This window comes from Anser brachyrhynchus, assembly GCF_964034855.1.
Source record: "Anser brachyrhynchus genome assembly, chromosome: 4".
NCBI classification, from domain to species: Eukaryota; Metazoa; Chordata; class Aves; order Anseriformes; family Anatidae; genus Anser; species Anser brachyrhynchus.
Genome location: NC_137698.1, coordinates 19,361,133 through 19,433,221, shown reverse-complemented (window position 1 = coordinate 19,433,221; position 72,089 = coordinate 19,361,133). Strand labels below are relative to the sequence as shown.

Genomic DNA, 72,089 nt, shown 5'->3' with positions numbered 1-72,089 from the left:
GAGGCGAAGAAGGCGTTAAACATCTCTGCTTTGCCTATGTCATTGTCTGTGAGGACACCCTCCCCATCTAGTAGTGGACCTGTTTTCTTTGGTTCTCCTTTTTCTGTTCACATACCTAAAAAAACCTTTTTTATTGTCTCCCACAGACATGGCCAGCTTCAGCTCTAGTTGGGCTTTGGCCACACGAATTTTCTCCCTACAAATATGAACGGCATCCCTGTATTCCTTCCTCGTCGCCTGACCCTCCTTCCAGCAGCCATACACTTTCTTTTTTCGCCTAAGCTCCAGCAGAAGTTCCCTGGTCAGCCAGGCCGGCCTTCTGCCCCGCTTGCCTGACTTCCGATATTTTGGAATTGCCTGATCTTGTGCTTTTAGGAGGCAGTGCTTAAAGAATGACCAGCACTGATGGACGCCAATGCCTTCAAAAGCAGTTTCCCAGAGGACCTTGCTGACTAGTTCCCTGAGCAGCCTGAAGTCTGCTTTCCCCATATCCAGGGCTGAAGTTTTGGTGACAGTTTTCCTTCTGTCACCATAAATTCTAAACTCAACCACTTCATGGTCACTATGACCGAGACGGCCGCCAATTGCCACGTCTCCCACAAGACCCTCTCTGTTCTCCAGCAACAGATCTAGGAAGGCACCTTTCCTAGTTGGCTCTCTTAGCACCTGCACCAAGAAGTTATCATCTAGGTGCTTTATGAACCTCCTGGACTCGCTCGTGTCAGCTGTGTGGTGATCCCAGTTGACATCTGGCAAATTGAAATCCCCCCAAAAGGACAAGGGGAGTTGGTCTCGAGGCATCTCTTAGTTCTGCAAAGAACAATTCATCGGCATTGTCGTCCTGGCCAAGTGGTCTGTAATAGACACCCACAACAACATCCCCTTTATTTGTTCATCCCTTAATCCTTACCCAGAGGCTCTCAACTTTGCCATCGCCAACTTGAAGTTCCACACAGTCCAGCCCATGCTTCACACACATAGCCACCCCACCACCTCGCCTACCCTGCCTGTCCCTCTTGAAGAGCCTGTAACCATCTATTGCAACACACCAGCCACAGGACTCATCCCACCAGGTTTCGCTTATGCTGATGATGTCATAGCTAAGGGACTGGGCCAAGACTTCTAGCTCATCCATTTTATTCCTCATACTGCGTGCATTTGTGTAGAAGCACTTCAAATGCGCCTCCCTACACGCAGCACCTTGTGTAGCCGACCAAAGGGCCTTACTAGCACACAGTCCCTCTGATTATAGCACACCATCCCTTAGCTCATCACCGGCATGCCTGGTTTTATCCCCTTCCCCCTTTGACTCTAGTTTAAAGCCCTATCTATCAGCCCTGCCAACTCCTGAGCAAAAATCCTCACCCTCTCTGAGAGGTGCATCCCATCTGGTGCCAGCAGGCCTGGTGTCACGTAGACCTTCCCATGGTCAAAAAACCTGAAATTCTGCTGGTTGCACCAGTCCCGAAGCCACGTGTTAATGTGATGAGTCTGTTTGTCAGCATCGATCCCCCCTATCGGAAGGACAGAGGCAAACACAACCTGTGCCCCTGATCCTTTAAGTAGTCGCCCCAAAGCCCTAAAGTCCCTTTTGATCGCTCTTGGACTTCTTGTTGCTACCTCGTCATTACCAGCCTGAAAGACCAGTAGCGGGTAGTAGTCGGTGGGCCGTACCCGGTGCTTGACTTTCTTAGCGAGGTCTCTCACCCGAGCCCCAGGGAGGCAATAGACTTCCCTGCGGGTTGGGTCCAGTCAGCATATTGGACCCTCTGTCCCTTTCAAAAGGGAGTCCCCCATGACAATAACCCTTCTTTCTTTTTTGACAATTGATGTAGCGATGCGGGGGATAGGTTGTCTTGCCTTAGGCATCCTCTCCAACTGGGACGGGCTTTCGTCTACTTCGTTGTTCTGACTGTCGTGTTCTAGACCCTCATACCTGTTATATAAGGGTAGATGGGAAGGTGAGGTGGGCAGGGACAGGGCTTGCCTACCACCCTGAACAGGAACCTGCCTCCATTCCCGCCCTTGGCCTAGGTCTCCTCCTACTGCCTGGTGGGATGAGGGAGCTTTTGTCTTCTGCGTAGCAGGAGACATTTGTGCTATGGCAGGCTCATGAGTCTGTCTCAGAGAGAGTAGAGTACACCTCCACCAGCCAATTTCCCTCTCTGATTCCCTAATGCTCCTGAGCCTGCTCACCTCCTCCTGAAGCTCCGCTACCTGGCTGAGCAGCTCTTCAATCTGGGCACACCTCCCACAGGCATACCCCTCGCTGCTGCTGTCAGATACCGACAGAAGACTTGGGCACACCCTGCAGCCCAAGACCTGGATGGCTGCATGTTTCCCCGAGCCCTCCGTCTGAGTAGCCACATCGGTGACTGTGGCTGGAGAGGCCGCAAGAGATGCAAAGGCCATGTTTTTCTGCCTGGTTGATACCATGACTAGGTTCCTCGCAGGCAGGTTACAAGTACCAAAGGGAAAGACCACTGCGAGGGGCCCTCCCTGCTCGCCCTGCCTGCGCGAACTGCCGCGCAAATTCCAGTTTCTCACTTTAGGTGCTGAATTGGACACACTGTATTCTTTATTCCTGTATAACAGAAGGAATTCTGGTACTCAGTCTTGAAAATATCACTGCCTATCTGGGACCACTCTGTCCCTGGAAACCTTTCACCTTTTGCAAAGGCCATGAGGGTAGAGTTCAAATGCTGAGCTGCTTTTTCTCCATTTCCTTTCATGTATTCATAGCACATTATTAACCTTAGCACTGCTTCTCTACTGCTTGTTCTGCTTCCAAACTCTGAAGAGGATGGTGCATACAGAATATCCTTAGACCTTTGATATACCTTTCCAGGCTGACACTACAAATACAGATAAAGGGGACTTTTCACACTTCTGTGTATCTAGCTATAAAATACAAACTTGCCTTTCAAGAACTCATTCAGCCAGCTGGAGTTCTACTTAGTACGTGATTGAGCATACTGAATCCTTGTTGAGATTAGACACCACTGAACAGATGCTCAATAATGTTGCAGGAGGTATGCTTCCTCAGCCTGACCTATGAGCCATGCTTGAAGAAGCTCCTTGCTATATCATGAACTCCTTTATGATTTTCTTCCAAAGAGGACAGAATTGTAAAACACGTTAAACACAGGAGCCATTCTGCTTCCTTGCAGGAAAAGATAATGGCAAAAACACAAGCAAAGCCTAAAACAAATCATGTGTGGGTTAAGCTATCCTTACAGTACACAATTCAACTTTCAAATGAAGTAAGAATAAAGAAGTTCTGCTTGATTATAAGAGCGGAGTCTTGTTTTTAAATGACACATCTAACACCATGGCACCCATTACACGTAGATTCAAAGTAGCAGCTATGTGCTCTACTATTCATAGAGCATAGGCAGTGAAGTACTAAACTACAATACCATCCAGCAACCTAGCATGAAACATTTTATGATCCACGACTTCCAGTTCAATTGCCTTTGAGCGGTAGGAATCACTTTAAAAAATCTTATCAGTACTATAACAGATAGTTGTTCTTCTAATATACCCATATGCTCAAAGATTATTTTTTTTAATGAAATTATTATGATTATATGTAAGAAAGGACATTATTAACTTGTTTGCTTCATGAGTTTATATACTTTTCATAGCCACACATTGTCACTATTCTCTGAGCTGCGACATATTCAGCAAATTTTGTTCATCAGCACGGAATCTGTTGGCTGCTGTTCCACACATTTTTTACTACATTCTTACATTTTACTACACCATATAATTTTTAAGAAATATAAAATCAAAAGTAAGGCACTTATGAAAGAAACTAAATAGTTTTTTATAGCAATTATATTTCTTCATTAGATGAAAATAGTTAGAGACATTTCAGCTTTTTCAGTATCTGTGTACTTTCCCTAGAAGTTCATGTCCACAGCATTAATACCTATATAAAGTCATTTTGCAATGTATACGTTGTATAACATAGCTATATTATGTCATTAATATTTAGTACTAACTCTCTGGCAGTTGAAAATATTGTTATTATCAGCTGCTGTGCTCTCTTCCCCATAACTCTTGTAAGTTCTTGCAAACAGATCAGAACCTATGGTATTCACTGCTGAATGCTTCCTTACTTTCAGGAATTATTAGCAGAAATTCTTCAAGTGTCACATATCAAAAGTTAGACAGTGAAATCTGAGCTCTATGTTAGTCTGCAACACAGGAAAGCAAAATTGAATGGAAAAATACAAGATACACAAGACTGTGTAGCCTGTTTGCATACTGGGTCCCACGCTGGGACCTCTCCAGCACTCAGAAGCAACTGTATAAAACAAAGAACATGCTGTTACATCTAAGGGGTGGTTAGATCTGCTTTGGTTAAAACTTATTTGGAAAGGATACAGAATTACAATCCCCTGTACTTTAAAAGTATGATGGCATTATCAAAAAAGGATATGATCATAACACAGTAAAACGCTTGTATGTCAGCTTTGGTTATCACCCTTTATTTTGAACCATTTGTAGTGGTTTCTGTCTCAGAAATGCAATATGATAATGCAAAACCAGCTTTACTTATCAACAGACCTACATTGGTACTTTTCATTAATATGGGGTAAATGACCAAAAAAACATTTTGTATGATAACGAGTGTTAGGGAAAAAAAGTATAGACTTGTATACACAGAATGTTTTGTCTGTGCATTTGAGAAAAATATCACATGGCAGAGTGCTCAATCCTCCCCTCTACTTCTAGCAGCCATTTAAGGCAAGACTATTGAAATCCACCATATCTGACCCTCATCTTCAACATCACAGAAAGGGGACAATGCCACGCAGTAACAGATGGGATACTGGGCTCTTCAGGGTCATATGGAAAATGACAGATAGCCACTTGTTGGAAAAGAGCAGTACAATTAATAGGGAATACAGGATCTATTTGATTAATGCTTTAGAACCATTGTCTGAATGACTTTGTAATATGTACCATTGAATAAACAATATGATGAACTATTAGACATATATCCTTATGACAAGATTTTCAGGTACATTATAATGATTTGCTCTCATACTGCTTTGCATGCAATGGAAAAATAACCATGTTAATGATTAGATGGGCAATTTGTACGATATGCTTGACGAATGAACTTGTCAAGTAGACACACAGTAGATGTAAATGTGTCAAACAATTACAAAAACCCTTTGTTGCTTCCATTCATATAAATGGACTGAGAGAAACATCCTTCTCTGTGTTAATGCACTTATTTTTCCCAGTTCATTATAATGACATATTCAGTCCATTACATGATTCTGTATCTAGACAATTCTAAAAATATGTACTATTTATAAGATACAACATAATAGCTATCCATTCCATGATAGGATTTATTTTGTAGGTCTTTCACATTGATGTATTAGACTGTTTGTCTATTTCATGCAGAGTACAACTGTGCTAATGACAGGATGATATTCATAATACTCTCTGTCTAGGGACAACTTCATCAGCATATGTGGAGATATCTGAGATGGCCACAAATGGCATATTATTAATATGCTAGCTATTCCTGGTTCCCACAATATAAAAAAGTTACTTGAAAGCATCCAGAGGAGGGCAACAAAGCTGGCAAAAGGGCTGGAAGGCATGTCCTATAAGGAGAGGCAGAGGACGTTTGGGTTGTCCAGTCTGGAGAAAAGGAGACAGAGAGGCAACTCATTGCTCTCTGCAACTTCCTGAGGAGGGGAAGCAGAGAGGGAGGTGCTGGCTTCTGCTCCCTGGAAACTGATGGCAGGACACATGGGAATGGCACAAAGCTGCACCAGGTGAGGTTCAGATTGGACACTGGGAAACATTTCCTTACCTTGAGAGTGGTCAAACACTGGAATAGGAGTCCTAGAGGGGTGGTTGATACCCCATGCCTTTCAGTGTTCAGGAAACATTTGGACAATGCCCTCAATAAAGACACTTTAACTTTAGGTTAGCTCTGAAGTGTTAAGGCAGCTGGACTTGATGATCTTTGTAGGTGCTTTCCAACTGAACTATTCTATTCTGTTCTGTTCTGTTCTGTTCATTCTAGCCTTCTAATTACTATCCTTCAAACACAAGGAATTTGCATGTCCTCAAAAAGATATTGTAAATATCCAGATACCATTTTAAAGTGAATTTCTGTAGTGATAATCTAATACATGTTTGTATACCTGGAGACCTCTTGCTCTCTATCTAGCATGCCTTCAAAAGGTGAGAATACAGATGGGAAAATGACTGTTGTTTGGAGGAAAATCTGTGTAGAACTTGGCCAAGGATATAATGGAGTGAAATATTTTCTGTACTAAGTTTGGAATAGCTAAAGACATGTTGAAACAATTAATTAATAAAATAAATAACAAAACCACAAAAAAAAAAATCAGCAACTTCAATTCAGAAGCAGCCTCTAGGTTAGCTGTCTGAGTTTCCAATATGGGTATTCTGAAATTGTCACTGTGCCTTTTGGGTTAAACTTGGGGCTCTTTGGCCTCCATAGACACAGGAGAAAAAAAAAAAAAAAGAAAAAAGAAAAAAAAAAAGCTATATTTGTTATGTTCCTCCTCAGGAAATTGTGAATAAAATCTGTCCTCTTTTATCATGATGTGCTCCCACTGACACATTGAGGACAGGGCTCTAGGTAGCAGCTCAGAACTATTCTTGTTAACAAAATATCAAATGCGTATCTCATTACTGCAACTCAACTAAAACATGCCATTTTAATACAGAAGAGAAAATACAACTATGGAACTGTATTTTTTTAAAACAATTTGGTTCCGAGTTGAGACTTTATCTGGCAACTTTTAGCCTAGAGCTCATTTTTACAGTGTGGTTATAAACCTTTGGAAATGGAAATGCTGACATATCCTTGGCTATAACAACTCTATCAGGAGCTTCTAAAATAGCCTGTAAAATCAACTATTCTAACTAAAGTCCCTGTTTATTTCTTATGCTATAAGCTATGACTGCCGTTTACTGTTGAAATAGATGAAACATCTCAAGTATACTACGTTGACAAGGTAAAGCAGGTGAAGTAGGTGATCTTCAAAGTATTATTCGCAACACAGTATTTATACTCAACATGTTAAGTACTCTCTGTATTTCAGTCTATTTAAGTCTTTAAACATAGATGTGTCTGCTCATCCTCTCAGTAAAATTTTTTCAGGAAGCCTGTTGAATTTTTATCTTATTATTTTACCAGAGAGAACTGAGTCTGCAAGTTTGAAGAGCATGTTTACTCTTGTAGATTAGGAGGATCCAGTCCTGATCATACATGCACACATTCACAATGCTAACTGTGTAAACAGTCATCTTTCAAGTACTCTTATTATTCATAGGTTTTTCACTATTACAATACACTTCAGTGCTTTGCTGGACTGTACCTTGTGATGGTGGTAAAAAGTAAGAAGAAAAAAAAAAGATAAAGACGGATGAGGATTTCATGGAGATTTGTATTCTATGTGAGGGACTACGACATACAGATAATTTCACTAAGGATCTGTTTTTAACCATAAAAATACAGAAGAAAAAAAAAAAGGCATATAGAAACAGTATTTCCATGGATTCAAGATCCTGAAAAGTACTATATGTAAGCTTTTTTTAGTATTTTCAGTTCTTTTTATTTTATAAAGAAATCACTGATGAAGGTCTCTATGATTTTAATTTAAACTGTGTAATATGTTGGTGTTCACTGTGTGTTTAAGCACATTTTACAAAATTGGGATCTGAAAATATTTAATCTTATTCAAAAAAGCAACATCACTGAAACTATGAATTTGCTTGATAAAACACAGTTGCGGATGCTTGCAGGAGAGATGCCCCAGTGAAGAAAGATCCCTAATTCACAAACATGGCTGCATCACTATGGAATGGCAGTCACCTTTTCTCTCTTTAGGACTTTCTGTTGCAAGGATAGCTGGATGCTTATAAGGCAGCTGTTGGATTTGAAAGAGACAGAATTCTGGAACAGGAATTCAGTACTGCTATTTTTTAATTTTTAGGAAAAATGCTGCAAAGCAGAAACTTTTGTGAGGAAAAAAAAATAGAGAAACATTAAAGCTTGCATGGCTGGCAAAGACCTGTATTGTGAGTCAGATAGTACTTTGAAAGACTGCCTTGTATGCCAAGAGGTTTCTTTCACATCCAGGGAAAATCCACTTTTTGAAGAGCTATACTCCTTCAGCCCAAGTAGTTAGCACTCAGGACCTTCCTGAATTTTTAGCAAAAAAAAAAATTCTTAACTTCTGAGTCAGTTGCAATGCTAGTTAAGTCACGTGTTTTTCCTAAAGTAATTCTTATCTAGGATTTCATGTTTTGGTTACTACCTACGATCAAAATGAGCTCACAACATGGCTTTAATTAGGTAGTTTGACAAACTTCCTATCTGATTGGAATGATAAAAACACTTAAACCCTCCTTATTTTCAGTAACTCTATCAATTTTAGATCAAATTTTAAATTGGGATGTCTATATTTTTCTTCTTTTTATTAAGAATATGCAGAAAACTGACAGTCATCTGATCAAATGTTAGAATCTATTCTTAAACACAAAATGATAAATAGATAACTGATTTTATCCCAATATCTCCATATGAACGTCTGCATCAGAATCAAGGACAGAAATAAAATTTTACAGGATTCCTTTGAGCATATATATTTACATACATACAGAGAGGGCTTATGCCAAATGCAGTTGTTGAAAACCTTATAAAGATTTGTACATATGTTTTCCAGTTATAGGATTTCAGTCCTATGTTTGGTTTGAAACCTGCTCCTATGAGGTCAAAGATCTTTTTTAATGATTTTCAAATTTGGAAAGACTTTTACTTAATTATTTTAATTCCGGCACTAAGATAAGATATTCCTATTTAAAGCAATCAAAACCACAGAATCTATTCCTTCATTTCCATTTCTCTGAAGCAGACAGAGATGGAAAAGAGCCCAGTATAGGAAATGATTGATAGGTAAGTTAGCTATGATTCAACCATATAATCTATAAATACTTCAATGAAATCTTTCCCTAAGAAAGTACTGAACCAAAATGAAGAACTGGTACTACATATATTTTCTCTACAGAGCACTCAGTCTGTCAAAAGAACATAAAATTATGCCACAGACTGGTACTCAGGCCAGTTTTCAGAAAGGCAGGATGTGTACAGGGAGCAGTACAGCCGCCTTAGCATGACATCCTGCTTTAGTCTTTTAGCTAAGAAAACAAGGTCACGCATCCTGCAAAGCTGGCATTACTGGGCTGCTTGCTGCTGGAACCAGAATTATCTCATTCAGAACATCAGTTCAGGTCACACAGCATAGAGCTCTACTGTATCATGTAGCAGTCAGCATGCTTGGATGGGCCAGGTTGGCTTTAAATGTACTTTGCTCTCTGCATTACAAAAAATCTCTTTTGATCTGGTCTGTCTTCTGTGTCTTGATTTTTAAGTAGTTTTAAATGGCAACAAAGAATGTTTCAAAAAATGCAAAAATAATATATTTTAAAAAAAATCCAGCCCCGAGTTTTCTATTTTTATTACCATTTATTACTATCTTTCTAAGTTATTCACAAACACTCAAAGATAATCTTTAAACATACACATTTAATTGCAAAAGTTTATTAAAAGAATGCAATTTTTGAAAAAGTATAATCAATTTCAGGTCATTCGATGACAATCCTCTAAGTAATGTCAGGTAAGAATGGCTTCAGAATGCAATTCAAAGGGAAGGTCTATATATTCAATAACTTTTAAACAGTTGCAAGCATCTGTAATTTTGGACTATAAATTTGGACTAATTTTGGACATTTTTTTCTGGGAAACTCATAGAAGGTTTTGTGTCAAATTAAATATGAAGTTTCCAGCACTTACTCAAAAGTGTATTTAGCAGGGCTGTGCTCAAAGAGGATGAGAAATTTATTTAAGTTCTAAATTAAATACCTTACAAAGACAACTAGTGAAAAATAAAGTTCAAAGACATCTGTGTGCAGTAATCTCTGTATTTACTTCATAAAATCATGGGAGTTACATTACTATCATAGGACTCATATTGATTTACACTATCTAATATTCTAGCCCAAAATATTTTGTAGCTATGGCAATTTACAATGGCTTCCTTTAAGGGTTTGAAAAATGAAATATAGTTTTATTGAAAGAAAAATTCTCTATACCTGCCCCAGCCAAGATCACATATGACAGCCAAAAGCAAGCATCAGAAAGTTCAGGGACAATATGCTGTCGTAAAAGACAGAAACTCTTCTTATTTTGACTTTATAAAATACAGTACATATATACCTTTAAATTTGGAAAACTACATTTAGATCTCAAATACAAAAGAATATACAGCTTTATGCATAACTGTATTTAAAATTATACATATATTTTGCTCTCTTGCCTTGTCATCTTATTTTTCTGCAATATGTGTACATTCGTATACATAGGTGAAAGAGAGAAGACAAGCACACTGCATTTTAAGAGCTTACTTGGCAGATCAGCTTATGCCAGGCAATATGAGATATGTAGAAAAAATAACATGAATTGGGACACAAAGCATGAGCTTATAGAGGAAAGATCCCAGAGATCTGTTCTCAAAGATCAAAAGGAAAGAGGAAACACAGACAAGGAAATATATACAAGACCCAGTTTTAGTCTGGGTCTGTCTATTTTTCACCCTATTGAGAGAAATAGCATTTCAGAATCCTATGCAAACTCTGCATTTGTTGGCTGCCAGCTGCTGGCTGCCTTCAGGGAAACCTAGCATAGATGTCTCATGAAGGTGTTGTGCCAGGGGAGGGTAGGCTGATTTTATGTGCTTTAAAGGACAGCCCTGGTCATAGATGTTGGGAAACGGGACCCATTGTCCCGTTTCCACAGTGTAAAAGGAAGTCTATACCTAAGTGCTCTGTCAGAGAACCTTAAGAAAGGAATAATTACCCTTTCTCTTAGCAGTGAAGACAACATGGGCATTTTCTATTCATGGACTCAGTGGCCTGGGACCCAGCAACCAGATCAGGATCGACCCAGATATGGAATGCTCAACCAGAGCTCCTCAAGTAAGTAAGTTGAGTAGCTACTTACTACTAGATCCAAATATTCCACTTTTTCATATAAGCATAATTACCTGTCCTAGTGTACTTCGGAATACATTTCAATTTCGTCTTATTATCAGTTAGTAACTTACCCCACATTAATTCCCTTTGAATTCAGCAATACTCCATTAAGAAGGGATTGAGAGCAGCTATTCAAAGAAAGTCTGTCGAATAGCTGTTTGTCTTACCTCAAAGTTTATTTCTATTGACCATCACCAAAGTATCTCAAAATGTATTTTCTCCTTCTTAAAAGTAATTTAACAGAAAGACAGTAGCTGAGCAGAGTCCTGTGTGTCATGAAGGAGAAACTCAGGTTATGGCAAAAAAACTAAAGCCTGGATTTGACACTTGGATCTAAAAAACCTAACATATCAGAGAGAGCAAAATAGGCCAGTGCAGACAAGCCACACAATGTGTTTCCTGACAGGTGGAAATTGGTTTTGTTTATCTCCTGCTGCTCAGAGCTATCTGAAATAATGATCTCAAAACATATAAAGCACACACTTGAGTTTTCAAAAATGCACTCAAACATCACATTTAAACTGCACATGCCAAATTCATCACAGGTGTAATCAATAAAAATGAAGTACTGTCATAGCAAAGTCGATATAACTACTGTGGCTGTGAAGCTTGGGCTGATGGCAACTTTCTGTTCAGTCATATTACCCAATGACAGAAAAGGGTCTAGTAAGTTTTGTTATAACTGGTTTTTACCATTTTCTTTTAGATGACTAGGATCTTTCCAGAACACTGCATTCTGTCTTTAGTTACTGAGATTTGCGGAAGAGCCAAAATATTTGTGAAAAGTAAGACATGACTGTGTCATGATCCCTATGAATTTACATTCTTTATTCAGGAAAACTGTAGACTTAAAGTATTTGTCAGCCTGTATACCATACAATTAAATAACGTCTGTGATTTGAGGAAAGAAATATAGGGTATAAAGTCAGTCTTTTCTATTTAGTATGCCAAAGTCAGTTTTAAGTTGACACATCTACAAACTATGCTTGTTTGTTTGTTTTTTTAAACATGTATGTATTTCCTCAGGTGAACAGATACATTTCAATGTAAGTCTAGTCATGAAAAATTTGTGCACCCAAATTTCTCAAGTAAATCTCTCAGTAAGTGTTGTATCATGTCATTAAAAAATTGATTTCTGGCTATAGCATAATTGTGGTAGAGTTCAGCAAATCAAAACTGATTTAACATGTCATGTATGTCTTGTTTTTGAATTATTAGATAATCTGTTTTATACTACTTGATAACTTCATGATGTTGATATGTCTGTCACACCAGAAGCCTTCACAAGTACATGACAGCAAAATGCAAATAAAACTATGTTAGAATCATAAAAAGTAGACTCATTTATTTAGTCTTTTTTAACACTCCTCCTACAAGGGAGGAACCACCTATATGGACAATTTTCATCTGTTTTGAATAGCTGTTGTATTCCATATGTATATGTAATTATATTATATATATGTATAATTGTCTATATTATACAGTGTGAAAATACATCTCATGACAAACACTGGCTGTCAGCAATTAATTTCATCTAGCAGCAAAGTCTTAGTATATGAACACTGATGCAATAAGACAGACTGAAAGATTTTATTCTGAGCTCTTATGTCAGTGTGATCATTCCAGGTTGAAGATGGCCAAGGAAAGCGATTGTCCTGGTTACACATCCCCAGAAATAGGATAATTCAATAGTTTTGTGAATGTGTCCTCAGTACCTACTTTTCAGAACAAGAAAATAAATGGTCAATTTTTCTGTAGACAGCATTGAAAGAAAAAGCATACTGATGGGTCTGTAGGGTAGATAAACATGATTTCAATCAAATATGTGGATTGAACTCCCTTTTTTTGAAAGTTTGTGGATTCCGTGAGTAATGCTAACATGACTAGGTGCATTCATGAGGCACTGAGGGAAAATTCTCTGTTGCACTGAAGGTGTATCCCTATAAGCCCAAAATAATCATTCCATGGCAATTCAGGAATTTGCTAAACCCAGTTCTAGATAACATGACTTGACGAGAGTTTATGGCAGCTCTTTAGCTATTTTAGTTCATGTGGCATATCAGTTTAAACCAAAACCGATTGAGATCTGCCTACATGTGCCAAGCTGCCTGCAGAGTCAGTGCACTTTCAGTTCTGCCTCTACAAGTGCAACCAGCTGCAGAAAGGGCAGGTGGAAGCTGATGGTACTAAATCCATGTGATCTCTCCTGCATGACCACACAGCAGTGGCTCAGCATTCTGCAGTCATCATCCTTTCTACTGGTAGGCAGATGATTTTTAAATGTATTTTTAAATGACAATGACCTGAAAGCAATTTTACCATCTATATTTAGATTTCTGAACAAATGCATGATATTCAGGAGTTCTTGCTATGTATATCTGCTATTCTAAGTCAATAATACTTTCCAATTTGGAAATGTCAGTGTATGATTAATTCTTTATAAATATCAGAATTACTCAGAAGTTTCTTCCCTTTCTTTTTACAACTCAGATTTCTCTTTGTCTTGGTTAATGTTTATTCAAAGGTACTAAAATTTCAAACACATAAACAAACAAAAACTGAAGAAAGCTTCCTTACTATCCTAAATTTAGCCAAATGTGAGTTACATCTCTGAAAATATATCTGGCTGGTAATATACAGTGATTTATTGGGTAAGAGTCATCAGAAAAAAAAAATCAAGCTAATCATTACTGCCATCATAAACTTCCTCTCATCTGATTTACTGCTGAATACCTACTTTTATATTCTACAGTACATCAATTTCTAATTCACGATTCTGATTGCAATCAGGGTACATCATTTCTCTCTATCTGCTGGTCTTCAGTAGCGTTCACGTTAGTTTTTGAGCTGGAGGGCTTAGATTCCAACAGAGCAGACACAAAGCCTAAATTTAATTTACATCTGAATTTAGGGAAACCCTCTTAATGAATGAAAACCAGATCATCAGACCCTACTGCTATAGCTTTATTTTTATCCAGGATCTTATAATATTAATCCTAACAAACCTACAAGGACTAGAGAACAAACAAATAATTTGTCTCCTTTTCTCCATCTAAATCCTTTGATTTCCTCAAGTAACTTTCTAGGCTGGAAGATTCAGTGATTATTCTCTTTATCACTGATAGGTGCAGCCTAAATGGCCCTCAAAATGCTTCAGACTTTTCCTGTCAAATGAAAGACATGATCGGGTTCTAGGTTTTGAACCAAGACCTCAGTCATTTTAAAACTGCTGAGGGTTTTTAATTCCTTTATCTTCCTCCTTGCAATTCTAAATCTAAAATCTAATTCTAAATCTAAATCTAAACATAGATTTATCATTACCTGATTTAGGTAAATGAAATAAAATAAATTAACATGCCCCAGGATTTAGTGTCTTCTTGTGACTTGTTTACTAAGAGTCAGTGCTGAGTCACATATATTCTGGTTTGCTTGACTAAAAGGACTGCTCAAGACCAGATGTATGTATTAATAGTAAATAAATATATCCTTAGTAGGCATTTATTGCTATGCAATGAGCCATTAATACTTCATGTTTGCAGTGGAATCCTTTTCTTTACCCAGACGGAGAGACAAAGAGTCTGAGTCTGACATCGGATACAAGCAGGCTAAAAGCAGTGCACAGGGGACAGGAATCAACATTTTTCTCCTGCTTACAGTAATGAGTCCCATGAGCAGCTTGCACAAGATGAGTAAATGTATCTCTGTGGGGCAAAGCATAAGCACGTTTCCTCAGGGGCTCAAGGATAGCTGTGAGCTACAAAAATGTAATCCTTAGCAAAGGCCTCTGGCAAGCATATATTTATTGAAAGATATCTCTCCCTTCCACACACCCCGAAAACACATTAGTCAGTGAAGCAACCCTGAGGATCTGAGCTTCAGCCCATGTTATGTCACCCATCTTTATAGCAATCTATTTTTCTATCTTCCAGAAACCAGACTCCTTCTGGATTTTGTACCTTGAAAAGCACCAGGCCATCTAGTATGGCTGTAATTATGAAGATAATGAATATAACATTATGCAAAATATTTTTAATGTCATTGTGTTTGGAATTATTTTTCTGTGTCTTCACTGTTGGTTGAAAGCAAATATTGACTTGTACAGAATATATCTGTACAAATAATGAAAGCTGAAGGCTTCACTAATAAAATACTGTCTTCAAAATGCTAGGAGTAAATTTACTAATGATTTTACTGAGCTCTCTCAGGTAACGTTTGTTTTGGGCCTAATGACTTCTTAGTCATTAAAATTACCTACAGCTTTGTCAAATGATTTCCCGTCCTTGAAACAACACTTTTTCCCATGTATTTTTTGCTATATTTTTTGTTATTTTCCTTTGTACTTTTGTGTATTTTTAAGTGCTCAGTATTCCAAGGCTTGTCTGTTATGACACAAGCTATAGAGGATGTGATGGAAAAATTCAAATCCAGACTGAAATCACAGTCAGAGCAACACAGCTCATGACTTTTTCATCTGATACTCAGATTGTCTTGATTTCAATTACCAATATATAAATTAGTACTGATCGTTATCACATAAATCACGTGTCACCTGTATTTTCCCAAATACTATGCATACTGAAATAACACTTGCCTACAAATGGGTGAAACCATTGTTTAACCACAGCATAAGACAAACCGAGAGTATGCAGTGGAGATGAAGCTTGTGTTAAGCATAACCTTGTTCTGGTGGACATACCATAAAAATTTGGAACTATAACCAACTATAAGAACAATTGCAAATATGAACATCAGTGCACAACTGAGTCAGCAAAGCAGAGTCACTTAAGGTTATTGAAAGGAAGTTATTTTACGCTGCTCACTGTTCAGATTAAAAAGGAGGATATAGTGAACTTCTGGAGCACTGCATTTTAAGGAACAGAAGTAAGAGGCTTCAGGTAAGATTTAGCTTCTGTGAGCCTTGTGTGTGTGAGCTTTCTTGTTCTCCCTGGAGAACAGTGATGTAGCTGAGCTACCAGAGGTGGTTCAGGATCAAGAGTTCAGTTTGTTCAGACTGTGACTGTAGCAAAGACATTTTGTATCTCTAAGGTCTGTTTCTACAGGTGTTTTTCTTGTTTGCTGCTTAAACCATGTTTGCTGCTTACATAGCAGAAGGATCTGAGAAGCCGAGAAAACTATCCTAAGAGATCAACATAACTACTATACTCAGTTTAAAATTTTAAAGAATTTAAAATTATTTGTACTTGATCCAGGAAAGGTCAGAGGTTTAGGGAAAGGGAGAAGGACAGCAGAAGAAATAAGATGGGAAAGAGTTGATGTCAGTACTGATTCTATAGAGAATTTGTCAAAGTCAGAGGCCACAGGAAAAAATAATAGCTCAAACTATTATTTTCACCTACTAGAGGTTAAAAGAGAATTGTTAACATGTTAAGAAGTGGAGGCCTCAGATAGAGCAGGAAAGGACACAAAAGCTATCAGCAAATCACAGGTACTAGCTGATGTATGTACCTAAGGTTCAAGGATGCTGATTAACAAACTTACTAAACCATTGCCATTATATTTGAAGAGTAATGGATACATGGAGGATACAACGGATATATGAGGAGACTTGGCGTAGGGAGAGCAAGAAAGGGAAACAACAACTTGGATTTGATGCACTGCTGATCTTGAGCAATCTGTTTTTTTTTTTTGTATCCCCATTAAAAACCAGAACCAGCATTGTGAGTTAAAAATAGGCAAACATCCAGAGAATAAGAAATTCTTAGGCCGAAGAAATAAGTGTTCAAAAACAAATAATCATGACAGAGAAGCGTTACTGCTTTTCGATGTTACATGTGAAAACATAATAGCTGGAGGGGACACAGTACCCAAACTATATCAAGATCTTAAGTAGGTTTACAAAAGGTCTCCAAGCAAAATATTACAACATTAGCTCAGGGAGCACTGCCATGTGAAATATGATTTCAGATGGACTACGAACAAAGGATGCTGATAAGAAGCAATGAGTATAAACTCAGGGATCAGTAAGCAAGATGCCCCAGAGGAAGTTTTTAGGTATTTTCTTGTTTCATGACTTCCATAAAGATATGAAGAGAGATAGAGGACTTTGATTACATTACCGCATGATACTGAATGTTTTGTAAACACAGAGATATATTAAAGTGTAACAAATCTACCAATGCAAGCTGATTATTCTCGTGTTCCAGTGAAAGCATATCAGGCAGCTGTGCATACCCAGGATTGGAGTACGTAATGTTCACCCTCCCATCTGGACACAAGCAAGGAACTCACGTTAAGTCCAGACAGCTCTTCCTAAATAAATTTAAGGATTTATTTATTGTTAAATAACTAAATAAATAAAACTAAAACTGAATTTGTCTAAGGATAAAATAAGAATAAAACTACTTGTCAACATTTTAGGAGAAGTAGAATGACAGAAAAATGCTGCAGTGATGTAAATGATTTATATATATATATATGTACTTAATACTAGGAAAGAACCTTATTGCCAATAATCTTTAATTTTGTGTCTGGCACAGTTTTCCTGTCTCAGAAGCAAATGACACGTGAAATGCAGTACAGTGTCCAGTACAGCTGGACAAGGACTTAGAAGCCATACCATGGAGACAAAATCTGTATTGGCAGGGAGATAAGCTAGAATATGCAAACTTTTTCCTCTTCACTAATTCCCAGGCTTTTAATAGAGGCACTTTGAGATCACTAGGCAATTATTCTGTATGATGCAAGGAAATTAAACAAGAATCTCCATTTAAGAGCAGGTTTCACTGCTAAAGTAATCAGACAGACCTCACCTAAATCAGTGAAGTAAGTTTATTTCTACCAACAGAGGATCCAGCTCTCTATTTCTTGACACATTAACTGCTCTTCCTTCTCTCGTTATACTATGTTCTTTCAATATTGGTAAAGAAATTATTTTGTCTTCTTCCACCCATCACACATAATTTTGGGTTGATTCAACTTGCCAAAACAATGCAATCCCAATTTTCTGGTGATGTGGAAAAGCATCTTGAAATCAAATACATCCTGCAGCAAAATGTTTCTCTGCCAAACTATACATACAGCTCTTATTTTAGACATTGGTGTCGTTCTCACTCCAATTGGCCTGGCAAAGCTAGAACAAGAGTTTGATATTTGTATCATAGGTTATTCTGTTAAAGAGCACCAGAGCTTTCAGAAATACGTATTTCTGCACCAGACAAGAAAGGCACAAAGTCAGGCAGTGACAATGGTGAGAATGTGGTCTGATGACATTATCCAGCGAGGGTGAGTCAGTGCACCTACTCAGGCATGACAAAGAAAAGATCTGTGTTTTAACATGGTACGCATTGTCACAGGCTTTATGAAAGGAAATACAAATGGGTGACAATATGTAGCTTCATCAAAGCCCTTAGAACTGAAAGCCTGAGACCCTCCATGCTGTGTCTTGTGAGCAGAAGAGCACAAGAAACCAACTTCTGGAGCACCAGGGGCCCTACCCACAGCCTGCACAAAATTTAGTGCAAGCCAGTGTGAAGGGAAATCTCCTGTGGCAAAAGTGCAACTATTTTGGCCCTAAGAAAGGAGAGTCTAACTGCAAAGTTCAAAGCTCACTTCAGACTAAGATTCAAATCTTTCTGCTGTTGAATGCTTTGTGAGGGTGGAGTTTTTACTCAAGGACCCTCTTAATATTTGTGGTGTTGTTTGTTTTTTTTTTTTAAATGATAGGAAACATCAGCCTTTGGTCCTCAAGTCTTTTAATCCAAAATTAATCAAATGTCACAATGATTTATATTGCATTACAAGTAGATTTTTCCAAGTTTACACTGAGAAACATGTTGAAAAAAAATGAATTCTGTAAAACAGAGAAGAATTTCAATCATACCTCAAAATAAACTGCTATGTATTTATAAGTGGGAAGTGTGCTTAGGCACAGATGGCTACTTTTTTTTCAAAAATGCCTTTAAAAGAAATTATGTCTTGAATTTCCACAGTAATTAACAAATAGTTCTCTTCTTTAATAACTATACCATATGGAGAATATTCTATTGCTCTTTTTGCCAGCTACAAATTCCTTCTGTTGCTACACTGTCTAAGCAGGCTGAGGAAGAGAACACCTGTAAATGTCAGTCGCATTGTCGCATCCTTTATCGTAAGGTGGTAACTGGGTGAAAAGTAAAACAGAAAGGGGAAGAAAGGAAGAAACAGAGGGAGAGAGTTGTATAAGTTTGTTTCTGTGTTTGTTTTGGTTTGGGTTTGATTTGGTTTGGCTTTCTTAGGGAATTGGTAAATTTCTTCTTTAAAGCCAGGTTTTTATCAGGCAGGATTAAGAAACATTTTCCTGAATTTTAAGAATCATTTTCCTGAATGACTTTCACTGAAAATCCTTATTATTTTAAAAGATAGAAGAAAAAGTAAAAAAAAAAAAAATGTTGAGACACAACATTCTGATAGATGAAAGCTGCAAATTCAAAAGGAACTATTTCTTTGTGATTTTGTCAAGAGTTTCACAATACACATTTGCAACATACACATTATGTAAATGTCCTGATTGATAAAGGGAAAGGACTATTTAAGAGTTAATATTCAACACAGGTTTCCATCTCTCAGGGTTGCTGCGATACACTTGAAACTTTGGCCAAAGATGCTAGAAGGAGAAAAATAAGTAAATAATAACTTCAAATAACTGCCCCGCTAGACCTTCTGTTCACAAACAGTGATGGACTGGTGGGAGATGTGGTGGTTCGAGAGCTGTCTTGGGCAGAGTGACCATGAAAAGGTTCAGTTCTCTATTCTTGGCGAAGTCAGGAAGGGGTCCAGTAAAACCGCTGTCTTGGACTTCCGGAGGGCTGACTTTGAGCTGTTCAAGACACTGGTTGGCAGAGTCCCTTGGGAGGAGGTTCTGAAGGGCAAAGGAGTCCAGGAAGGCTGGGCACTCCTTAAGAAGGAAATCTTAATGGCTCAGGAGCGGTCTGTCCCCACGTGCCCAAAGACGAGCCGACGCGGAACTAGACCGGCCTGGCTGAGCAGAGAGTTGTGGATCGAGCTTAGGAGAAAAAGGAGGGTTTATAATGACTGGAAAAGAGGGCGGGCTACTCAGGAGGACTATAAGGATGTTGCGAGGCTGTGCAGGGACAAAATTAGAAAGGCCAAAGCTCATCTGGAGCTCAATCTGGCTACTGCCATTAAAGATAACAAAAAATGTTTTTACAAATACATCAACACAAAAAGGAGGACTAAGGAGAATCTCCATCCTTTACTGGATGAGCGGGGAAACTTAGTTACAAAAGATGAGGAAAAGGCTGAGGCGCTCAATGCTTTCTTTGCCTCAGTCTTTAGCGGCAAGACCGGTTGTTCTCTGGATACCTGGTACCCTGAGCTGGTGGAAGGGGATGGGGAGCAGGATGTGACCCTCACTATCCATGAGGAAATGGTTGGTGACCTGCTACAGCACTTGGATGTACGCAAGTCGATGGGGCCGGATGGGATCCACCCGAGGGTACTGAGCGAACTGGCGGAGGAGCTGGCCAAGCCGCTTTCCGTTATTTATCGGCAGTCCTGGCTATCAGGGGAGGTCCCAGTCGACTGGCGGCTAGTAAACGTGACGCCCATCTACAAGAAGGGCTGGAGGGTAGACCCGGGGAACTATAGGCCTGTTAGCTTGACCTCAGTGCCAGGGAAGCTCATGGAGCAGATTATCTTGAGTGTCATCACACAGCACTTGCAGGGCAACCAGGCGATCAGGCCCAGTCAGCATGGGTTTATGAAAGGTAGGTCCTGCTTGACGAACCTGATCTCCTTCTATGACCAAGTGACGCGCTTGGTGGATGAGGGAAAGGCTGTGGATGTGGTCTGCCTTGACTTCAGTAAGGCTTTTGATACTGTTTCCCACAACATTCTCCTCAAGAAACTGGCTGCTCGTGGCTTGGACTGGCGTACGCTTTGTTGGGTTAAAAACTGGCTGGATGGCCAGGCCCAAAGAGTTGTGGTGAATGGAGCCAAATCCAGTTGGAGGCCAGTTACTAGTGGAGTCCCCCAGGGCTCAGTGCTGGGGCCGGTCCTCTTCAATATCTTTATCAATGACCTGGATGAGGGGATCGAGTGCACCCTCAGTAAGTTTGCTGATGACACCAAGTTAGGTGCGTGTGTCGATCTGCTCAAGGGAAGGAAGGCTCTGCAGGAGGATCTGGATAGGCTGGACCGATCGGCTGAGGTCAACTGTATGAAGTTCAACAAGGCCAAGTGCCGGGTCCTGCATCTGGGGCGTAACAACCCCAAGCAGCGCTACAGGCTGGGAGATGAGTGGCTGGAAAGCTGCCTGGCCGAGAAGGACCTGGGAGTATTGGTTGATAGTCGGCTGAATATGAGCCAGCAGTGTGCCCAGGTGGCCAAGAAGGCCAACAGCATCCTGGCTTGCATAAGAGGCAGTGTGGCCAGCAGGCCTAGGGAGGTGATTGTCCCCCTGTACTCGGCTCTGGTGAGGCCGCACCTCGAGTACTGTGTTCAGTTTTGGGCCCCTCGCTACAAGAAGGACATGGAGGTGCTCGAGAGAGTCCAGAGAAGGGCGACAAAGATGGTGAGAGGTCTGGAGAACAAGTCTTATGAGGAGCGGCTGAGGGAGCTGGGGTTGTTTAGCCTCGAGAAGAGGAGGCTCAGGGGAGACCTCATCGCTCTCTATAGGTACCTTAAAGGAGGCTGTAAAGAGGTGAGGGTTGGTCTATTCTCCCACGTGCCTGGTGACAGGACGAGGGGGAATGGGCTAAAGTTGCGCTAGGGGAGGTTTAGGTTGGATGTTAGGAAGAACTTCTTTACTGAAAGGGCTGTTAGGCATTGGAATGGACTGCCCAGGGAGGTGGTTGAGTCGCCATCCCTGGAGGTCTTTAAAAGACGTTTAGATGTAGCCCTTAGTGATATGGTTCAGTGGAGGACTTGTTAGTGTTAGGACAGAGGTTGGACTAGATGATCTTGAAGGTCTCTTCCAACCTAGACAATTCTGTGATTCTGTGAAATGAAATTATTTGGCATGAAAGTTAAGAGTCCTTTAATGTTGGACTGATTGACTGAGATAAGCATCTCTGAAGGACAGGCTCTACATCTAAGACCTGTGTAATTCCCATGTGATTTAAAGGGCTGCAAGCATGTGGTGATGTCATCTGGGCTACTGTTTTACTCATACAGCAGATGGCACATGGAAAGAAAATTGCCACTTCCAGACATGGGCTGGAGCTTGCTTAAAGAAGGCAGGCTCTGAGGAGCTCGCAGAGGCATTTCAGAAAGAAGATCACAAAATGAAGACATTTTGCAGCTGCTAATGACAAGCCAAGATGTCTACCAACATAAGAGAGAACACTATACCCTGGATGCTTCTGGATATATCTAAACAACAACAATAGTTCTGTTGCTTTTCTGCTGCCTCTAAGCTCCAGACTTGAAAGAAGTTACCTGCATGCAATATAAACATTTATAGCGATGCTGAAGTGAAAAGAAAATCTTAAAGTGCAGGAGGAAAAAAAAAAATCAGTATCCTGAAGTAGTTCACATCAATTCATGTGTTGACAGAGTTAGCTATTCATAATTTAGAAGTTATACTGCAACCACTGTGTATTATTTAACTCAATAAAGGAAAATGATAAAGACATTTCTTTTCCTGCCATATTCTGGGGGAGGAGAGAAGGGCTAATATGTAGTTGAATTGTACAATATTTACTGAATTGAAATAATACTGTGTACACACTAAATATTCTTGTACACAAATAGTACAGTTATCAACCAGGAACTCTAAAGGAGATAGTAACTTAGCTGTATTAAGATATTTTTACATTTTTCAGAAAATTAATTGTAAGATGTCTATGCTTTATTAATCATTGAATGATTTGTCTGTAAGTGTTTGATTTGAAACAATATTGATTTGCAATATTTGTGTTAAGAGTTTAGTGTTTGGCTACATTCACTTTTCTTTCTGTCATTATCTTCTGATTAGTTTATCTCAGTTTATCTATAACTGAAGTCAATAAAATCTCCTTAATGTACTGTGCTGCAGTGTATCATTAAGTACTAGTAGTAATCCTGGAACTACTTCAGTGCTCTGAAATCATGAGAACATGTAGAAAATGCCCTAATATTCTCTTTCTTATTGCATATGCACAAAATATAAATTACTAGTACAATTTTATTTTAAGTTATAATCACTTGGTGTAATGACACCCCGCTAACATGAATTCTGCTTTAGTTGCTGAATTAGTATGTAGTCATCAAATGGTATGCACTTGTCATCCTTAACCAACAGTCACACATATTATTCTAGGGAGCTACTTTTTCAAATAAAAGAGAGCAAATGGTGTTGTGGTTACTGTTTCAGCTTTGGCCTCCATAGGATCTGGATTATGCATTTATTTTTGTTTGCATGGACCTCTCTTTGGCAGCATAAATCAGAAAGGCCTCCAAAATACCAACCATCTCAAAAATTATTCAGTAAAGTAAAAAGTGAACCACATATCAAGGTGTTGTGTTCACTAAAGATATTCATTTCTCCAAGTCAAATCAGTGTAGGCCTAGACGTATTGTGAATAAAGTTTTCTACTTTGCATCACTTACCTAACCTTTCTTTACTGGGCCTCAGAATAGCTAGTGTACCATGAATATGATTTTAAATAGTTTAATGTTTTTAATTTATTTTTAATTTATTTAAAATGTTATTTGAGAAATTGTGAAGAATAAAAATTTGACCACATCAAAATACCTACTAAGGTTCAGTGCTCATAGAAGTATATCACTAAGTACAGAAAGTTCTGTTTGTTTGTTTGTTTTCCTGAAATAAAGTGTCAGGGAGGTGTTTTCTGTGTGTGTGTGTTTGTTTTTTAATAACGAAAAGATTATGGTTATGTGAAAATCAGTAGGCAGCATCTATACCACTTGCTTTTATCTCTTTACTGTATAATCACCCCCATTAGGTAAAGCTATCAAGCAACACAGATTTTGATGAGATATAAATCATGAACATAGATATGCAACTTCAGTAGCATACACAACTATTTGTAGCCAGAAAAAAAAATAGGAAAAAAAAAAAGAAAAAAAAAAAGTATTTTATTTGTCAGATAATAACACAAACTACACAAATTCTAAACAAATAGTTGCACATTCTTGCCACCAGGCAGCTGCTAATACACTGACAAAATTACATAGAATAAATTACACAGAAATGTTCAGTGATAAATTATTAATTTCATGGCCTGACACTGGGAATAGCCTTCTGATTTCCTGAAAATTGTGCACAGCCAGGAAGAAATTCATGAAATTCATAGATCTGTGTATATTCCATTAGTTCCGCATAAAGGAAAAGTAAAGCATCATAACTTCAATCACAGAGTAGCCTAAATTGGAAAGGACACCTGGAGATCATCTGGTCCAAATTTCTGATCAAAGTAAGACCTTAGATAAGATCCAGAGCTCTGTCAAACCACATCTTGAATACTTTCAGCAAGAGAAATCCCACCAGTTCCCATATTCAAGAGTTCTTACAGTGGATTCCCTAGTATCCAGATGTTCTCCCTGTGATAACTTGGGCAGATTGCTCTTGACACAGTCCAAAAATCTCTTAAATTGCTGGTGCACCATTGTGTTGTTTTTTGAGCGTGTTTCAGGGTATCTGAAGTCCCCCATGAGAATCAAGCCCTGTGGACCTGAGGAGTTTTCAAATTGCTGATAATCACTACTTAGCTCTGAATAGTCAGGTAGAATTTTCATCCTGACCAAAATAAGTATTACCAAGCAAAATTATCCAAGAATGTATGGTAGTGCTGAGCTGTGTTTAGCATCAGCACAATATAAAATCAATAGAATATAAAGTAAATCTCAAGCGAGAACAAAGATAAGCAAGCCATTTTACATGTTCTTTTTCTTTCTATATCTGAAGTGGGATAGATACACCATTAACTACAACATCAATCTACATTTTCACTGCACAAGGATTAAGACTATTTTGAAGACTTCACCACCCTGAGCACAATCCTTTTTAAATCTCTGGAGTGTCAAAACTTCATCCTCAGTAAATATCCCAAAGTTTGTTTCTAATGCAGAAAGAAACATGTGAGAGGTACAACTAGAACAATCTGTCTTTTTAAAGTAGTACAGTGGTATTACATGATGCTATATCACCTAAGTGGTAAACAAATTTGTAACCAATTTCCAGGGAGACTTAGAGTTGGATTTTTAAGTGATGAATCTTGCATTAACTTCCATTGAAGTAATAGCAACATACCCCCTGTAAACATCCATACAATTAACGCTTACATTTACGATTTCCTAGTAGTTGGAATCAGAATACCAGTTAACTTCTAATGACTGGAATTATGTTTTGTTTGGGAAAACCAGAGATCATTCACAGGAGAAAAAAAAAAGGGGGGGGGGGGGGGGAGTATTTTTTCCAGAAAGTTTAAATTAAGAATTAACAGTTTGAGTCTTTTCTCAATTTTTCTCAAATAGAATATAATATTCCAGTTGCATTTTTCTCTTCCATCCTCTTCTGCCCCTCTCCCTTTTTTTTATATATAATTTAATCCCCACTTTGGCAATATTCCCATAATATTTTCACCAGTCATATAATATCCCTTTCTAAACCGTGAAGTTTCTGCTTGCAAATCTCCTGAGAAATACATAATGGGAGATTACACCACCTCTCAAAACCAACTCACAGGCTGACCAAAATATTGCTGGAAAAACTTAGCATTTTTATTTTCATGCGTTTCCCAACAGAGGGCCAATTAGTTTTGGAAGCTTTCAGAATATTGTTATATGGATAAGATATTTTTATGATGTATTTATAGATGCAGAAGGTTTCAATTAGATGGTCAAGGTGAAAGAGTCACAGTTAAGAGGATGTGGTGGTTTCTGTTCTAGTTAGAGTCCTAACGTTATATGATTAGTCACCAGAGTAGAAAACTCACTATTTTCCTCTATTTTTCCTTTTTCCTTTCCACTATTTTCCTGTAATCTTCTATGATGGAAGATTTTGTACTAAAAGAGCATGCCAATGTCATTGCTTATTTTGCACATATAAAACAAGAAAGCCATGTCCAATTCATTTGACTGACAAAACCAGTTCTAGAAAATATTTCAGTGCTATAAAGCATTTAGATTTCCTATTTTTCTGCTACTTTTTTATACCTTCAGACACTTCACACCAGAGTTCTAAGAACTCTGTAGTCTAGCAGTGCTTCTACTCAGTCTTGGGAGTGTTAACATTTATTTATTTATTTATTTGCAAAACAAGTCATCCATTACAGAATATGAAGCAATGATTTGAATTTCTTCTCCTGTAGCTACCATAACCAGTCTCTGGAATATCCAGCTGTTGAATTTGGGGATCTAATTCCTTTTTTTTTTTTTCTCCATTTTCTCATCTCAAAAATCATACAGAATATGTGTTTATGTCTCTCTTTGTCCCAATGACATTCAGTGTTTTTACGAATTGGTGCAGTGTCAACACAAAAGGTTGAATAAGAACCAGAATAATCAGTTGTCTGACTGTTCTGATGCTTACTCAACCTGTGGTTTTAATGAGGTAAAACACACTTTTCCACTCCCAATGAGTGCCCTTCTAACCACTAGTTAGAGATAACTTCTTAAGCATCCATCACTTTTATGATGTTCCTTTAGTATAGGTGTTGCAAATAACCAAAACACAAAGTAATGCCTTTCAAGAAACAGCTATACTTGTCATGCAGGGACCACAGCAAAACAAATGACAGCATGGATGCAAAGCTGTGCAGAGGAAAAGGATCTGGGGGTGCTGGTCAATGCTCACCTAAACATGAGCTGGCAGTGTGACCAGGTGGCCCAGGAGGCCAATGGCATCATGGCTTGTATCAGGAATAGTGTAGCCAGCAGGGCCAGGGAGGTGATCATCTCCTTCTATTCTGCTCTGGCAAGGCCGCACCTCGAGTACTATGTTCAGTTTTGGGCCCCTCACTACAAGAAGGACATCGAGGCCCTGGATCGTGTCCAGAGAAGGGCTACGAACCTGGTGAAGGGCCTGGAACACAAGTCCTATGAGAAGCAGCTGAAGGAACTGGAGTTATTTAGTCTGGAGAAGAGGAGGCTCAAGGGAGAACTTATTGCTCTCTACCTGAAAGGAAGTTGTGGGAACTGGGTGTTGGCCTCTTCTCACAGATAACCAGTGACATGACAAGAGGGAATGGCCTCTAGTTGCACCACGGGAGGTTCAGTTTGGGAATTAGGAGACATTTCTTCTCAGAAGAGTAGTCAGGCATTGGAACGGGTTGCCCAGGGAGGTGGTGGAGTCACCGTCCCTGGGGATGTTTAAGGAAAGGTTGGACATGGTGCTTAGGGACATGGTTTAGTGGGTGATATTGGTGGTAGGGTGATGGTTGGACCAGATGATCTTAAAGGTCTTTTCCAACCTTAATGATTCTATGATTAAGAATGTAGGTAGAATGTGACCTCTAAGTAAAAATCAGTATTACCAGTAATACAGTAAGGGAAACCAGTATCATCAAGTTTCTCGATTTAGCATTGTCCACTTAGCTAAGACATATTACATGACCATCACAGGATAAAGCCTACACAAAAGCACAACCCATCTGAGTCCTCACTACACTGCCCAGCTATAATTACTCACACATCTGAAGTATGAAGTATAATGATTCACTTAAACAATTTGAAGTAGGTCCTGAGATGAAATCTGTAGTTAACTAATAGTTTTTGTAGTTTAACTATTGAAAATGCAAAATGCCAGATGCACAGAAAACATGGTTCTAACACAAACATGAAATAAGTATTGCAAAGTCGATCTTCCTTAACTGAACAGAAATACCGGAGACAATTATCAAGGTACCTGTAGATATGTAAAATGGGCTTGGGAATGAGATCACTAGGATTTCAACAGGAGGCCTAGATAGCTGATGGTAGTTGAATATGTCATTGGCTTAAATTTCATTACAGCTAACTACTGTAAAAAAAAAAATTTTCTTCCCCCTCTTAAAATTACTGTCTATATAAAACAAACGTTTTGAAGACAATAGCTTTTATGAAGGAAGTTATTATAACTTTAAGGAAGGAGATTGCTTACACAGCAGGACACAAACTACAGCAATTCAAAAAAACGGCTTTTCGCTTATGTGGTGATCCTGCCAGGCTGATGATTTGTGAGGAAACGTGGCATAACTCTTGCAGTTTTTCTGTTATACTAGTATGAATTATTTGCATAATCTATGTAATATGCTGCTGCATGGATAACAGATCACCACAAAATTTGAGGCAGAAAAAATCAGCTGCACTGTCCATGCTTCTGTTTCCCGCATAAAAGAAATTTTGGAAAAATATGGCAAGATCAAGAAGGCAAACAAGACAAACAGATTTAAGTGTTTTAGATCTAATCTGCCAGTTCAAGAAAATCTGTGCCTCTGATCTTTCCTTACTATCACCTGAGAATGCAATAAAAGTGGCTTTTTAAGCCACTATGGTGCACGTTCAATTTTTAATATACTTGTAGAGATTTAAGTACTTTTTTTCCTCCATGATTAGTATGAGATGCAACAACAAAAACAACAACAAACAGAAAGTAACAAAGCATTCAAACATCTCTTTATCTTACCCCTCTGTGTGTTCCAACAGGAATCTTGGCCTTTTCTCCTCTCCTTAGTTTCTGGAAAGTCTTTTAGCAATTGTTTCTAGTCCTTGTAGGGGGACACTTAGGAAAGGAGATTCAGATATGAAAAATAACTTTGATGGGTAAACATGAAAAAACATCTGTATAGGTTGTAGAATCTGTCATTGGAAGGTTTGATTTTGTAGTTTGTTTGTCGTGGGGTGGTAGCTTTCTTTGAGATTGGATTTGTTAAAAATTTGCCACAAGTTATCTTGTTATTGCTAATCCAGTTCCATGTAGGAAAGGTGAGATAAGTTCAGTTATTTCATTCTTATCTTCACATCTTCTTTTCTGTGAATAAATTTACTTTTTCCCCTCCCCTGTCCTCTGCTCACTCCTAATCCCCTAGGTATATTTCAAGCTGAGCAGTGTCATCCACTCCCACTCATTTCAGCCACTGTCTTCTGTAGACAGTTTTATCTCCCATTCTCCCCATGTTTGCAGTGAAATCTTCTCCTGACCTAGTGTGATGCAATTTCAACAGTATCTTTCTCAAAATGCTGTTTCCTAATAAATTCTATCTGTTCCACTACATCTGCTGATGCTGCAGTTGTAGTTTACTTGTGAACTCTGCAGGTCAGAAATATTTGATCCTGATCCTACCAGCTCTTACAACAAACAAGCTGGCATAAGGCACCTAAATCTTTCTGTAATTCCCTGACACTGTTTGGATGATCACAGCTGGCTGATGCAGACTTGCTGGTATCTAAAAGGACTAACTCTTAAATCTAGGCAGCCCTGACCGGGTTACAAAACATCCATTTAACATTCCTTAAAAAATACGACTTTACTGCCCAAATGAGTGGTGTGTCAGAATCCTCAGCTCCCAGAAGGAGCATCCTTCTGTAATTGAAAATTCCTGCCCATCTTGTTCTGACTCTGTGTTTACTTAGTGCTAATCAAATCTCTACTATTTCCTTCCAGCATCTACAAAAAATAGGTTCTTGGTATCTCTGAGCACTTTTCACAAAGTCCTGCTCAAGTATATGGTGACTAGGGCAACCTGAAAGTATGCTTCTTAATGGTAGCTTTTTCTCCAGCTCAGTCTCTCTGTTGATTTCGACTACTCTTTTCAGACCCTGCCCTTTGTATTCAGCATGTGTTCTTCTGCCATAGTGTTTTTGACCCAGCCACTAATCTGTACCTCATCTTCATTCATACTTCCTCTTCTAAAAATAATTTAAATACTATGATTTGTGATTTCCTTCCAAGACACATCTGAAAGGATCTTGTTGATGCCTTTCTTTTCAACTGTGGAAGCTTCCCAGTGGTTCACTGTTGAAATATTCACATTTCCTTCAGGCAATCCCTTCCATGTGAGCCTGTTGAGTGCTTTTAGGTTTGCAGAAAGAAGCAAACTTGCAAGACAAGCAGACAGCTTGTGAGCTAAAACTCTTGAGCTTTGAGGGGCTTGTTTGCCTGAAGGGTGAACATAGTTCACTGCAGCTCTACCAAAGTTCCATTTTGTTAATAAATGTATGCCATGTAGCTGGCTAAGTGAAAAATAAAATTCAGTAGTAATTCCTGAAGGACCTCAGGGAGGTGTTACACTGACAGAATGCTGATTTGTATCTTTAATAGGACATCATACCAACAAAACATCAAAATCATTTTATATAGGTGTATGTCATAACATGCTGAAGCATCCTCATGGCTAGAAAAGTTTTTTGTAGTGCTATCATAATAAATTCAGTTTTACTCTTTGTCTTTCTGGCTTTGTGGGTTGTTTTTATTGTGTGTGTAGCTTTTATGAAAACAACTGTACATTTTTTGTTACTCAAATATAGCATGACCAAAAATCTGATTTTTAGTCAAAGGAAACTCAAGAACTTCTCAAACATCAGAACTCCTACAAAACATTTGACTGACTCCTTTAGCAATGTTTAGAGTTGTGTGATTCAGTGGAAAATGTAGCACCACCACTTAAACACGTGTTGCCTCCAATGGAGCCATGTGGCTTTGGTAGGCTTTTTTATTATTTTAATTTATTTTCTTCAGCTGTTTTGTGCATTTGACAGATTTTGAGGGAGATTTTGGTCACTGTTGAAGTAGTCATACAGCACAAGTTGTCAACACTAATCCTCTCTCACACCCTGGGAACTGACATTTCTTGGATATGAGCTGAGTTGTACTATCTCACCTCAGGATACAGCAATGATGCACTTGTAGCTTACAAGTAGTTTACCAGTGTGGTGAGTTGACCCCAGCCAGCAGCTAAGCACTCACACAGCTCTCTCTTACTCCCCTGCTCTCCCTGGTAGAATGGAGAAGAGAATAAGAAAGAAAAAAGCAAAAAAACTTATGCATTGAGATAAAGACAGTTTAATAGGTGAAGAAAAGAGGGAGAAAAAATTAGCTCTATTCCAGCCAGATCCAGTACAACCTGCTAACTCAGCACAACAGGTTACAAAGCTTGCAGGCACTGTATTGATCTAGCCAAGGATCATCTCTCCAGATAACTTATCTCTACAAATTATGAATCATGCTGATACTTTGAACTTGATTTTTTGGTTTCTGATTGGCATCCTTAAAAATAAAGCATAAACAAAAATAGTAAGTAACTATAGTACAAAATTTTGAACTAACTTAGCACTCTGAGAATGTTATATTTTTCCTACTCTTATTTGCACCACAGATTCAAAGCTATTTTTTAAGGTCTCCTCAATTTGAAAACACAGTGTCTTTCTTTCAGAAGTCATCCAGAAAAGTTCATCTGGGACTTCTAGGTTATTACATCAGCATTCTGACATCCTACAGCTGAAAACACAGCTTGAGCTGCAGTTTCCACAGATTTGCATTTACTGTTAACAGCCAGGAACACTTACACATGAAGAGTTTCTGCTGGATGTAAAAACTTTGCAATTTATCTTTTTTTTCTTCCTTTTAATAATGAAATTTTCTCACTATTTTTATCCTAAACAACACTGAAATTTAACTCTTAGTGACTCTAAGTGAATGACTCAGTAAGTTTTTGCTTATAGTACTTATATTCTTGCTTCAGCATATAACCTTGTAGGGGAGAAGAAGATCCTACCTCAAGATTTCTTTTGAATCCTGCCTAGATTAATAATATGCAGAAACCATTGCTATCTAGCAGCTATTGAATAGTAACTGCAATTAAGTAGGTCTTTTCCTAGCAGGTATCTGTCCTTGCAATTAACTGGTACCCATCCTGGAAGTCTCAGGTGAGTATACATGGTGTAGTGACAGGCTATTTCATTGCCCTAAGTGCCTGTATGTCCTCAGATTATGAAGTTCAAATTCAAACTGCAGCCTATTCACTGATTAATAGCTAGCCTGGAAAATTTAAGTTGCAGACTTTTCAACTAGGAAAAAATAGTTGGATTTCACCTAAACCAGCTTTTTACTGCTTAGTAGTCATCAGGGCTAAAACCATCTGCTTCAATCCTTCTCTAATACGAACATTATTTTAAAAATAATTGAACTAGTATTAAGTACTAATATTTCAAATACATTTCTTTGGGTTTATTTTACCCAGTAAAATAGTTTTACTATGTACTATTTCTTGCTTGCTGTCTACATTTACAGGAGTATAGTATTTTATTGAGTACAGTAGAGATGAAGCCTAAAAAATTCTAGAGTGTACATAGTGGAGCTGCGAAAACTAAAGCATGGTTTTGGCTGAAACTGTGTTTATATAATTTGGCTGTTCCCTGAATAGAAAGGGAATAATTGTTACATGAAACCCCCCCATTTGTGGATGAAGGAAGGAAGACAGGCAAGATATGGTCACAAGGGAATATTCTCACAGTTCCAAAAAGAAGTAGAAAGATCCTTTTTTGTAATGACTGCTAGGGAATGCCTAGACAGTACAGGTCACTGGCACTACTGGTAGCATCTTTTTGCTAATAGCTCTCCTAGCTAAAGCATTCCTTTGAGAGACAGCAAAATCAATTCACAGAATCACAGAATGGCTGAGGTTGGAAGACACCTCTGGAAGTCATCTGGTCCAACCCCCCTGCTCAAGCACAGTCAAATTCCCAGGCATCATTTTTAGCAAGAGCAATACTATTGCAAGTAAAGGACTGCCAACACCTCTACTTTACTCTGTTACTTCTGAATTTATCACAAAAAACTGTAGAACACTAAACAGAAAATCTAGAATAGAGAGGTGTGAAATATGAAAGTACTATAAACTTTTCTCTTTAATCTGCTGAAAGCACTGCAGCTGCTCTGGTACTATTACTCAGACACTGGTAAAATAAAATAAAATAAAATAAAATAAAATAAAATAAAATAAAATAAAATAAAATAAAATAAAATAAAATAAAATAAAATAAAATAAAATAAAATAGTGACTGTGGCTCTTTAATGTTGGAAAATAAAGAAGAAAAATAGGGAAGAGATTTTTACCTGTCCCACCATTAAAATGCTAGTGACTGCAGACAGAGGTCAAAAAAAGATGAGGAAAGAAAAGAAGAAAACATGACACTAAAAGGGTCTAATGGATCTATTGTGAACTGGAAGTAAAGGTTTTCTGTTCTTGAAAACAGACTGTAGGAGCTGACAGCCTGGGAGTCTCAACTGAATTTTTTGGCTGAAAAATCCTTCTGAGAGATGTTACTAGCAAAGAGCAAAATTTATAATTGTGGAAAAATCACAGTATACGCACACCGATATGGAAGTGAGCAATTACATAGTTATCTTTGAAAGATTTTTAAGCTACTTAGGGGCACTTTGAATTTGATGCAGAGGTGAACAAAGCTGGCAATGATCGATGGGATGTTGTTCTAGGGAAAGCTGCTTTGTAGCCCTACAAATTTAATCGGGCAATTACTGTGATTCAACTAGAAAACCTACAAAGAGCAGAGAATTCTCGCCCTCGCTCCAAACTGAACAATACTTACCCAGCCACTGCATTATTCCAGGTTGGTGGAAACTGAGAAGATAGGTGAGGGAACATAAGCCACATACAACAACATTTCATCTGAAATCCCTACTTTAAAATATTGTCTGCTACTGTGTCCGATTTCTTTAAATATGATTACTCAAAAATCAGATTTGCCAAATCTCCATTTTTCCTGTGAGGGAACAGGAACATAGGTTCAAAATACAACTGTTGTATCTAATTGTTGTATCTAACTGTTGTATCTGTATCTACTTTTACTTATGTATACAGAAATATTTTTTGACCTAGTGCTGACAATACTTTTCCTCTGCAAGGTAATGAAACTTACTTCCAAGGTAAAAATTAGTGCTTTTAGAAAAAAATCTCAGAGCCAATTCCCAAATGATAACCAAAATAAACGTTAGGACCAAAACAGAGAGCTGTATACACACACATATATAAAAAAATCTGCATTTTTTCAGCCAAATTTAAATTTGAATCCACAAACAATAAAGAAATGTAATGTCTCATATTTCCTTTGTTGTTTTAACTTCTTTAGTTCTGTATTTAAAATATTCATGCTTGTGGGTGTGACCGATAAGTATGGAAAAAGAGGGTATGTAACATTCAAAATTACGTCAGTATAGAGATCTATATTTTATATCTGAAAATCTGCACTAGAACTTGGTACCCTTCCCCAAACATTTATTTGAAGCTTTGAGATGTAGCAATTGCTGTAGAATTATAATTGTATTCCAAGGCAGTAGAAAAGAGTTTTAGTCATGCTTTAAATATTGTCCATTCACTCTTTACTAAATATTACATTTAGCCATTATAGGAAACAGAAGGAAAGTAATATATCTTTCAAAGATAAATAACTGCACTATCATTCAATGATACAGTAAATATTTTAAAGAATAGATATGAAATATGGTTATTGAGCCTTAGCATTTATGACATGGACAAAGATGAAAAAATTATGCTATAGACATAACAACAGAAGTTGTTAGGTATTTTTTAAATGCACACGGTATACATTCTATTTTTTATTTAGTTTTGAACAGTTATACAGAAACCCAGTAAGATTTTCAAATCCCCTAACTTTGCGCAGATGCAGGTATATCACTGCACTTCTGAATTGCAAGTCATGGTCTAATACATTAATAGTAGAAAAATCAGGTTTCAATTAATATCCAATTTGTTTCTAAACTTCTTCGAAGCCTTATCAGTCTGTTGAAAAAAAATTGAAAGATGATGATAGCAGGCAACATTTTTTGTGATTTGCCTTTCAGCCAAAAAATGTCATTGAAAATACTTATGTAATATTTTAGAATGACTAAAATAGTAGGCTTAATACGAACTTGGCTGAGTCAGTGTTGTACTTCTCAATCTAATAACAACCTCATTATTGTTTAATTAGTAAAGATAATTAAATATGTTCTGTTCCACACAACAACTGCAGAAAATTATTATTACTTGTTTCACATACTCATACTGAAGACTTCTGCTAGAAACCACTTTGTCATAGTATGTCAAAGCTTAAGATGCTTTTGACAGTTTTTCCAAATGACATTGGAAGACAGGATCATTACGTATATATATATGTGTATATATATATATGTGTATATATATATGTGTGTGTGTGTATATATATATATATATATATACATCAAGCTATGCTGTGGATAATCTTAAAGGCCTGTAAATGTCATTAGAGTCTGTTAGTATTATAACAACTTTTTAAAGGGTTCTCTGTAGCCACACCTCTTTGTGTTTCAGGTTGGGAATTCACAATAAGGGAGAACAAGAAAAATGAAATACAGAATGAATGTTTTTGTCATTAAATTGTCATTTTCCATGTATACCACTGTCTACAGCAATGCGTGATGGTCATTTTTCTGAAAGGCTTCAGAATCATCCACAGCTAGGTCAGCTGCTGACATTTGATAACGTAAACATGTAGATAGGGGAATATTTTAATCCTTTGATGTGTGTTATTGTGTTAACACATTGGTTAGAGCCTGCAGTTGCAAGTGATCTCTCATCAGGCAAGCATTTATTAATTTCAAACATAGTTACTAACAGATTTAATTATAAAAATACTTTAAATTAAAATAAATAAATAAATAAAAATGTGGGAAAAGTAGAAAGGAAAGATTAAGATAGAAAACACTAAATCAATTGATATCACAAGATAGATTATTTTAAATTTAATATTTTAAATTTAATATTTTATATAAATGGACAATCTCAGAAAGATTAGCTTGACTAAAATAGTTCATTTAAATATTTCAGCTCTGTGGTGTAAGGCTTGACAAAACAATCACCATTGGCATCTGCCTGCAAGTGTGATGCTTGCATAGCTTTTCCTTTGCTGTAGGGACCACTACTGAATTTCAAACTGGAAAGTAAGGAACCACTACTGAATTTCAAACTGGAAACTAATGTTAATGTTTTATTCCTTCATATTACCCCCACTCCCAACCATAATTTCACTAATTGCTATTTTTTAATGAAGAAAAGTGACAGAAAATAGTGAGCTGTCAGCAGCTATTTTTCCAGCTACAGATCTACGCATGCATCCACACATTTATTATTCATTTGTCTCCCAGTGTGTCTTCAAAACCAACAATTTGTTTTTGAACTACTCGTAGTAATACTTAACCACTGAACCCTTTAATTACTTACACTACTGACAAGCAGGCTCACTCAAATGTTGAGATAATGGTTCTGTACATGCAAGCTGAATTAAAAAGGCAAATGACTGAACTTTTCCTTTCTGCCCAAACCATCTACCTGTTTTATTAAATGCACAAAATATTTTTCCCAATCAGAGAAGGGAAGTCACATCTTTTCTGCCGGTGGTTATGCTAGTGAATATAGTCTCTCAAAGACTAACTCTGATTTTCTGAAATAATACTTAATTTTATAGGGAATAGGAAACATTGTTCTTTCCAAGCCCCCATTATTCCATAGCCTGAATGATGCAGGTGTTTTTTTTCCATTTTTGTTTATTACTTATAGGTGAGAAAAATGGGTTCAAATCTCATTACACCAGGAAAAACTTCAGTGTCCCCTCTGCCCCTGATCTCTTTCCTTCACCTCAGAAAAAGGTCTTTAGGAGTAATCTGCCACATAAAAGGCAATCTTCCAGGTTCAATAGCCTTTTGTGAGAAAGGGATGACTCAGATAACTAACTGCATGATAATTTTATGGCTTTGAACCTGAAGTGTACAAGGGCACTTCCATGAATTACAAACTGTGTATCACAGAAAACGAGACTTAAACTCATCCTTCAGAATCTTCTACTGACCGCTTACCCTATTGTGTACTTAGATCTAGATTCAGCTTCTAACTTTCTGGTGTGCACTGGTGTCCAAACTGGGAACCAAGTTATTCTGTATTCCTGTTCTAGTAAGCACAGAGGGACAGGATCCGCTATATGGGTAAATTAATTCATAAGTGATCCCAACAGAACATACTGCTTCACTATTTACATAGGGAGCCTACCAAACTAAGAGACTCCTATTTTTTATGTCTCATTTAAGCTTTTAAAATTCAGTGAGTACTGATTTGGGCTTGCACAAACTCTTTTCAATACCTTACTTTCATAAAAGTGAGTCAAGTCACCTGTGCTAGAGCTCTAGATTTCATCATCCCGTTTTTCAAAAGAAGCATTTGCTAGAACTAGCAATTAAACCCCACTTTCCTAAGACCGGATCCAGCCTGTTATCACAAATACATGTAATTCCTGATTTAATCCTAATTTCTGTAAGTGATGAATACCTGTAAAACCCAGAAACAATATTAAACTGTTCTAATAAGCATAGTGAAGCAGAGGCTGATAAACACTGACCAGCCAATACACGATTAAATAACAAAATATTAATGAATTTCAAGCCTTATGTTCTGGGTGATAGAGACCATCACTAGAAGAAATGGCTAATGACAAATTTGAATTGTTGGCCCTAAATAAGCATTAATATTCAGCATAATCACAGAAAAGAAAAAAAAAACACTTGGGAACCAAATTTATGAAAAATAGGAGTTTGAAATGTCAGCAACTACCAGATACATTACAATGAAGAAATGGGTAATTATTTTTGCAGTAAGAGATTGATACATGTGGGTTCCCATTTTGAAAAGACATGTATCGATTTGCACTTACAGGTACAGAAGGGTTTTTAAGTGAAAATTAAGAAAATAATATTTTCATTGCATTAAAATAACACCACTCTCTCAACTGATATAGCTACACATTATATCTGATACAACCACCGTGAGTTCTCTCTTTTGTTCAAAACTGTGAAGAAAAATATTCCATCAGAAATACAGAATTTTCTGGAAATAGATTGCATCATCTTGTAATGGAGAGTTAAACTTCAGCCCATTTCCATGGAGAACTCATAGGGAAAAATAAAAGGGGAATAATAATAATAATAATAATAATAATAATAATAATAATAATAATAAAACCACGTTCTAATCATTGATTAGCAAAGAGGACATTTGTTGAGGTACTGAAACTACAATTCAGTTTTATCCCACAGTGTGGTCTAAGGAAGAAATTACACACTTAAGGAGAAGCCATGGCTTCAAAGTTTGGCAAATATATTCCAAAATCCATTCCCCTTTCAGTTCACTCTTTGCAGATGTACCCATACTTGAGCTAATTTAACTAAAACTTGAATTCCTCCTCTTTTCATAGGAGGCAAAATGACATCAGAAAGGAACACGGACATCTATTTGTCCAGGTAACACAGCCTGGCCACTTACTATCAAGTCAGATTTTTTTTTTAGCAGTTTGTCCCAGAATAAATCATAAATTACAGTAAAACAAACAACTCCTGGGCAAAGACTTGCAACCAGTAGTAACAACAGCAACATACACTTTTTGAAGATATTTATAACATATACTATACAGGGATTTGCTTATTAAAAAAAAAAAAAGAATATTTCTTAGCAAATCTTTATGTATTTGATCACTGCATAACACGTAAGTACCATTCAAGTCTTGCTTAAATCTTATGCTGACTCTTGCATAGAGATAAATTTCTTTTAGAGAAATCCCTCCTATCCTGAGCTCTCATCTTTGGCTGGCACTCCAGCAAATTTTGAGCCAAATTTTCTGGAATTCTAATTCTAATTCATAGACCCAACCCTATGTGGGAGGAAGCCTAGAGGGAAAACACCGACGTATATACACACTTTTCTAATGCATATATCACCATTTGATCTACATAATGTAGTATCTGTTCTCCACATGATGCTGTGTCACATGCTGATGGTAGATTTCTCTAATGTTAGACACCTACTGTTCTTACACCACTGATAGCCTCAACATAAAACAAACAAAAGCATAATTCATATCTTCCCTGTGTTATGGTGAAAGTTTCTTCTAGTTCTCTTCTTCTCTAAGTCCTTTTTATGTGGTGAAGGATAAAACTTTTTATTTCTAGCAATAAAGCATTCAAACACAGCTATATTCATACCACTACTGGCCTTAAAAATATGAAAAATAAGCATAATACCACGCTCTAGCATTTTATGATCACCAGGACTATATCTACATTTTCAGCTAAAGGTTCTGGGAGCAACTGACCAGACAGTTAGTACCACTGCCATCTTCTTCATCTATCTTCTAACCTCCTCCATTTTGAAGATAATGCTTTATAGTCACATATTGTTCAAGGTGCATTCAGTGACTCACAGGGAATAAACCATGTACAAATCTTCATTTTTTTGTGCACCTGTAACAGGAAATCATTTATCAATGCACCACGTTCTTTTCTTTCATCCTCTGACCTCAAGGGTCCTAAGCAAACCAGGGAATTGTCAGAGGATAGATGTGCATCTATAATATTCATTCAGTTTACTCAAAGTAGTACCAGATGACTGCTGATTACTTCTGTTGCATTTGGTGACTAATCTCTAGCTCATAGAACACTTTCAATTTACTGGGTAAGCCAGTGTTCAACAATCTGCAAGTCTGATGTTTCTCTTTCCCATATCCAATCTACATATCACATGTATGGTATAAATTTGAACTTAACCAGACATTTGCAAGTGAGGTTATAATAAGGTGATTCTCTATAGTATACTTAGAATTAAGTGTTTAGCAATGCATATGATTCACTACTAGTCTCCTTCAATCTACAGCAAGTAAAGGAAAATTCAGGGTTTTAAGTCTGTTAGCTGCAAAACTGCAGAGAAGCATGTCAACAGAAAAGCAGACCTTTTCAATAAAATCTCCAGTTAAGGTGCATGCAGACAAATAGATGGCCAATTCTAATCTGGTCTCACTTAAAAAGATAAGATAAAGCAAAATCAGGAGCAGATAGCTAGCTGAACAGCAGGTACGTGCCATGGTGTTGTACAGAACTGAGGCACAAAATAAAATAATAAAATAAAATAAAATAAAATAAAATAAAATAAAATAAAATAAAATAAAATAAAATAAAATAAAATAAAATAAAATAAAATAAAATAAAATAAAATAAAATAAAAATATTACCAATAGGCTATATTGATATTTGTTTAGCAAGCCAGTATATTGTGATAATATTTTTGGCCACTTGATTCAACAAGTAATACATGCAGTTACCTGTTAAAATTACTGAAACTTCCAGATCTTTAATTTGATTTCTAGTTTGGTAAGGTGGTAATGGAAACCAAAGAAAAAAAAATTACGTAAGAAATTAATTTTAATTTAAAACATGACAGCATTTTTTTCTCTTTCTTTTAAATTTAACATTTTAAACACTGACTAAACCTAATAGTGACATTAACAAATAACTCTTTCCGACTAAATAAAATGAAGGCAGGAATAAGACAAGGCTCTTTGCATTCAGGGTTTATCTGTACATATATGAAGTTTATGTAGATAAGTAGTCTTCATTCATTATATGTGTCATTTCTAAAGGGCTGTCTCTGAAAGGCTATGCTTCTACAGTCATTCTCAACTGTGAATAAAAATATGCTTCAGTGTTTCTCCATATGACTTTGCCTGATGTGCAAACATAAGGCACAATTCAGCTGCTCACTTCTTAACTGTGAAAGGACTTTACTGCCATTGCTGCAGGGAAAAATAAATTAGTCACAAATTATATGGCTGTTAATAAACAGCAATAACCAACTGGTAAAAGGCAATCCTTTGGGGGAAAAAAAAAAAAATCCGTTGAGAGTTTTTCATATTGGTTGCAAACATGAAAGGCTACAAAGAACACTTCAGCAAGAGACTGCAGTAGAGGATGTGAGAATGACCACTATGATATGTATTATTAGCTCCTGAGGTCAGAGAACTAAGAAAAAGAGAGGATGGTTAGACTGATGAAAAGTTTGTCACTCTCGATCTGCTCTTTAAGACTCCTCTATATCTGGCTTTTGCATATAGGATATCTTCTCTTCTGTCAGACCCTGCATTTGCCATTCCAAGTCAGTGGGACAGATTCCCTCACTGAAAGAGTTTTTTAAAAACCTCCTTTATTAGCCTAGCCATGTTCTCTCTGAGCATGCATAAATACTCAAAGAAGTGTTGACACTATGCTCTTAGATATGGGATATCCCCGTGACTCTGTCCCTTAACCCAGTTAGCAGTTACACAAGGTGAGACACACTCCGATGCAAAATGTGTAAATTAAAAATAAACAAATAAAGGTCTTCATGACTGCCTTAAGGAAAAATCCAGATGTGATCTAATTACTTCCTGGACTCCACTGACATCCTGAAAAAGAAAACATGAGCAATGCAACATAATTCCGTTAAAATTCACATTGCCCTGCAAACACGTATTTGGAAAACAAGCACAATTAAATTATTTCTCATTTTCATAGATGCCAAGGCGTAGTGTGCAGGAACCTCTCTTAGGTCTTTATCAAGCTGTCAGTTCCTGCCTCCTCTCTGCCAACACTCTTCACCTGTCTGGGGGTGTCTCAAACATGGTTTGCAGCCTCTTCCACTCAAAAAAACTTTCCAAGCAGCAATAAAAGAAGATATTTATCTTTGTCCTTCAAATACTCCTTCAGAATACTCTTTTGTCCATGGAACCTAGACAAGATTGTTATTATCATGCTAACCAGTATTGGCAGCTTGGGGCCCACCTGCCTGCATATCCCTGTTTCTTCTCCCTAGTGAACCTTATAAACCAATCATCCCATACGAGCATCCACAAGACGTGAAGTGCTATTGGCAGATTCTGCCAAAAAGCTAAACAAGTTATTGAGGGAAGTTAGTATTGGGAAAGGACAAAAAAAGGAAAGGGAAAGGGAAAAGCAGCTGAAACAAACAAAATGTGAGTAAAGGTACAGGAAGGAGTTGGAGCAAATTCCAGTCAGCCTAGGGAAACAATCTCCACAGTAAAAGTCTTAAAAACCATATAAGAAGGACTGTGAGAACCCCCCTGGGGGTTCATATCCTCTCCTTCTACTGGCAACAAAGCTATATTTGCAGGAGCCCTTTGTCTCTTCTCCCAAAGGCAAAATTTCTGGGCATTGCATCCAGTACTTCCCTTCTACCTGAGCAGAATTTTTTTTTTTTTTCTGGAAACTTGTTCTGAATGCAACAAATAGGTCCCAGAGGATTAAAAACTCCTGCAAACATTTTTGATTCAAGAAATGGAGACAGAAATAACCCAAAACCTGTTTTCCCCTCCCACTTCATTACAGTTCACAATTGCTTTCCCCTGAAAAAAAAAAGGGTATTAGTCTTGGCATAAGAAATGGCCTATAAAAATGTATTCAGCCCAAATGTTAGCTTCCGCAGTGCCAAACCCTTATTCAAAGAAACATGTGTGCATGCTGGAATAAATTTTACTACAGTTAAAATTGGAGGGAAATACTCTGTAGGCACAACAGGCAGGCTTGAGGAACCATCCTGGTTCCACTGTGATGAACCCTGCTGCCCTGTCTTGGAGGCAGAGTATGCCTTTGGATTGGAAATAGGTGGATATCATCGCCTAAGACCTAATGTTGCTAAGGTGTTTGAGGCAAAACTTTCTCTTATACTCAGGTTAGGTGTTCTCCTTTACATCTCATTTACCAATCTCACAGATATCTTATAAAAGCATCCCTTTTGATAGGATGTTGATGGGGCAGATGGTTCCAAATAAAAGGAGCAGTCCAGGAATTAAGGCAGTTTTGAATTACTCCCCTGATAAATTCTGTGTTGAACTTCAACCTGGGACAACTTCCTGACGAACTTAACAATCAGGCCATTCTTTTAGATGAAACAGGTGTCCTGCAGTGTATAAATAACTAAATATTCCTTGAACCAGAGAGAGAAATGAAAGGTGACAGACTGACACAGAGTTAGGATGCTCCTGTGGGAGAGTCCAGTTCAAATCCCTTCTCCCTAATTATTTAGTAATCTAAATGAGATTATTTAGATTATTTAGAAAATCTCGTTGCAGATAAGGGTGCTCAACTATAGTCTGTAACTTTTCCAGCACTACAATACCTAAATTCTTTCCAGAATTTAACCATACCTGTTTTGATTAGAATGGATATTACTAATCAGAGATTTGGCTCTCTATTCCAAAAATGTAAGAATAGAAAAATAGGATTAGGCCAGGTTTTCAGACTGCTTGTCATATGCTATCTGCAGTCCTGCACCATTCCTAACAGAATTACTTCACTTCAGGAATTATTCAACTAGAAAAGGAGCAGAATCACTTTTTGACTCCAAGTAAATCAAGTATGCATGAGGTGTTGGTCAGGATTTTCAGTTCTTGTTTGCTTCAAGTTCTAAAGCTCTTGAGAAAAGAAAACTGAAAGGAAAACATGCCAAAACATACAGAATAACATTATATAGTGTTACTCTCTATAGGTTAAATTAAAGACAGGAAGAAGCTTCCTCCATTCTTACAGTGTTGTGAGCTCTGTAGTTGCATGCATGCTTCATGTAACTATCAGATCCACAAACATATTTTATTTTTGTTTTAAAAGGTCAGATTTTTATTTTTATTTATTGATTTATTTGCAATCCACTGCATCCATAATTTCCCTGCCACTGTTACAATGAAGGATCAGTGCCACCTACAGACAGGGATTAGAGCAGAGCACAGCTCGGTGTAAAGTAAAGTAAGGAAGCAAATCAAATTTTAAGCCTCAGACCTTCTAGTTAGAACAATCACTCTGTAATGAGAAAGAGCTGGCAGCAAGATTCACAGAAATATTTGGACCTTTTCATTTGCTTATACTTACTGATCACAAACATTTCTCCAGTAAGTCACTGGAAAAGATGCATTCTGGATGCTGCATTTCGCTGTATCAGTTTTCTAAATGCAAATCTCATACACAGCTGAATAAAGCAGAATACACTGCTCTCTGCTCCTTTTCTGTGCATCTACTTAATTTTGGTTGGCTGTTATCTGAGTCAGTTCAAAGGGGAAAAAGCCTTCCCCCTTAATTAAAAGTGCCAATTAGATTCTGGTTTAATGATCCAGATAAAATTAAAACCAGACCTACTTCTCACCCCAAACTAAGCTACATTAAACCAAACCTAAAACTTCAGACGAGATTATAGGAAGACTGGCAGAGCAGAGCTCATTAATCAAGCTAGTTTAAGTGCTGCCAGTGGTTTGGTTCCTCCTCCCTCTGGAGAAAGAAAGGGAGCAGAGGCGAATAGGTTATTTTCTAGTCTAATCTCATTAAACCCAAACCAGTTTTACACCTTTCTTGTCTCCACACAAGTATAAATGCATGCACACATACACATACGCAACTGATGGAAAGGGATTCAAAAATTGCATCTAATTTTTTTTTCTTTTTTTTAATAGAGATTAACCTCACTGCATTGTAACAACAGAGAATTCATCCAGCTCACTAAGAGATCCGTGGTCACTGTACTGTGAAGACTTTAGTTCAGACAGGGTTTGCTGCAATATGTGTGCAGAAAAAAATGATGGCTGCAGCCTTCAAAAGACAGCACGTGAAAAATTGGTGATGCTGTCTGGAAGAAACATATAGTAACTAAGGCTCAGGAGAATAAAGAAATCAAGCTTTTTATTTCTTCTTCTGCTGTACACTTCCTGCATAACCCTGGTGCTAGTCTCTTGGAGACTAAGTTTTGCTATATGTTAAAGAGGGTTAGTAGTACTTACTTATCTGACAGGTATGAGATTAGGTTAAAGTAGCTAAAGCCCCGAGACTCTCAAAGGGAGAGTTCATTTGGAGATGTAGTTATTAACTATTATTGCAGTATTGCAGGCAGACTCTGCAGCTTTGGGGATTTTAACAAAGGAGAGTAGGAAGTCATTGTTGACCTTTCTTTTTAAATCTTACTTCAAATTTTGACCTTCTGTTTCACATAATAGGAGAAATATTGTTTTATGAGTTGCCAGGAATTTCTCCCAAATTATTTATTGCCAACATTCATTCTACCTGGAAACAATCTGAGCACAAAAGAATGAAGAAAAACAGGCTCAAATATTTCCAGTGCAGCATAGCAATCTGTTTAAAAAGTGACAAGATTCTACTGTAGAAAACATGTTTTATGCATTTCATCTTTACTTTGAATCTTCTCTTTGAACTAAAAAAAAAAAAGTGATAAGATAAAAAAATAAATGGAGTAATAGAAAATCATTTCTTAAATCTTACCTTAAAATTTGATGATATTCTATACATACTTAGGCTAAATTTTTGACTAATAATTCTGTAGGTCTGCTAATACTTTCTGTCTACATTTTTAGACAGATACTCAGTTTATAATAGCTCTCATAATCTTACGGAAGTTGTTTAGTTCCTTAAGTTTCTTTAGTTTCTTTCACATTCTGTCAATTTCTGTCAGATGCAGTTACAAAATATGTAAAACAAACTTCAGATATCTAAATCTCCATCAGCACGAGTAGATTGTATTGTGTAATTAAGATAGATATTGTGTACTTTCACAATTTAGTGAATTTAAAATCCAAAGATTATTGACTATCTTTGCATCCATCTCATAAAACATAGATAAAATAAGCTAAACTGTCTCGTACTTTATAACTGGATCAAATTGATTTGAAATAGCAATTTCCTAAAGCTCCGCAGAACTGATATAAATCAATTATTACAGATGAATGAAACTCACAAACTGCTGATCTATCTTGCAGCATATGAACCTTCTTCATTTGTTATTATCAGGATCTGCTTTTGAACTATACCCTCCAGTTTCTCTATGTGGTGTTTGAAAGATACACTATCAGAAAAGAAGTCAAAAATAAAACCCAGGTCCTTAAACAATGTTTTATGAAGACAGCAGCAATATTAGAACAACTGTTCCACAGCAGGGAGAAATGGGTTACTCCTAAGGCATAAAGTCTTACATGCCTTTCCTGCCAGCACATTGCAAGCTGTGGACAAACATTTATCCCACCCTCCCAATTATTCCCTCTTTATAGTAGAAAACATAAGATTTAAATCAGGGAGAGATGACAGTACTTAAATCAAAGAGAGGTGATTATTTAGTTATGTTGGCCAAGCACACTTGAAAGTGTAAAGTTCAGTATTCAGGTCAAGTATCTTTACTGAGCTGTGCATATAATATTTATTCATCCTGAGTACATTTACATTTTCTGAACAACAAAATTTGCCATGGGAATTTGGTGGCAGGGGGAAAATGGCATACTTTGGAAGTGAACTAAATCTAAACCAAATAATAAGCTTTATTTAAATGTTATGTGTTAGAAACGCTGCTAGCACCAGGAACTTATTCAGCAGTTAGTCTTATATAAAAGCATGACTGCTAGATATTTATTTTACCTGTTAAAAGGTGACTGTCCATCTTATTTTTCATCTCCTAGATCCTATTTGCTTTCAATCTGGTGTTCTCATTTAGAATGACATGTGCAGTTAGAAACTTTTGATGCAAGTTTTAATTATGTTAAGGTTTGGAAGCAGGAGTGTAAGTCAAGCTTTTTCTTTTTTAATGAACACGTTCATTATTTATAGTGATTTCTACACCTCCCATCACAGTAGCTTCTGCATGCTAGAAATTCAGTCTGCAGTATAACCCCTTCCTGCATGTCCTCCCAGCTTCTGCAAATAAATTTCTTCTGGATTTTAATCTTCCATTAAGTTTGGTGCATTGTGTTGTGAAAATTTAACTAAAAAATTGTTACTCTACCTTGTTTTCCATTACTACAAAAGGGAAATGGAAAGGGAGAAACTCAAGCCCAAAATAAAACTCCTCTTCTTCTCCATTAAGGGTAACAATTCCTGCAGAGATTGTCTTTGGGTGCGACAAGGTTTGTAGAATTTACTGGAGTAGCACCCTGGCACATTTACATTAGGACCAGACCCTGCAGGCTACACTGATTCTCATAAGACCTCCACAGGGTGTTCTTGAGCCTCCTGCCATGGCCAGCATCAAGATGGGCCACTCACTGTTCCAACATAGAGCTGGCCCCAAACCCCACAGCCAAACATCCAGGAGTGGGGAAGTAACACTGGTCTCTTCCACTGCCCTAGTGCTAATGAGGTTAGTTATGCGGACTTAAATCCAACTGTCCTAAATGTTTTATCATGTAAATATTAGGCAACAATTTATTCCACGACAGGCAATTTCAAAGTAGTAAGGGTTAGACTGTTCAATGCATAAACCTCTTCATCTGTAAAATAAGATGCTAATAGCATTCTCTAATTAAATAGACACACAAACTCTTTAGAAAGCTGTAGATTTCTAACATTCTTCAAAGGTAATCATTTTCACCATTGTGCAATGAGAAATGGAGTAGCAATTACAAGTTTTTCCATGGTGCTGAAAAGCAAATGAGTATGAGAACTGGATTTCATGAATGTTAAGTTGAATCTTCACAGGCATTTGACAGGAATGACATAGGCACAGCAGACCTTGCCCTAGGACAAGGGTAACAACAATTGAGGTGGCTTCTAATCCTTTGATACCATGCTAGACTGCAGTGTTGCTCTGCAACTTTTTTAATGTCTTTGTAGATAAAGAGCAGGAAATGGACTTGATATATAAATGCACTTGGTATTATCTGCATCCATATGGAAAAAAATTATGCAAAAAATGTTAATGCAAAAGCAGTTATTGGCACTTTCAAAATATGACAGGCAGGTTCCAATTTCTCTATGAAATAAAAAAGCTCTTTCTTTTGGTAAACAATTTTGTGGAGATATTATTGTGCCAACCAAAATTTCAAGAGATCACAAGAGTGCAGCATACTGTATATCTGTTCGGTAATGTGATTGGCAATCTTCTAGATATGTACCATCTGTGCCTAGGGCATTGAAAAGTTCTTTGAGAATTCAATTATTTGATTATGAAATATTTCTTTTTGCTGATTTCTGTAAAACAGTGCTTTCAGGATTTAATAGTGTAAGCCTAGAAAATGGCTTGTGTCCCTGGACTGATACATAATAGATCTTGATTCTTCACAAAACAGACAATAAGCACTCTGTAGCAGAGTATTATAAATAAGAAAGGAGTCTGCCTTTTTTTTTTTTTAATATAGCTAAGACATATCTATTTTTTTTCAGATAGGAATATAATGAAAAATCCTATATTTCAGAGAAAGACTAAGTGACCTTCAGTTTGTTTTTCTATATAAACATCAGACTGTTCTTAATGTCACTATGTCATACTCCTTTAATGAGTCAAGCATTTTTGCCAGAGGGAAAAATAATTTCTTATTTTTACCTTTTGAACAAGCATTATACCAATATGAGCCTGCTGTAGTTGCAAAATTGTTGTCTCATCAACTACCTTAAATACAAAGAAAAAAAGACCTGTACTTGCCATTGGGACTCCATCTGCACTTTTTAAATGATTCTAAGACCTCAGGGCTCCTTTGCTTCCATATATCATAGTCACTCTGCCTCTGACTGAGCATTTTCGGTACACATTGGAAAAATATATAAAAATGACACTTGTTAGATTATGTGGTATGCAGCTATGAAAGAAAGTACTGGGGTAAGGAGCAGTCACAAAAGTCATATTCCTTTATCTTGTAAGAGAGATTTCCACCTTCAGAAGGCAACGGTTATTTTCATCATTCTAAGACTCAGGTTGGAGAGGAGCATGTGGATACAAACCAGAGTAATACTGCACTTGGAAGAGTTGTTGAAAAACTGTTCAAATAACTAATATCCTTCACTTAGTATTTGCAGAAATAAGATCTTGCAAACAAGCACGGAGAGGGAAAGAGGGTTGAAATGGAGCTTACTTTACTTACTAACTCTTACTGTCTCAAGAGAGTGTTAATAGACATTTCTTAAGTGAAGAATAAAACTGAGAAAATTTTACTCCTGATATCAATGAAAGCTTCAGGACAGTAGATACCAACAGGATACACTTATCTGTCCCTCCAATTTGGGGTTAGATAATGTCTACTACAATGTCATCTGCTCTGTTACAGATGATCTTATAGCATATTAGAGAGTGGAAAATAGATTGCATGGATTCTAGGGAAGACCAGAAATAATGCTAAGCAGTAGACAAGCTACAACATATGCAAGAAATCCAATGAGATGAAAACTTTTGGAGGCAGAGACTATCTAGGAAGAAGACAAAGGCAGGCAGAGGAAAGCACAATTTTTTTTCCTACTCTTTTTATGGTCACCTCTGGATGCATAATGTTGTGCTAGAAAGGTCCTTCCAGTGAGCAGAAAAAAAACTTTTTATGCTTAAATACAGTGAAAGAGCCAGAAATCCCACTTTAATTCTACTCTAATATTGTTCTTCTACATCATTTTTGGGAAAGCTGTGTTAGAAATAAGAAGAGAAAGAAACAGATATTTCAAATATTATTTTCATTGTGACAAATATTTTTGCTTCTTCAGCAATAATGAGCTAAGGAAACTTTGTCTAACTTCATCATTTTAAAAAGCTGGGACATAGCAGTAGAATTACTGCAATTTGCTTTAAGGAAAGACTAGGGGAAAGGAATGTATTTTAGGATAATATTCCAAAAAGAACGTTTAATGTATGAGTTGTTTGCAGATATAAATTATGGGAAACGTAATAGATTACTATTCTGCTTCTCAATAGAAGTATTATATTTCAAAAAGATTAATACCCTCACTTCTCACTACGACAAGGGAAAATGTTTGTTCTGATATTCATGCCTACAGTTTCCACTGAAGACAACAGATGTTCCGTGCAATCTCTGTCTGAATGGAAAAGCTATGAAAATATAAAGGCTAAAATAGTGTGGGTTTCAAATATTTCCATGTAAAATTTTCAAATACAGTCAAGGTTTTGTATCTATAATATACTGGTTTTTTGGCCAGCATTTCTTTTATCTGGGTGCTTCTCTGTCTTGCTCTGGTCATAGAGTCTTTATTATTTATATTTAACTCCTCTATAAGTTTATTATTAAACACTTTATTATTGCTTTTTTATAAATTTCCTATAAACAGATTTTATTAAAAATCAAACAAAAGCAGGCCCATAAATCCACCAAGGAGACTAATAATGACTAGATTTACACACCTGAAAGTTAAGAATTCAACAGAGAGAGAGCAAGAGAAAGAAAGGAATAGTAAAATTTTAATTAATCACTACAGCAGGACAGTCTTAGTCTAATATATATAGGTTGTAGCTGACAAATATGCTGTTTTCAGAGGACTTCTTAGAAGGGCATAACAGGACCTGATATCCTAATATATGTCCTAAAGTGTTTACATTTCAGAATTCAGAAAGCAGATTACTGGAATCTTTAAACCCTCATTTTCTTTAAAATGCAATTTAAAAATTGTGGTATTAACTAAAACATTCTAGATTTTTTATGAACAATTTTTTTAGGGATTGTAGAACAGCATGCTGTGGAGAATTAAGACAAAATTAAGTAACATCATGAAAATGGAAACTCCACTTGTTGTTCTACATGCAGAACATGTGTGGAAATAATTGTGAACTGTTTCCAGGCAGAAGGGTCTAGACATTTAAAAAAAAAAAAAATTTGAAATGGAAATGACATTAGACAAGAATCAGTTGTGACACTGTGACAATAATTTGAACAAATCAGTATAGTTGAAATGTACTGTCTCTCTTTTAAACATCAGAATATTCCCAAATGCTTTTAATATACCCTGAAATTATTTGTTTTGCATCTAGTCTCTGCTTGTTTAATATGGGATAATACACCAGTATAGCAAAAACACAGCAGCCCATGGATTCATTACTCATGTGGAATGAACTTTTTACTGCCTTTGGTAGTTCTGAATTTGATTTGTACAGATGTATTCTTTTATTCCATCTCTAAAGTTTCCCCTCTGACACGCTGATGCAAATTTTAGAATACGTTTAATTCAGACTAATTTCAGATAATTAAAAATCTGTTCATCATGTTGACATAATAATCAGCAGAGATAATATTCTGTAAGTCACATAAGATGGAGATGTGAATATTTGTGACATAAAAGTGCTGGCAGGTTATATCATTACTATAAAAGTTTTTTTTTCTTTAAAGGCCTGTATTAACAAAACTTAAAGGCATGTCATGTATTGCTTGTTTTATGGATCTATACCTGGTTAATTAAACATAAACTGCAAATGTTGTTGTCATCCAAGGCATTCTTACACCATCTATTTTAATCCACAGAACCAAATATTCTGGCACCATATGAAGACCTAAATGTCTGATCCCATCAAATCTGATATACAAAAGCAACTAGATAGCAATTCAACTAGGAAGTTATTGGACAATAAGACCCTGTTTTGTAAAGTGCAAGAAAGTTTCTGCTCCTATTCCTTTTGGTTGTAATATGAGGGAGCAGAGCTTTAGCAAGATACATTTTGCTGAACACAGCTCCACTTTTCACTCAGTAGGAAAAATCCTTTTAGTCAGCATAATGGGATGAAGCTCATCAACAAAGTACCCAGGTATCATACCCTGAAGTCTCCATCTCTTTTTTTAGAATAGGCTCATTTTAACCGCAGTGGGGTCAAGGGTGGAGGGTGGGCAGAGGGGGTGGATGCAAAGCTGTGCATTTTATTAGAACAGTTGAGATTTACACTTGATAAATTACAGGTTATGACAACTTGGTCCAGTATTATTTGATGCATTGTGAATTTGGTATTTGTAGCTATTGATAGCTTTGTAAATACTCCCAGATAGAAAGCCTTATACATCACAAAATGTTTGTGGTGTAAGATTAGCCATGAGCACCACAGCTGAATTTAATCAACTAGTCCATTTTCCAGGTATCACCACCATATGGATGCAAAATCCAAAGAACGTCAGTAGAAATCCAGAAGTTGGAACTCACATTCATAGAAAGGGAGAGCTCTAAAAAAATACGTTTTCATTTGATTCATATTTTTCCTGACAAGAAGATAAACCATCCTGACACTTTGAATCTTCCCTAAATGCTCAGCAATACTTACAGCACTAAGACAGTTTGTCCATTGCCTGTTTCCACCTCCTCTAGATCCTGTGCATTTCAAATATGAATGATTCTTTTAGATATGCAGTTTTCTTAAGGTTTCCTGGCTATCTTTCACCTGTTCCTAGACTTATCAGCCTTACACTTTTTCCTAACTTACTGGTCACTTGTTCTAGGGAATCATTATGTTCTACAGAATTGCTTATTCTTCTCATGAAGTTGTATGTATTATTGGCATCTTCCCTAGAATTAATTTCACTTTTAGTTACATGTCCCTCTGATGTTAATATTTTTTTGCTTTCCATTTTTAGAAATTCTATTTTCTACTTCAGTGACTTCTTGTTTCTTTCTGATTCAAAAGTCTGCATCTTTTTAATATCTTGTGCAATTTTTCTTTCAAAACTAACCTTTGGTTTTCTCATCAATTTAGTAAGATGGCCTAATAGGTCTTGTATTTCTTTCCAAGAAAATGAATGATCATAGTAGAGATTTTAGAATTTCTATCTATACTGTTGATATTTTTTTTGCTGTCCTACAATCTTTACAGGAGGATAATATGAAGACAATAATTATCCCACCTTCTTATCACATTATAGAAATGTTATGGATTTTAGAATAAGTTTAGGTGAAGAAAGAAGAACATTGGGAGACAATAAAAAAAAAAGACACTGTACAGTGAACAAGAAAGCAAAGACTTAAATTTGGTGTCATAAAAAGTATCTGTATATGTTTAGTTTTAGATGACTGTGAATCAATAATTGTTTGATCAACCAGGCAAAATATGATGTACTGCCATGTAGATATTTCAGTCTAAGCACATCAGGAAATTGGTCACCATCATTCAGTGTTTTATCCTGTATAGAAGGACTATATCATTTCAGATTTTACTTGGAAACAGCATTCTCCTCATTGCCCTGAAAACCTTCTTAATTCCAGAAACATAGAAAAGCATTAACAGTAGTGAAATACAGTTGTAACATCTCCAAACTGGGCTCTGTTCAGATTGAAATGATAGTGTAATGGTAAAATACCACAATACTATCACAATACAGTCTTTAGTTGTGCCAAACAAAATACACTGCAGCTGAAGAAACTTTTGTTTGAAGACATCTTCTTTGTCATGAGCAAATTACATGTACTAAGTGAATAAAAAGAAATAAACCAGCAGATCTCTGTATGAGAAAATCTTACTCAGACATGTGACTTCTGACACAAAAAGGTGGTCACTCAGCTGTAGGAAGGCTACAGCATGCAGAAAACCATTAAATTTTCAGAAGGAAGAGTAATCAAAAAACAGAAACAGAAAATCTGAACAGTCATAATAACATGCCCCAGATTCTTTTCTCATTGCAAGAAACTCAAAATTATATTCTGTGTTGCTGTGGTTTTTTGCTCTTCTTTGTTGTTGTTGTTTTTCTTTTTTGTATTTATGGATCAAGTGTTTTCTCTTTTTATCAGTAAATCCTCCTACCCCCAAGTTTCTTGACTGGTCAGAGAAAGTCTTAGATATCCTTGAATTTCTCCACGTGTTTATATTGAATTAGATTAGTTGGCAAGAGTTTCTTTATCAGTCAGGAAAGTATCTAGCAGACAAGGAAAGAAATGGCTGAAAGTGCAAATAAATTACAGTCCCTTAATCTCTGCAGATAGTACATTTCCAGGAAAAAGCACCAATGTAATTTGTTCCCCCACCTTGCCTGCCTCCCCCGCAATGAAAAAGACTGTAAATGAAAAGTTCTAAGCCAGATCAGTTAAAAAACATTTATAGGTATGGGATAGAGCCAGGAATTGTTCAGCAACTGAGAAGTAATTCAAATTGCAAAATGAGTCATTAACATATGTAATTTGCTTGCTTAATGTGTGATATTGAGACATGCATTTAACTGTGGCTTCAGTGGAAAGCTTGAAGTCAATTTTAAAAATACACATAGAGAAAAACTTTAAGTGGCATTCATAAAAAATAATGTACATTTGAAAGAAAAAATAAAAGTACAAGCAGAAGTCAGATATTTCTTTTAATTACTTTTATAACTAGATTTTAGTTAACATGGAAAAACACCACTTCTTAGGAGCATACAGAAATAAATCTTTAAAGAGACATCAGCACTGCCATATTCTATTTTTAGACATCTAGGAAATTTGGCATCCACCAGCAGTATTCAAAGCATTCAGCAAGCTGAGTTGCAAACCACCATTGGGAAGAAGCAATTCCAAAGAAGTGACTCCATCATCCAGACGTAATAAAGTAATTAAATCTGTTCGTGATATTCAAGCCTGAGTTCTCTCTTAGGATTAGCTTCCTAAACCACAACATCCTTTTTTTCAGGGAAAAAAATATAGCTAGAAACGTCTTTTACATATGCATACATAAGAGTCTAATTAGGAAGGCATTCACACATAGGTAAGAGCCCTATAACCTTCTCAACCTGATTTATAATTAGACCCAGGCCCCTAATTAGATGTTCTGACACATGTACTAGTCAAGGCTAGTCTTTGCCTTGTACTCCTCTTTCTCGGTCCTTCTTTTGCCTTTCTCAGGAGTTTTTTACTGATCCAAAATAAAACTGGAGACATTGAGAGGCATTGTTCACAGTACAGACAATAACCAGACTGCTATATTCTTCTTGTTCTTCACCTCAACATCATGCTGTGCATCTGAACAGGTATTTTGAAGATGTCCTTAGCACAAACATTAAGTATCACTGTAATTCATTAATGTGACCAGCTTAATGACAGCCCAAGGGCTGTCCATATCCCTTATGATTTTACAGGAACAAGTACTTGTCCCAAAAATGAATTGTGTTTGGATTGTGTAGTCACTGAATGTCAATAGGTAGCTAGGAAGCTATTTTCATTCTTGCTTGCATTTCAATTCAAAATGTGTGAGGCTTTTTTAAGCATGAATTAACATGTGTAAGAAATTAAAAGGGCAACTGTTCCTCTTGGAGAGGTTCTTGAATTTCACTGGGTCACTGTTCCTTCAGCAATAGTGTGAAAAGAACACAGCACTTCTGATTTACGAGCCTTATGAGTTTTACAGACCAAAGCCCAAACAAAACCCTCCCTCATGTCATTTCCTATGAAATGCTTATACAGCCACAGCTTTGGATGCACTGTGATAAGTATTATTACCATAACAATTGCAACTATCTGTGGGAGAAATTGTCTGACCAGTGAAATTATCATGGGGGCAAAACGTCTCCACAGTAAAGAACAGCATTTTAACTCCAAAAATAAATGCACGGAACTTATTTTTGTTACTAGTTATTTCCAAACAATTTCTTTAGAAAAGGGTAACAAATGGTTTGTGCTACTTACAGTACAGTTTCAAGAATTGGATGTCTTTTTTTTCAGATCTAAAAAGTAATGAAAATGTCAATTACATATAGCAAAAACAAAAAGTATTCTATCAAATACAGGTATCTTACTTGGTATTGTCATGAGTTTGCTTCTTTATGTGTATCTAAACAGCCTGTACTTTTATCTCCTGCCCTTGTGAACTTTTGTTGTGCAGTCATCCACTCAGAATTAGACAGGATGTTTCATAAATTTTTACCATTCTGGTTTTTACAGAGTACGATTTTCATTTGAACTCATATTCATATACATACACACAGCTTTTCCCAGTACCCTACACTCAAAGGCATGAAATGCATAATGCAGTATTTGAGGAAGATCAAAATCAAGAAAATACAAATAATGCACATACAAAACATCAGTTTCTCAAGAAATACTCAGTGTTCCTGCCTTTTTTTTTTATATAATCTATCTCCTTCTTAATTCTTTAAGTCCTTATATTCTGATACACATAATGATACACAACCCCAACATTTGTGAGAAATGTGATAAATTTCAGGTTAGACTGAATCACAGGCCTCAAAGCAGGGGGTTTGAAAACTAGAATAGACATTCAAAAGTTATGGTAGAGCCTAGAAGTACTATTTACAGCACCCCTTGTAAAAACCTCCAGATATGGTGTTCTCTTGAGCTTATGAGATTCAATCCTACCTTTCCCTTCCCAGGCTTTCATCTAGCTGCTGTGAACTGCAGGGATTTGGGAACCAAGAGAGATGCAGGAAACTATTCTCCCATTCTTCTCTTAGAGTAGGACTTTTATTGAAGAAGTGATTTCAAATTCCAGTAAGTATTTTGTTCCAGAAAATATAAATTTTACCCCAGTGTTTTAAAAATTTGGAGGAAGGCCCAAGTCCTGAGTCTATATCAAGGACTAATTGCGTGCTGCATCTTTGTCTAGGAAGTATAGAATACAAGATGTATACACAACCTCAGGGCACAAAGTTTTACATTCCATACAAGTACCTATTTACTGGGAAAGTCATGTGCTTTCTATTTCTCACTCAGACATAGTAAATATTGAAACCTAACACAAATTAGCACAGCTGCAAAGATGCTAAGAGCTGACAGTGGCCAGCTGACTGGGAAGTCCTTAGGGAAAGTAAGTACCTACAGCCATGAGTGAGTGCTGTAGCTACTAAGAGTCTGCTGTCACTTACATAAAGTGTCGAACTCCTACCCTATTTGCAGAGGAACATACTTTGAAGACAATTTAAGAAGAATTCTGTGATTTCCAGACCTGTTTAAGTATATCCATTTTCTCTGGAGGAGTCCAACAGACAGTGAGATGAGTTGTAGATGTAGGCCCTTAGAAATAATAGTATAGTAGATGCTGAACTACCAAAAAAAAAAAAATCACTCAGCTGTGAATCTTCACCCTGAGTTCACTACCTGCCTCATTAAAAAAATAAATAATTTTTTAAAAAAAAAATCTTAGTAGTGGCAGTAGTGCACATGGTTTCCTCATGATTGTTCTCCCTGAGGCTTTTCTACCTCCTGTAAGAGACTAAACAGTGAACCAGTCAGATAGTATGGTAATGACTGCTCATCTGGTTGGGGAACTGCCAGGTTCTTTTTCCTGCTGTAGAGCACTCTATATCTGAAAACTGAACACATGCCTCCCACTCAGTAGCAGTACCTTCTAGCCCTCATTTTTAGCAGCTTGATTACTGTTGTGGATAATGTAGAAGGAAAAGAACTTGTCAAGTTTTTAATTATGCCTTACACATACATGTAAATGAAGTAATTTAGTGATGGGTGCCTGACAGGAGCTACCTATTCAATACAGCAAAATTTTCATCTAGACCAGGCAAAAAAAAAAAAAAAAATACACACACACAGAAAACCGTACACACAATAAAAGCTGTAGAGCTCTCCGTTCCCCTGTAACACCTCCAGTTGAAAATCCAGACCTCAGCAGACTTTGGTACATCCCCAGATAGTCTATTAACTTCCAATTCTTAGCTTCCCCATATTGTTTTTATAAGGTCCATGACAGCTTTTCTGAGCCCATCCAAGTCAGGTTTTTCAATGTGAGGGATATACTGCCTTCTTAATTAATCTTGCTATAGTCATTGTAATCAAATAAGTCTCTCTGTCCAGGGTCAGAAGAAGGTCTGGAAAGACTGGGAAGCTGGGGTGACCCAGCATGTCTGTTCTAGGGGTGGGTTTGTGGTGTGTTTTCTTTTTTTGGGAGGGGGAATTTTTTGTTGTTAAAGAATGGATGTGAGTTTTCTTTTCCACGATATTAAATGGAAAGGGAATTTATCCTGAAATAATTCAATTTAATTAAAAATTAGATAAACTTGTTCTAAAACCCACATCACCCAAGAAACACATAACCACCGGCCCAAGACGAAATTATTTGAACTGTGTCTAAATGAATAACAGACTAGAAGGAGGCTGTTTCCACCAGCAACATTCTGATAGTTCACAAATCCTTTACTTCACAACAGTCAAAATATAATAGGAGGGGATTTTAGAGGCATAATCACTTCCCCTGGCATTCAGTCATATGGCAATGTCAGAAACCACTTTGGAGGGCAGGCCAAGCCACAGGATTTGTAACCAGTCTGTCTGTAAATGGGTGGGTTTTATTTTAATGATAAACAATAACAGAAAAACTGAAACGCTGGCACTAATACTTCCTGAAGGACAATGATGATTACAACCCACTGTTCTCTGGCAGGGATTAGCTTCACAGCTTTGAGGAATTTCTGATATAATTGAGTAACGTGTCTCCAAAGATCAAAGCCAGCTCTGTTAGCGGGATGGGAGTTAGCATTAGAAACACCAGGAAAGAATAAATCCAAGTAAGCCAATTTTATTCACATGCACAGATCCAGTAAAGGTTTGCACAGCATCAGTTTCTTCCCCAAGCCAACAGAAATGTAAGAACACACGACTCTTTACTAAGTAGGATCTTGAAAGAAATGGTGTTGAGCAATCTGCACCTGATGTTCCTCCTCTTCTGATGCAGGACCACTGATGGCTTTGGTGTTATGGTAATCAGTTTCTTTCCCCTTCTCCTTCATTAACAATTGTTTGACTAATCGAAAGATCCACGTCATTACCAGCCCTGCAACCTGCAATGATGTACCATTTGGTATTGTAGGAAATATCAAGTCTCCTGTGAAGGTTAGCAGTTATTGAAATCTGGGCTGTTTTTCTAAGCTGGCTTGAGTCACTAACCATGGCCCAGCCAAAAGAAAGTTCTTCCTTCAGATCCAAGCGGAGACCAACTAGTGTAAGATTCTGTGGTTTCTGTGCAAAGCCACTTTAACTCTGTAGGGGATACTGGAAAGTATGGCATCGATGTGCAAAAGTTCAGTAAGTATACAAAAATAGAATAGCTGCTAGCTTTCTGTCCCAATTCACATATGTTACAGTATTCTATAAAGACAGGAAAAGACGGTGTAAATTCAGAGTAGTGCTCTGCTCTGCAGCAGTGTTCCTGTAACTGGGAATGTTAAAATATTTCTAGTAGAAAAATGCTTAGTATTTGTTTACAGCTGTCAGGTAGGATAATGTCTTCTTTCACGGAGAAGAGAAGTGCTACACATTCTTTGTATTCATTCCTATCTCTCAGATTGCAGAGTATTGCTCCCGAGCTTCAGTGTCTTTTCACCATATGTGAATTCACTATGGTGGGAACCAGCCTGCACGATCTAGTATGGTTTATCTATAAACCTTTTAAAACCTCTCTATAGCAAAAGATTTCAACAGGCATATGTATTACAGTTGGCACAGGAGATAGAGTGCACCTTCACATCAGATAACTGCAGCAGAAAGCACATGGTGTTTTTTCCAGGTCCAGATGTTCAACTGAGCTGTGTTGGCCTAACTTTACTGATGCCACTGAAAAGATGCTAATTTATATACCAATGTAGGCTCTACTGACTGGTGCTTAGGATCTCACTGGGGTATTCCTGATTCTTTCTACATCAACCTACCACATGCCTAGTGATTTAAGTGAAGACGTTTTTTTTAAAGTAAGAGAAGGCTATATTGCTATATTGCTATCCATATAGTACCATCAGCCAGGATGTAATTAGAGTATTTTTGCATATGAGTTTTTTGCATAGATAGATATTTTTCTATCTATTTTGCATATGAAATCAGATGCACGTTAGTTCTGTTCTGAAGTGGAGAATGCATTATGAAAGCCTCACTGTAAGTGCTAAATTATTATTACTACAAAGTCATCATAGTTCTGCTTCGTTCTGGGAATGCTGTCAAAGCCCTCTGCATTTTACAGATGAATACAAATGTCTGTGGTTGATGGGACTGTAGGCTCATGGTGGCATCTTAGCTTCATTTAAGCAGTGTCTAACACTGTGCTTTCTGGAGTCTAACTGTACATTTTTGGGGCACCGTCTATTTTGTCAATTTTTTGTAACGTCACTTTGTTCATATAATTACACGTATTTGTATTGACTATAGGCCTAAAAATTGCACACCTTAATGAATGCTTGCCATCTCATATTGTGCTGAAAGTCTTTCAAATCTCATTAAATTCTTAGCTTATTCATGAATGCTTATTTGTGAATTCAAATCAGTATAACTGACTTAAGCCTTCAAAAATGTGCTCAACTCAAATGTTTCACATATTTTTTTACCACCAGCAAGGAACTAACAGCTGTAGGTAGCAAAGATTTAAGAGAGCAAATTATAATAGGAAATAACAATAGGGTTTACTTGCTCCTGTGGAGGTCAAATACCTGTGCATGGGAGCTTGAGTTAGAGGGAGGGGACCGTGTTAGAACTGTCTGGGTGCATCTGCAGTAGCTTTTTAGTTTGGATCAGTAGTTCTGAAGCAATACTCCCAGTGGTCTCCAACTTGCCATAGTCGTGGCATCACAAAATCCTCTCAAACTGGACTCCTCCATGATGAAGCTAAACCAACAATGAACCCAAGGAAAGTGCCTAAAGAACTGCTACTGCTGAGGATGCTCAGTCCATGGGTCCAGATGAGAGCTAGTCCAGAGTAACACAGTCTGCATGGATACCAGCACCAACTGTTTCCTCTACAGATCTATTTCTACTTTCTAATGTATATTTTGTGGTTAAATGTAGAATAGATGGGTAAAATATTGCCTGAACCTAAGAGTATAATAACCTCTTTCATTTCTCAAAGCCGTTTTTTACAAGGTATCAAAGACTTTGTTAACATCCCAAGAAAGACAGAGAAAATCATTTAAAAGTTCATATACAGTTCAAAACACAACAGCCTGACTTGTATCTGCCACTCACTCAGTTTCGGTATTGGAAACCTGTCATAAATTTTGGAGATGGTTTCTGAAGATCTCTACAAAGCTGCTAACAACTTCTGCAGACATCTTAAGTTTTCAGAGCAAGAACTGCTGCCTGTCAATGAGAGACAGTCTTCTGTGTTTCTCACCTGCTTTGTACCTTGAATCAGAAAGCAAAAGTCAAGAGGAAGAAGACAACATAACAAAAAACTACCCTAGCGTTCATGCAGTTCCAGTCCACTCTGAGGTGGATCATTATAAGCAAGGCAAGCTATGTTTGAGCTCAGTTCCAGAAACTGAGCTCCAAAATGCAGCTTCACTCTCTATTAATATGAATTGAGGAGTGAACTGGTGGCCATTCCAGCATATAGGTATATAGGGCCCATGCTGCATGTGGGGGATATCCTGTACAGAGGATATTAATTCTGCAACTTAATGCTCTTTGTAACGTGACATAAAGCATCTGTAACTTGGCCAAGAACTTGGGTAGGTAACATTAACCTTGTAGGATAAATGTGATAAACAAAATTACAGTGCAACCCACATCCTCAACCCTACACTTATCATTGTTCAGATTAACTTCTTCACTTCATTGTGAAAAATCAAGTTTGTAAGTCTCTATCTTGATAGCATCTAACTTTCAGGTCTATTATCCCTACCATGACAATCAAGGGCATTGTTGAAGTTTCAAATGTTTTCTTGGCTCAGTTGAGCAGCAAGAAAACCTGAGGATAATTAATAAGGTCAATACTGATTGGAATCTGCCAATCAGAGGCAACAGCTAGTGTTTTTGGAGGAAAAGACAATTATCCCTTCTGATATTTTCATGATGCTAGAGAATTCAGGATCACTTTTCATTAGCTGAACTTGAAGATGTCATTTGAGCTTTTAGAAGACCCAGACTTATTACACTGGATTCTACTAAAGAGCTGTTTTGCATCACTGAATCTCCATTAAAGGTCAACTGACAACTCTGAAGTGTTGGTGAAAGAGAAATCATTAAGTGTAACATTATTGATCAGTGTGTAATTGTCCCATTAAAATTCATGAAGTTACCAATGATTGTTCCTCTCCAATAAAAATAATTTACTAGGTGAGCATGTATTTGATGTTATATCATACTTTAGGGAATTTTACAAGCAGATTCCTTTTGTTTTTAGTGGAAGTTAATTTCTATCAAGGGACCAGACAAGCGTGATACTTCTGATTATCCAAGTATTTCCACCTTTTAACATAACTTGCAGAGTTTGTAAGAATCAAAGTATGAGGCTTTCATTTTAATACTTGGTTTAGGAGTTTCATTTTTCCTATCAACCATGGCAGAAACAAGTCAAGATTTGTCACCTTCTGGCATATTATGGTCATGATCATTAGCATTCAGTCTCCCAGGCCTTCCATTTCAGGTGCCAGAAATGGACTGTGATTTCATCAAATATCAGAACTTTCTTCTTTTTTTTTTTTTTAAGCAAGCATCTGGTAAGGCTAATGAGCCTTTCTTGATGTCCCTCCGACTCCATAAGAAAAAATCTTAACTTGCAGATAAACTTTAAACTTTTAACTTGAAAGGTTAAAAATGATATTTTTTTCTAAAAAGCTCACCCTCTTTAACTGCTTAAATACGAAGCTGGGGAACATGCCATGTTTTGTTGGTCCAGTAATATGCACTGGAGTTCCTGACGGGAAAATATACTGTCTGTAGAGGCATCAAAGGCACGTGTCCCATCCAAGTCTGATCTGATGCAACTTTTCCTTTTGTTTTTGTTGTTGGTTTGGTTTTCAAACAATACAATACTTCTCCTGAAAATTCTTAAGGAATTTCTAATTGAGGGGGGAGAAGCAAAATCAGTTGGATTCATTTCATTGATATTCTTATAGTTACCATGCTTTTGATGATGAATTGCTAAAACTGAATCCAGCCTTATTCAAATCAGCTGAACAAGTATATGGACATTATTCAGGAATACCTAATCAACCTCTTTTTCTTCATAGGCTTGTTACTGCTCACTCTGAGGGCACACCAGTGTTAGCAATGACTTTTAGTATGTGAACCAGCAGCTTTTAAAGAATATTAGTGTGTTATCTGAATCTCATGTCAATTTTATTCCTAATTATTTGGGAACTAGTACAGTGTAGAGTAGTATCTAGTTTAGTCATTTTGCTCATTCAGCACTCATCTGCTGAAAGGTCTGACATGGTCAAGCAAGTAAGGGGAGCAGAGGACTTCCAATGGAGGCAGCTGCTATTAAAAAGGAAAGACTTATGCCCCTCCTGACCCATACACATTTCAGAGTTTAGGGAAGAAAAAAGCTCTGAATTCCTTTGTACTTGGTGGAAGAAGAAGAAAGAGAGCTCCAGACATTAATATCAAATGAAATTCTGGGATTCTTGATGCACAAAGAAATTTATTGGTAAATACCAGTGGTGTTTTTGAAGGGTGCACAAACTTTCTCTTTTCCGCACCTCAAGGGATCCCTGATTTGATATCATACAGGCTTGTAAGTTAAGAAATGGAATCCATCCTTCTCATTCTCATGGAAGCTAAAAGAGAATGAAGCTTTTATATTCAATAAACTTACTGTCTTCTATAGCCCAGTAGAATTTGCAGCTAACATTGAATATCATGTTAAAAGGACACAAAGCAGAAACAGATAAATTCTACAAAATACTAGCTTACAAAGAATAGTTTTTCATGTGATTGTTATATTTTTCAGAATCATTGCATCCTACCACTTTCAGAAATAAAAATATTCTTACTCTTATCACCCCAGTTAGATGGGTTAACAGGCATCTCAAATCCAGCCAAACAAGTAATGAAAACACTATTAGAATGTAGAGGAACAACCTTTGTGTTACATGAATAGTTTTTATATCAATATTCATTTACTCCAAATTGCAAATCCAGGCTTATTCCCAATGCCAGTCTAAAATATACAAGCAGCATCAATCAGTCAAGCTTTACTGCATCTGCTTTTGTTGTGGCAGAATTATGTATCTTGTTAAAATATGCAATAGGAATACTCAGTGGAAGTATACAACACAAATACAAAATAAAATAGCTAGTAAAATAGAGCAAAAGATGCATCGATTTATAGTATAAGGTAGTGTTAACACAGCAAATACTCTAAAACTTCACTGCTGAGAATATTCTAGCATGATATAGCTGTACTCCCTATAGCCCCATATCATATTGTTACCTCTCAGGAATTTATGTCTGTTTAACCTTTCAAGTTCTCCTAAGTGTGCTAATGCCAAAAAGGAGTCTTTTTTCCCTCTCAGCAAATAGCCAACTAAAATATTTATTTCCTGGATATCTATTCTAATATCAGAACTAGTTTAAATTCTCTTTTCCTATAGAAAAGAAAAAGCTTTTATTTTTACTCCCCTTGCTTCTAACAGAGATGCTTCTTTTAAATGGCGGCCTCTGCTTTTATGTCACAGATGAATGATAACAAAGATGAGGGGGTGGAAGAAGATCTTTTTTTTCTTTAAGCAGCCATGACTATACTTTTTTTTTTTATTTTACTTCAGTTTCTTTGTCTTTGATCCTCCAACCTCAGAAGCCGAAGTACACTTCTACCCCTACTTTATTTTCCTTTGAATATTAACAGCGGGTATGGACTTCAAGCTTTCTTGTGCAAAGCATCCCATGATTCCTGCTGACATTCCAGAGCCCTGGTCCTCCTTAGCAGGCCTTGGTAGCAAGAGTTAGCAGAAGGACTCCTACCCCATTCAGATTTTCCCTCAACTCATTATGGGTATATCACTTAACAAAGGAAGGCAAGACCAGAACATTTTTAATCATTCTATATAAAAGTTAAGCAGTGAAGCTTTCATCTGGAGCTACAGGTCCAGTCTTTCTGTTTTCTCACAAAGCATAATTCAGCTCAAACAACACTCCTTTGCAGAGCTAAACTTGAGTAAGCCCTTCCAAAGAAGCCACAGCTTTGTTTAGCCACAGCACATACTGATCTAAGCCACTTTGCCATTTATACAAACCAAGCATTTAAGTTCTCACATACACCTTTCCACACTGATGTAATTCTCGTGGCTCCTTTAGAGCTACTGACACTTTATACAAGCTCCAAACATGCATCAAAGATTTATAACAGCCAGGATGCCCTTAATTTTGCTTAAAACTAAAGAAAAAAATCACAGCTAAACTGGCCATTCCTGCATCAAATCACGCTTCTCTGAGATGAGCCATGTCCCCCCCTTTTCCACCTTTGTGAGCTGCGTTATGCCTGCTTGCCCTGTCTAGGTGTGCAAGCATACATATACGCTGCTGAGATTCATGCATTTTCTTTTGTCTGCTACAGTGATTGCAGCATTAGCTGTTCCAACAGATGATCCATATTACAGGTCCCAGTGATGTCCATAAACTGGTGATGTTGGGTCAGTCACTATATACTAGATGCAATCTCAGCAAGAAAAAGTGTAACCAGACAGAATTTCCCGTTAAATCCTTTGACTGCCAGAAGCTAGAAAAGTCTCTGTGTAGCTGAGGCAATTAACAGCCTGCTGTATGTATTTCCTGTGAGATGTAATCAAGCATTGTTGTGGACTTTTTACATTCTAGAAAACTTAAAAGGTATTTTCAAGGCATTACTCACTCTTTTTTATTTTTTATTCTTTCCTTCCCTATCTCCTAATAACCACAAGGAATAGTAGATACTAAAGTTTTTTAAAAATGCATGGAAACATCCTCAAATTTCTCCACTGAATTTTACATCAAAGCATTTGTAGAGCTAGATATAAACTGCAACTACCATAGTCAACTTCAGCAATTTGGAGCATTTTGGATTAAGAATCTGTTCTGCTCGCTGAAGAAATTAGATTAGGATTTGAATTAGGAGTCAAACCTGACTTCAAGATTTCTTCTTTTAACTCTTACAGCTTTTTTTTTTTTTTTAGTGACACTTCACTACTTATTCAGGTGTAGCCAGTCATGCAAACCTGCTGCCTAAACTTCACCCAAACAAGCCAATTCAGGCTCTAAAGCTGCACAGCTGCAAGCCTGAGCTACTTCATCCAACCTCCCTACAGTAGCACAGACTCAGACCCAGTGCTAGCCCAGACAACAGAGCTATACCAGTTCCAAGGCAAAGAATTCTCATTTGACTGAGTCAAGACACCTTACTGTTGTTGAAGTCATTTCTTGTTCCAAAGACAATACTGTAAAAATCTATCATGTAAGCAGCAATTTTAAGTAAATAGCCCTGGACTAGCTTTTGTTAGAAGCTATTGGCTACAGTAGGCTGCTTAAGAGGTTATACTGTCTACAGGATGACTTTGAAGTAGGCTTAGACTGCAGCTGTAGAAGATGAGAAATTGGAATTCAGGTGATAGAGTGAGTTCTTGGCCTCATTTCAGATTTTTCAACTGACTTAGGGAAATAACATAGTCATTCAAGCTGGGATTCATCTGCCCTGTTAAGCATATCAGGCTGTGCTGGCATCTAAGCTTCATTAGTCTTTTCTTTTCTCCTTCCCCATATACTTATATACTGCTGTCAATCATTTGGTATTTATATTACATTGACATCTATGTTTAGATGTCAAAAGCTTCTTGCATTTCTCAGGTATGCATTCACACATGCTCAGCACACGCAGCTCTGACAACTCCGATATCTCAGATTTGTGTCCAGGGCCTATCATGATGTTTCACCTCCTTCCAAGACAGTTACGTCCCTCTTTTATGTCTGTGTAGTCCTTACTTTTGGACATACCTGAATTATAATTACTCCAACCTAGCAGATTAGATCTGGCATTCCTGAAGCAGATAGGAGGTTTGAACTCCAGATGAAGGCATTGATTTTTAAAGGGCTTGTCCTGGTTTGTAGATTAGTAAGCAGTAAAAGACATTACATAACAAGTGCAGGATTTTTTCCATGTGAGATTAGCATGGAGTGGCTGCTAAGGGATGCACTGTTAGGGATGATTGGCAGGACACCTTAGACTGTGACTGAGAGGAAGACTATGGATAGTTTTGATAGCTAGAAAGGAAGCAAGAGGGACTTCTGAGAATGGTAAGGGATAGACCTGGAAGAGTGAGTATGACACTACTGTGGATTTCTATCCACAAGAGTATAAAGAGACAAGAGAGAGGTCTACGAGGCAAACCAATACACTACTGAAATATGCCACCTAATGAGCCATGGGAAGCAACATGAAGGTCTGGCTAGTGCTGTGCATTAAAACTTGTACAAAATCCAGCTTGCTAGATTTCACAGATGAACCTTCTGACATCTTTTCTGGGATGTATTCCTTACTGAATATGTAAAAACTTCACATTGCTCAAGTGTCAGGTGAAAATGTCTCTAAATATTCTTTTGGTCTCAGTCCAGGCTCAGCCCATGACCCAGTCTGGACTATATAGATGATATCTGGCCTCTCCTCCTGGACAGTCCTTCTCACTGTATGACTATTTCTTTCTCCTCCTAAGAGATAAGATGAACACAAGTCTTGTAAGAAAGACTTACCAACAGCATCAAACTAGGTCTGGGTTGGCACTTGCAGTACTTGGTTTCTAGCATATGTAATGGGGCTAGCCACCCCCTCCTCTACTCTTCTCTCCTGATACATCTCTTAGCTGATGTCTCTCAGCCAGCTTCTGCTAACCCTGAATATCAGCTTGAATCCAGACTCTGGCACTTATCAGCTGCAGAATGCAAGAAGATCAAGAATGTGTGGCAGGAGTGAGAAGATGTGGGAAGGCTTAGTCATGTCACTAACGTGTAAACATTGTTTTTGTATTTAAACTGGAACTTGTTTTCATTTCTAATGTCTTCCTAGTGGTTTGGATGTGTTTCTAACTCTCACCATTGACCACTAAAGAAAGCAGAACTTACTATCTAGGCTGACTACAGACATCTGGTCTCCCCTTTTCCTCCACTGTCAGTTCTGAAATAACAAAGAATAGTCAGGGAAGAAGTTTCCCAGGCTGTATCGTTATTGTGTGTCACATTATGAATGAATGGCCTACATCCACACTGTGACAGTCAGTGGTCCAGAAATGACTTCTTATTGCGGCTAGTGCCTCTTCTTTTCTTTCTGTATCAACTTCTGCTACTTTTCACTGAGTGTTGTAATATATAGCAGAAGTGGGAGTGGCAGGGCAATGCTGAGGTCTTTTTGCAAAAGAGAGTTTTGACAGCTATGATGAAGGAGAGCATCTGTATGCAGAAGCAGGTAAAAGGCAGAGGGTGATGGGAGGATGATGATTTGTAGATGTTCTGCAAATACCCTGCAGGCAGAATGATGCCAAAATGACAGGTGAACCTAAAAGGACTGATAGATTTCCACAACAGCTGGGCTCTTTTTCTCTGTTGTGCTGAAATTTCTCAGCTGTAAAATAGGAATAATTGCGTTTTCTACCTTTTACCTCTTTTTGTGTTTTCTTAATAAACAGAACTGACCTTCTTCTTCCATACCCCTTCCTAACATTTCCATAGCAACACACAACTCACATAAGTGCCCATAACTATTTCTCAAAGGGCTCAAAAAGCACATAGAGAAGAAAACTGTTACTTCTATGAAAACATTAATATCTAGATTTTTATATGTATACATTACATTACTTACATATCTATTTATATATTCCTATTTCCAGGACTGAACTTCTTCAGGTTCAAATAACTACCCTTTAAAATCAGCTTGGCTTAAAAAACAAAACCTAACCGAACTGTTCCCTCTCCTTACTCTAAAGCCCAGGCCTGAGCCTCTGTTCAGCATCTCCCAGGCCTTCAGCCTCCATTCTCAGCCAACTGCCAACGGGTGATTTTAAGATTACTAAATGTTTTGTTGCATAGGTGTATTAAATACTACCAGGTACTTTTAAGAGACATAGTGCATGCCCCACAAGCAGCCTTGTAAAGCAGAGGTAATGGCATTGAAATTAGCAAAGTTGAGCTGGTGCCATGTAATCATGTAAAATCTGAACCAGGCCCAAGCACCCACAGAACTCTATGCTGTTTATTAATTGCTGTGATGACTGAAAAAACACTTTGGGTTGAAACCACAGTTTTATTGATATGTACCATAGTAATCACCAGCTTGAATCTCAATGCCATTTTTTATCAGAACTACAGAAAGCCTTTCTTATTTAATCCCCTGCTCCCATACTCTCTCCCTATTTAGTGAATGGTAAAGAATCAGGGCATTGTTTATGCTGCATAATTTCAACGCAACGGTAAAATAACTTTGAGTTATTGTGTAATTACTACAGATGGATGCACCACATCCACAAGGTGACACAGGCCACAATATTCCATGTGCTGTCACAGTAGACATCCCGGACCTTACCATTTCTTCATAAGGCCCGTTGGTGTGGTGGTTTTACTCGGGTGGGTGACCGAGCTCCACCACAACCACTCTCTCACTCCCCCTCCTCAAAGAGGAACAGGGAGAAAATACAATGAAAAGGGCTCAAGGGTTGAGATAAGCACAGGGAGATCTTGCAGTAATTATTGTGATGGGCAAAACAGACTCAGCATAGGGAGATAGTAAGATTTATTGCCTATTACTAACAAGCTAGAGAAGCGAGAAACAAAGGAAAGAAACCAAAAGCACCTTGCCCCCCATGCACCCTCTTCCACCTCCTCCCCCCGAGTGGGGCAGGGGATCAGGGGAATGGGGGTTATGGTCAGTCTATAGCGCTGCTTCTCCGCTGCTCCTTCTTGGTCACTCTCGTCCCCTGTGCTGGAGGGGTCCCTCCCATGGGATGCAGTCCTTGCTGAACTGATCTGGCGTGGGCTGCCCACAGGCAGAAGCTCTTCAAGAACTGCTCCAGATATGGGTCTGTACCACAGGGTCCATCCCTCAGGAGCAAACTGCTCCAACCTGGGTCCCCCACGGGCAGCAGCTCCTGCCAGGTCACCTGCTCCTGCGTGGTCTCCTCTCCATGGGCTACAGGTCCGGCCTGGAATCTGCTCCAGCAGGGGTCCTCCATAAGCCACAGCCTCCGTCAGTGCAGGTCCACCTGCTCCACCTTGGTCTCCTCCACGGGCTGCAGCGTGGAACCCTGCTCCACTGTGATACTCCACGGGCTGCAGGGGGACAGCCTGCTTCACCATGGTCCCCACCACAGGCCGCAGGGGACTTCTGCTCCTGCACCTGGAGCACCTCTCCCCCTCCTTCTTCACTGACCTTGGCGCCTGCAAGGCTGTTCCTCACTCCTCTCACTCTCCCAGCTGCTGTGTGTGGCACAGTGTTTTTTTTTCCCTGTCTTGAATATGCTCTCACAGAGGCGCAAACAACATCACTTATTGGCTCAGCTCTGGTCAGCAGTGGGGCCCTTACCAAACATGGGGCAACTTCTAGATCCTTCTCACGGAAGCCACCCCTATGGCCCCCTGCTACCAAAACCTTGCCACGTAAACCCACTACAGTTGGTCACAGTAATTTGTCACAAAGATGAGATGAGACTAGCAGAGCAATGTACTTGGCTATATATACCCCAGATGTCATAGAATCATAGAATTTAGGTCAGAAAAGATCAAATCCTACCATTAACCTAGCACTGCCAAGTCCACCACTAAACCATGTACTAAACCCAAGCACCATATCTACGCATCTTTTGAATAACTCCTGGAATGGTGATTCAACCACTTCCCTGGGCAACCTGTTTCAGTGCCTCACAACCCTTTCAGTGAAGATTTTTTTCCTAATATCCAACCTAAACCTCCCCTGCACAACTTGAGAATACATCAGTTAAAAAGTTTGCCACTGCCTCTGTATGTAATTGAGAGCTTTCCTGCCACCTAAGAGTGAACAGAGAGCATTTTTGGTTGTTTTAGTTATCTCTTTCTTTGTATGTCAGCTCAAAAAAAAAAATTGCATTATGTGATACTTGAGATCAAAGACTGTAGTTCTGGGTACGATAAATAAAGGTGGGGTTTATTGTCCCAGAAAGACCACCTAATAAAGTAAAGCCCAAGTAAGTTTGATGAGCATTAATTTGCTAGGTTGGGTCTTACGACCAGACACAATGAATTTATTGCTTAGTACAAAATTGCAGCTAGAAAATGATTTCTAAAACTTGACAGACTTTAGAGGGTTTTATGTCTACTTTTACTTACTTTGACAGCTTAAAATTGTGATGTGAGGACGCTGCCAAGATTTTGTAGTGCAATTAAGTGACAAGCAAACTTTGAAGGGATTTAGAGCTGGGCTGTAAGCTGAAAACCAGGCTCATGTCTGGATTTAGATTTGATTTCAATGGAATGCTTTCCTGTTTTCCTGCCTTTAAGCTTTGGCTCCTCCAGCAACAGACACTGAAAATAAGTTAAAATGTTGATGTCTTTTCTTGTGCTTTTCATATGGTTCTGGAATTCTACTTGTTATCTTTCGTTATTCTATATGGACTCTTCTTACTTCCAACTTTCTCTTCTCTTCTCTTTCCTGTCATACATTTTACTAAGAGTCCTAACAGCTCCTTTCAGACAGCTTCAAGGTTTTTAAGTTCCTCATTTTTCTTTATTGTTTCTTGTATATACAATTCTTCCTTTCTGTTTTCTTTTTTTCTTCACTTTTTTTCCCTCTTAACTCTTTTTCTATAAAATTTAAGTCATGTGGTAGTTAAAGTTTTTTTCCCACTGCTTTCTACTTTCTCAACTGGCACTTTTTTTTTTTTTTTTCCCTAGACCCTTAAATCAGCCCACCAGGGCTGTTTCAGTACCCAGTGTATCTAGTTTTAACGGGTTTAGCTCTCCACAGTAGTGCAATTTGTTATATAGATGCTATCTGTCTTTTACCTACTTAGCTTAGGTATCAATTACAGTGCAATGGTTTAAAAAACAGATGAGTGGCCACATACCTAGAGTTTTGGAAGGCCCCTCTTTTCATCATAACTGAAACATGAGCTAATTATATCAGTTTTAATACAGCCCCTAAGTTAGATGAGCTACAGGTATATCCATGACTGCAGTACCTCACAAGTTTCATTTCAAACATGCCTCAGTGTGATCTTACCATGTTTGCCTTTTTTCTGTGGCACATTTAGCCTCATATTTCACTATCAGTGCATGGAATTTAAGAAAGTACCTAGAAGGAAGCCTCATTTCCCTATGAGGCTTTCAGCACAGGTAATACCATTTTCACTGGGAAGTACTTCCTGGGTACCTCCATATGGGCTCTGGTACTCCCATGTTTTATTTCTTCCCACTGTATATAATAATTATTCATGTACATATTATTAAAATATTTAACATTTTTAACAAATTGACCAGCTGGTCTGTACAACCAAAAGCTCTTCACTCCAGTGAAGTTAAAATCTCCATAATGTTTTGCATTAAAATATGGGGCATTAAAACCAGGCTATTGAGTAGCAGATGTGAAATTGTTACCTGAAGGTAATGGCAAAAATCTCATTATTTCTAGTGCAGCCCAAATTTTAACTAAGGAAACCAGAGGGGCCATTCTACGGATAGTCTGACTTCTCAAATGATGAAGACAAAAGGAAACAAAAGGCTTTTAGGGAAGATTAGACCCCAGTAAGTTGAAAATTCAGCACCTGCTCCCCTCAACCGCAAAATACTGAGCACACATGTGCCTACTGACAAAAATATCCCTGAAGCAGATGCCAACTGT

General features: G+C 37.5%; 1 long non-coding RNA gene across 1 annotated transcript; it reads right to left on the bottom strand.

Annotated features, from left to right (window-relative positions):
• Window positions 1–50,058: 50,058 nt before the first annotated feature.
• On the bottom strand, window positions 50,059–57,225 carry LOC308194152. Its single transcript, XR_013950333.1, has 3 exons — window positions 55,907–57,225; window positions 55,217–55,254; window positions 50,059–53,481 (listed from the first exon to the last, which is right to left on the bottom strand). It is a non-coding gene; the product is annotated as an uncharacterized lncRNA (long non-coding RNA).
• Window positions 57,226–72,089: the final 14,864 nt, after the last annotated feature.